At 39.4% G+C, this 69038-nt stretch overlaps 5 protein-coding genes and 1 long non-coding RNA gene across 6 annotated transcripts; 5 read left to right on the forward strand and 1 right to left on the reverse strand.

The window, feature by feature from the left end:
* Positions 1-6957: 6957 nt before the first annotated feature.
* On the forward strand, positions 6958-7767 carry LOC130736474 (syntaxin-22-like). Its single transcript, XM_057588304.1, has 4 exons — positions 6958-6975; positions 7091-7230; positions 7351-7419; positions 7602-7767. The coding sequence occupies exons 1-4, from the start codon at positions 6958-6960 to the stop codon at positions 7765-7767; spliced, it is 393 nt and encodes a 130-aa protein (XP_057444287.1).
* A 3234-nt stretch (positions 7768-11001) lies between these two features.
* LOC130736475 (secretory carrier-associated membrane protein 1-like) lies at positions 11002-16674 on the forward strand. The gene is made up of 12 exons (XM_057588305.1): positions 11002-11015; positions 11076-11226; positions 11323-11385; positions 12004-12037; positions 12123-12245; positions 13169-13231; positions 13318-13411; positions 15437-15479; positions 15578-15645; positions 15902-15953; positions 16368-16433; positions 16518-16674. The coding sequence occupies exons 1-12, from the start codon at positions 11002-11004 to the stop codon at positions 16602-16604; spliced, it is 858 nt and encodes a 285-aa protein (XP_057444288.1). The 3' UTR covers positions 16605-16674.
* A 2034-nt stretch (positions 16675-18708) lies between these two features.
* Positions 18709-25879, forward strand: LOC130738071 (uncharacterized). Its single transcript, XM_057589970.1, has 6 exons — positions 18709-19348; positions 20056-20140; positions 24103-24236; positions 24307-24459; positions 24543-24779; positions 24879-25879. Exons 1-6 carry the CDS (start codon positions 19256-19258, stop codon positions 25752-25754), a joined length of 1578 nt encoding a protein of 525 aa, XP_057445953.1. The 5' UTR covers positions 18709-19255; the 3' UTR covers positions 25755-25879.
* An 8309-nt stretch (positions 25880-34188) lies between these two features.
* LOC130738072 (uncharacterized) lies at positions 34189-36080 on the reverse strand. The gene is made up of 3 exons (XR_009019189.1): positions 35593-36080; positions 35350-35419; positions 34189-34500 (listed from the first exon to the last, which is right to left on the reverse strand). It is a non-coding gene; the product is annotated as an uncharacterized LOC130738072 (long non-coding RNA).
* A 6138-nt stretch (positions 36081-42218) lies between these two features.
* Positions 42219-45765, forward strand: LOC130738073 (probable galacturonosyltransferase 10). The gene is made up of 2 exons (XM_057589971.1): positions 42219-42758; positions 44009-45765. Exons 1-2 carry the CDS (start codon positions 42609-42611, stop codon positions 45179-45181), a joined length of 1323 nt encoding a protein of 440 aa, XP_057445954.1. The 5' UTR covers positions 42219-42608; the 3' UTR covers positions 45182-45765.
* Positions 45766-47464: 1699 nt separating this feature from the next.
* LOC130735403 (QWRF motif-containing protein 3-like) lies at positions 47465-52001 on the forward strand. Its single transcript, XM_057587409.1, has 6 exons — positions 47465-48427; positions 49008-49127; positions 49395-49511; positions 49588-49677; positions 51293-51400; positions 51772-52001. Exons 1-6 carry the CDS (start codon positions 47534-47536, stop codon positions 51817-51819), a joined length of 1377 nt encoding a protein of 458 aa, XP_057443392.1. The 5' UTR covers positions 47465-47533; the 3' UTR covers positions 51820-52001.
* Positions 52002-69038: the final 17037 nt, after the last annotated feature.

Genomic DNA, 69038 nt, shown 5'->3' on the forward strand with positions numbered 1-69038 from the left:
TATCGCAAGTCTTATACATTTGCAGGATCTACCAATCCCAAGTCGCTTCCAGAGGATGTCTCGATCCACTAAACAAAAATCAAGGCCCGAACCTCGTTCGTCCTATCAAACTTTCTCAAAACTCTCAAAATAAAATCGGCATGACCTGCCCGCTATTCTCACCATTCAGAATCTCAGATTCCAGTGTAAAGCATATTTAAATCATCACAATCAACAACATGTCATATATCAAGAAATCTCAACATTAACACTTAGCACTTAGCATATAAAGCATGCACCACACATCCTAGATTACCCACATAGCACAAAGCATGTAAGTCAATCTTCAAAAACATTCAGTAGATGAATCATCTACATTGTCAGCCGAAGCCTCAGAAAACATTTTCAATCACACACAATCCAGTGCATAAACAGTAAACAATGTCGAAACATCGACCCTAAGCATTAACTAGAGATTCAGTGAGAAGCCCTCACCTGCAGATTCTCCAGGATTATCTTCTAACTCTTCCTCACAAGCAAAGCGTTGCTCCTCAGGAAATTTCTCAAAAGTCCCTTTAAAGCAAAGTCACAGAAATACTATCAGAATCTATCGAGAACTAAGCTATCGATACTTACTAAGGTTACACGAAGTAATCCATACTCTAAGGTACGATAATCTAGCGCGAAAGACAAGTTTTCGGAAAAGGAAATTTTCCTCCTCCCCCCTAATAGGGCTCGGCCACTTTGTGCAATTATGGGGCTCGATTTTTTCTTCGATCAAACTTGGTTCCTATGCTTTCATAAGCCGTAACTAAGGGTATTCTGAACTCGGAAAAATTATCGGATCAAAAACTGTCGCAGGGGTATTTTGGTCATGATTTTTAACTTAGGATTTTCAAAACTGAAATCCCAAAAATAAAATTTTGCAGGGACGTTACTAACGACGTTTATGACAACTAATCCTACTAACACTAAGCTAAGGCGATAGTTTTCAGCCTAGAGGTTGGAACTTTACTCAAAAACTACATAAATGGGTATTTTAGGCTAAAATCGATTCCGACGGAATTCCGGCGACATAACGGAAAATCTAATCCGGCAGAAGTGATCTTGGGCACATATAGAAGAGGTTTAGAATCATAAATGAAAGATTCAGGATAGTTTTGCAAAAACCCATAAACTATCCACTCAGAAAACTCTACAGAAAAGCTATGGAAAAAGCGATCAGAGGTAAGGATTAGTGACTATACCTCGAAACCTTGAAGCAGCAACTGATTAATCGACGATCAAGCAAGGTTTGAACAAAAACTCTTCTTCCTTCTTCCTTGTTCTTGGCCGCGGGTTTGAAGAGAGAAAATGGAGGAGAATTTGAGTTTTTCTTCCTTTCTTTGCTATATATAGAAGGTGGAAATTCGCGGGAAAATGAAAGTTTCGCGAATCTGATTTTTACGGCGTCATTCTCCATGAATTCTAAGATAGGTTTTGGCAAAGGAATTCCTAAGCTAAGAAGATGTCTCCTTGTATTTTTGGCAACTAATGCAAAGTCGGTGCAGAGTCGGTGTAAAACTATTTTACCCGATAAGTTGCTTTTTGCATCGAATGTCGGAATAGAAAACTTCCTTCGGAAGAAAGATTGAAATCATCAAGAGAAATAGGTGTACGCGTGTAGAATATTCATTTGAAGCTCTGAATAGATAAAGTCCCCATAGTCGGGTGATTCTAGGGTTTTGAAATACCAGGGATTCGGTTTCGGCAAACTTCCGATGATTGGAATCGGACGTTCGTAGATCCTAGAGTTTCGCCTCGAAATGATTGTGATATATGGAAAAAGAGAAGTTCTAACATTTCTCTGAAGATTTTTGGAATTAACTTCCGTCGTGCCTAAAAGTGAAAATTAGCTATATACTAGGGTTTCTGACCTAGGTTAAGCGTATAACGATCGTACTATAACTTTTATCGATCATGATGTAATCCTTTGACTTTTCCTGAACTTTCTCCTTCATAAATTTATTTCATTTGGTAAACTCTAGTTCAGGTTTCCCTTCACAATACATCAACCCTAATCGTAAATGGAAATCTCTTCCACTTATTCTAAGCTTAAAATCTTGGGTCTTACAGTCGAGCCGCTGGCCCAACAAGAAAGTAAGCAACTCCTTGACGTCATGGCCTGGTTGAGGGCTGACCCGGACACGGTCGATGAAATCCCCGTCGAAGATTAACCCATTCAGCTTACTCAGAGCTTCTTTAATCTGGCCAGAACCGACTACCCCGCTAGATTGAGCGGTCTCAGTAGTTTCAGTATGATGGGGTGGAGAATCGAGATTCAGGGTGCCATCAAGGAAACTTTGAAGAGTGGCGAATGGGTCTTGGACCAAAAGGGCATTAAGTCTCTCACTAGAAGTGTGAGAAGAAGCTGCTGTCTTGGAAGAAGCTGAGCCTCCTTTGGCATAAGGAGAAAGCAAAGCAGCTCTAACGTCCCGTTGAAGCTGGGAAGAAGGGTCAGATTGTGTTGAGGCTAGAGCGTCGGCCTTGGGGGGAGGCATGACACCAATCACCCGATCTGGCTGAGTGACTGGAGATACTTGACCTTCGCCACTCTGGACTTCGACATGTGGCATATTTTCTTCACGAACCGGAGGAGACACGGTCTGGGTATCTTGCGGAGGAAAATCAGAAAAATTATCTCGACATTCTTTGGTATAGTAAGGTTCGCAACCAGGATACTGCCAAGCGATTGATTTCGAGTTAAAATAGAACGTCAACTTGTCCCACACAGGGTCCGACTCATTAGAGTCTAAACTCGAGCTCGAGGACTCCAAACTGCTCAAAGAACTAGACAGAACAACTGGTGGGGGATTAGGAGGAAACCATGTGACTCGAGGCACAGCCATTTTAGACATGCCAACCCTCTGAAGAATAAAAGTAGAAACAGTTGAGGAGGAAGAAAGAAAAACAAATCGAGATGAGATGCGAATCATAACAACTTACCTTAGGGGCAGACTCTTTGATAGGACTGGAGCTTGTCGAACTCTTGGAATGGCGAGAAGAGGGGCTGCCAGATTTGTGACTAGACTTCTTCCTGGAGGTCTTCTTGGCCGGAGCCATCTCGACAGGAATAGGTGTAGTGTCTTGAGGAGGAGGGCTGGAAACTTGTTGATCATCACCTGGCTGGTTTTCTTCAATAGCTAGCCGAGATATTACTCGCAGTGGACCCACCAGCGCCTTTAGCCTTTTTCTGGCTTGCAGAAGTGGTAGGCTTGGCACCTCGTTTTCGACTCTGAGATATAAACAAAAGGTCATATAGAGAATATATCAAAGAAAGAACGAAGCTCTACAGCCAAAATATTACCTTGGGCATTTTGAGCTTATCAGCCAAACTAACATCATCATCATCATCATCAATCTCAATAGTAGCCGAAGTCACTCGGGGAGAGGCTTGAGAAGTCGATCGAGGAATTGGCTCGGCTGCAAGAAAAGAGCAAAGAAGAGTTAAGCCATAAATATCGCAAAAATGCCAGGTCGAAATAGTTACCTTGACCAATAAGCGTTCTTATCGATATGTGGTTGAAGATTTCGACCGACACATGGAAAGGAAAATTCCATAAGTAGCACTTAGTCCAGGTCACCCGCTTCCGAGGAGGCAACGCGCTATGATAAAAGTTCTTGATACTTACATGGTCAACCCATTTAGGAAGGACCAATGGAAATGCCAAAGCATACTTACAAGTCGGCAATGGTGGGAATTTAAAGCCTGTTTTTCGAGTAATAAAAGAAAGACCATCCTCATCAGAAGGAATGATCAATCGAGTTTTCTTGGCTTTAGATTCCCACATTTGCCTGAGAACTCGAGCTGCTTTGGCAACAGTCTCTTGAAGTCAAGGACCCGGAAAATATACTACACCGAAGAATTGCTGGAAGGCATTGATCTCAGACGTATGCATACCTTTGATCTTCTTAAGAGCTAGTTTCTGCAAAAGAAAAACATTTGTTATGCGTTGGAAGCAATCTTCAATCGGCATCGAAATGTCGTCCCAATAAGTAGACCACCAAGTTTTAAATGCCTTGGTGACATAAAAAGATGGAGCGAAGTTAAAAGGGCTAAGGCCGATCAGCTCCTCATTGTAGTAGTTGATAGTGGTGTCAAAGACACTACGTTTGGTGACGGCGCCAGGATAAAGGATAAGAGATTGATCGAATAATGTGTTGGGCAAATCTTGACTTAGCCCAAATTGTCGAGAAACGAGCTGAGGGTTATAACCGCACAAAGTGAAGTCATTACTGGCAAAATTAATAGTCAGCACCCTAGGGGATAGTATGGTTTGCCAAAGTTCGATCTGATGATAAGAGATCCGCTGAATTAGGAAGTTTGGGGTAAGAGCTTCTTAGCCACCGAGGGCCAAAAGAGGGTTTGATGTATGGTGCAAAACTGGAACGGTAGCGCTTCAGTTCGAAGAACATGGTGAAATACTTTTTGAAATCGGCTTCAAAGGTAGAAGCATCATAAGGGGGGGTCAGGGTTTCAAGCCTGTGAGCGTCAATCCTTGTGTTGGACACCACGGAAGGAGGTGTCTTGGCTGGAAGAAACGATTCGAAAACCGCATTCATCCAAAGCTGAAGCAACCACAATAGACCGGCTGCATTCAGAGACACAAATTTGGGATCTCGGATATCAGCCACTGCTTCATTAATCATGTGATAAAGGTTACCGAGCACAAGTCTAGCCATAGCAATTTTTTGACCCTCATGCAACAAGTTAGCCAAAGGAAGGAGCTTGGCAGGAATCCGCAGAGACTTGGTACAGAATACATAAGCAGAGAGCCAATATAAGAGAAACGTGACATGCTCAGCATCAGAGACGTCACCGTCTTCGACATAATGATCCTTAATGAATCTACTGAAGGCTATGTTGTTTGCTGAAATAGCGATAGGTTGCGTCAGGGCAGCAGAGGAATGATAGTCATCACCTACAACCCAAAGGCCAGTGATGGCAGCCACGTCGAGAAGAGTGGGAGTGATCATGCCAAAAGGAACATGAAAGTTGTTGGTAGATCTTTCCCAAAAGAAGAGTGAACTCAAGAGCATAGCAGGGTTATAAGAGATTGACGATCTCTGAATTAGGTCGAAAATCTCGGTGACCATCCAGTGCCCAGACTTACTGGCTTCTACCCTATCAAGCCATTTCAAATAGGCTCCATCGGCAGCATTCGGATTGGACGGGGCAGATCTAAAAGCCCTTTTGGGATCTTTCAGAAAGGGCAAGCGATAGGAAGGTCGAAAAGCAAGAATCAGCTCCTCCCCACGAATACTGGGGTGAAATTGTTCATAACCATCAGGAAGACTAGTAAGTCTACCCTTTTTCGCTTTCTTCAAAGGACCTAAGATGGCACGTAAGGTCCCATTAATAGAGATAGGGATGAGTACCTGAGATTTCCAGATAGCCCTCTTCTCCGCTTCATACGGTGGGTCTGGAATAGGGACTCGTTTGGCTTCGTTCATTTCAAAGGCAGCAGCCAAAGGAATGATGTTGTCAGAGTCAGAAGCCATGAGAGCAGTCAGAGAATGCACTAGAGAAAAAGGAAGAAGCAGAAACCAGTCGGTTGCAGATGATCACGGGCAAAACTAGACGAAGCTTGGATGATTCAAAAGTTGTAAAGCTTGCAAGGGAGCAACAATGGCGTATTTATAGGCAAACGAAGAGACGGACGTGAAGCCACATTACGTGATGTGGCATAAAATTTGAAATCCAACGGTTATTTTATTATATAACCGTAGAACCCTAACATGTAGGCTAAAAAGGGGCCATGATTACATCTAGTGAAGAAACGGCGGGTGAGCAGGCGAAGTCAGACGCTAAAGCTTCCGATTGGTGTGAAGTCAGATGCTAGGATGTCTGATTGGACATGAAGTCAAAAAGGCAGAGGTCACAAATGAAGGACAGTTTTGGTCGAAATCCAAGTTCAAAAAATGCTTGATCCCTCCAAGGCCTGGTAGTCGAGAATCAACATTTTTGGGGGGGCATATGTTGGCCCAAAATGTTTGGCCCAATGTTCGGCCCAAAACGCATGGGGCAGTCGAAAATGGACCAAGAGAGTTGAAAAAATGCCAAGTTAATTGGAGAACAGATTTCAACGAGAAGACGTTGATAACCGTTGCTAAAAACACGAGCACATTAAACACGTGCAAAACATTGATTGAGTAAGAGAACGTGCGCTTCCCCCACCACTACTAGAAATTCGCTGTTTAGCGACGGATTTAGCGACCGAAATATTTCAGTGACTAATAGCGACCGACTTTGCGACGAAATCCATGATATTTTGGTCAAACTCCAAGTTTGACTTACTAGCGACCGATTTAGTGACCGAAATATTAGCGACCGAAATTTCTGTCGCTAAAAAGTAAAATAAACATAATAAAGTAAAGTAGCGACTGAATTAGCGACGGATTATTTAGCGACCGACATATCCGTCGCTAGTAGAGACCGATTTACCAACGGAAATATTAGCGACTGAAATTTCCGTCGCTAAAGAAGTAGAATAAAAATAACAATGCAAAGTTGAGACCGATTTAGCGACCGAAACTTTCGTCGCTAAAACGTAGAATAAAAATACCAATGCAAAGTAGCGACCAATTAGCGACCGAAATTTCCGTCGCTAAGAAGTAGAATCAAAATAACAAAGCAAAATAGCGACCGATTTAGCGACGGATATGTTAGCAACCGCTATATCCGTCGCTATCCTATGAAAAACATAAACTTAAGTGTGTTAAAACTCTGAAACCCAATCTAATTCCCAAACACCTCTCGATTCTCTCTCTCACGAAACCCTACCGCCGCTGCAACGAGCTCGACTTTGTGGAGGAGATCGTCGTCGCTCCTACCGATCTCGCACTCACTCCTCTCTTTGATTTCGCACCTCCGTCGAGACGTCTCTGTTCGCGACCACCATACTCTCCGTGGCATCGTCCTTCGTCTTGCCGTTCTCCATGGCGTCGTCTTCCATCGTACCACTACTCTACATAAGAGTCATGTCATTTTCATGCTTCAAAATTAGGATTGCTAGCTATTGAAAAGGTTTGAATGGTAGTTGACCCTTCTTGTTGTCTTTTGTTTAATCAGGCTAATAAGAAAATTGAAGATGCTAAGCTTGCAAGAGATTTCCAAACCACGTTACAAGAATTTCAAAAAGTACAGCAGCTTGCTTCTGAGCGTGAATCGACTTACACCCCGGCTTCCACTTCTTCTCCTTTACCAACAAGGTCAATAATTCTCTGTATATTAGTTCAAAAATATATACATTGATACAATTCAAATTGTGGCTACTTTATCTATTTACTGCCTTCTTTTTCTGCATCAACAAATTTTGTGTTTGTAAACAGCTCTGGCGCTGGTGAAGAATCAGTTGAGGTAGACTTGGAAAGCAGACCTTTTATCGGAGAACAGAAGAGGTGAAGTCTTAAACATTTCAGCTATTTCCCTGGGCCAATTGAATTCTGTTTAATCTTTTATCTTATTATTGTAATTTATAAACAGTATGCATCTTTGTGAGGCAGAGATGCATATTTTATTTTTACCTTATTCAACTCTTGATTATGGTCTTGTTTCCTTGATCACTGAAATAAAACTACAGGCAAGAGATACTTCTGTTGGATAATGAATTATCCTTCAATGAGGCTATGATTGATGAAAGAGATCAGGGTATCCGAGAGGTAGAAGAGCAAATTGGACAAGCAAATGAAATATTCAAGGATCTTGTTGTTCTGGTTCATGATCAGGGGATTGTTATTGGTAAATAAAATTAATGTTGTGCAGAATGGAAATTTATGTTGCTTAATTCTTGTTGCTACAACATTTTGTTATTCCTTTTGGTGTTATGATTCATGATCTCCTCATATTCTGGTTTTTTATCGAGCTCAATGGCGTAGTGTGATCTAGCTTTTGTTGTTGTTTGTTATGATTCATGATCGGGGGTTGTTATTGGTGAAGAAGATTACCATTGTAAATATGGAAATTCATGTTGCTTGCTTCTTGTTTCCACACAACATTTGTTATTCTTTTTGTTCATATTCAATGTTATTCTGGCAGATGACATTCACTCAAATATCGATGCTTCTGCCGGTGCAACATCCCAAGCTAAGGTTCAGCTAGCCAAAGCTTCCAAAAGTGTGAAATCAAAAACTAAATGGGTGAGTCATCAGAATTTGAATAAATCTGTCATATTACATGTTTTACAATGCAAATATTGCTTACATAGTAATGTTATGAAACTTGTATATGATTCTCAGTATACATGACTTCAAGTTAATGTTTCTACTTTGCAGTGTTGGTGGGTGCTTGTAATATTTGAGGCAGTGCTGGTCATCTTACTTCTTGTACTCATTCTTTAGTGTGCAAACAAGTTGGGCAGATATTTCTACCCCTCATTATCTCTTTTCCAAGATTGATTTAAATTGATATATTTTTCTCAGATTCTGTGAGTATTTTAAAGTGTGAAGAGTGTTCCGACAAAAAAATGTGTTAATACATTTCTGTAGTAGTGTTTAGTTTCTAGTAAACTTAAGGTGAACCTGCCCTGCCACCCACTAATTTTGGACTTAAACTACTTATCTGTTTCTAGTTTCTAATTATTTTGATAAGCACTAACTTAGTGAGTTTGGTTAAAAGGAAAAATAGGGGACCATGCATGTCTTCAATGTTGAGATAAGTTCTATTTTTCCTCTAAACTATGCCTCTTTTTTGATATAATACTGCTTGTGTTTACAGGTTTTGGGTGGATGAGAGTATGAATGCAACAACCACCAAGGCCAACCACAAATCAAGAGGAGTCAGAGACTTGGGAGGATCTTGAAGAATTATTAAAACTTTGCCACACTTTGTTTCTATGTTTAATGTAATAGACTATTTTGCAACTACTAGACTAGTTTAAGTAGTGCATGGTATACTTTTTGTGATGATTCGGTGATGAAGGTGGATATATTAAAATTGAGTGTTTTATTGTTTTCAAACATTTTGATGATTTTGGTTATTACAGGTTTGATGTGAAATTCATATTTCTGTCAAAAAAAAATCCGTCGCAAAACTAATCAATTATTATTGTTAATTTTATATCTATTTCCGTCACTGAACTCACTAACTTCCTGAATCCGTCGCTATATTATGGCTGAAACCGTCGCTAAATCGGTCGCTACTTTCCGTCGCTAAATCAGTCGCTACTTTCCATCGCTAAATCGGTCGCTAATTTCCGTCGCTAAATCGGTCGCTATCTTCCGTCGCTAAATCAGTCGCTAACTTCCGTCGCTAAATCGGTCGCTACAAATCGGTCGCTAAGTCGATCGCTAAATCAGTCGCTAATTCGGTCGCTAAATTTAGCGACGAGGGTTATACCAACCAACGAATTTCGGTCGCTAAATCGGTCGCTAACAGGTTTAGCGACCGATTTAGCCCATTTAGCGACCGATTTGGTCGGTCGCTACAAGACTGTTTTCTAGTAGTGCACGACGTGGCCAAGAAGCGGTTGAAGAACGTCACCTCCACCACTACGCATGGAACTTCCGGAGCAAGCAGCAGATCGTGGGTAGAGTAAGACCCACTAACTCGTCCAGCAAGGATGAAGAAACCGCCAAGCTCGCACAAGACAGAGAGCTCAATAAATAGGAGAATTCAATGCAGAAAGAAGGGCTCCAACACAAAATTATCAAAAATCACTAAAAAGCTCTCATGTCCGCATCAAAGACACTCAACGAGCCTAACGTGATCATGGAGAAGTATGTTGCTGAGCCAACCGTTTACGATTCCTGCACTTAGATAGTTTCGAATTTGCCCATTGTTGCTTTTGTTAGATTTACTGTCAATCCTGTAAAGCTTTTAAATAGTGAATTTTATCTTCAAGCATTTCGATTGTTCTGCATTTTGATTTCGAAACTTCGTTTTCTTTTAACCTTTGACACACGGTTGTCGAAAAACCCAATTTCACACACGCTTTGGCAAGACGTTTTCCTAAAAGAACCCTTAATTCGAAAAACTCTTAAACTTTTTCCAGTCAAATTTGGAAGATGTTTGTTTACCAAATATCACGGTAAACAACCAAATTTTTTTTTCACTTAGACTCTGCTTTAGTGGTAATGTCTTTGTTTTACATCATAAGAGTTGGGAGTTCAATCGCACTCCACTCAAAATTTGGATTTCTTAACTTGTCACATAAAATGCTTATGTATTCTCTGTATTTTGATTGTGAAACGGTGCAAGGGTGTTAGCTGGAACAGGTCTTACTACCTGGAATTTGAAAAACTGGAATTTTGATATTGTAGGATTTTTCCCTTCATAAGCAGTCTAGGGACTTACTTATTCTTGATAGGCTGGAAGGTACCCATCGGTAGTGTGGTACACTTGATAAGGTTCCACTGGAAGAAAAGGCTTTGTGTGAGTTATCTGAAGGCGGTCATGAGTTATTCTTTGTTTGGAGTTTCGAGGCTATGGAAAATAAAATCTGATCATTGGATAATTTAAGAGTGGAGCTTGCTTCTTAGTCTGTCTGTGTTCAATGTGCTCTTGTCATGTAACCTTAACAATTAGTAGATTGCCTAGGTTTATTCCCCATATTGATTTCATAGTAAGTAGGGCAGTACAAGTTTGCAACTCAAAGGTCTGCAACAGCTAAATTTTGGTCCGACTTGCAAATATGTTATATTGTTTCTGTTTCTTGAAGTCGAGAACCAGTTTATTTCAGTGTTGTCAAATAGCGGTGCTAGAGCGCTACGCTAGCGCTATAGTGTAGCGCTCTGAGGGCTCATCGCTATTCTGCCGGTATTTTCCACGATGAGGGCTTGAAATAGCGGATTTTCGGCTTTCTGCGATTAACAACAATGGTTTATTCCTGTGAAGCTTATTTTATTTTCTTGGTACTTTTTGTGTTATTCCTTTGGTAGACAGTTAGTTTTGGGATGGAGGTAGATTCGTGCCATTTTTTGCAAGCTGGTGTGGTGACTTGGCTGTATTCTTTTCTGATAATATGTCAACAGGAAACTGAATAAATGGAGCAGATACTGTAAAAATATAAGCGAACAGTTAGCAACGTTTTGTTACTTTTCAAGCATAAGATGTAAAGAAAATATTGTTTATTTATTAACTTAATACATATTTGTTTGAAATGGAAGAACCCTGGAAGTGTTCCCTCGGCAAACTCAAGGCTCTCACCACTTTCTCCAGAGCCTTATGAAAGTGGGGCAACTATTGACATCCCTCTTGACAGCTCAAAGGTAGACTAAATTGTGAAAATGTTGAAATAAATATCAAAACTATTTGTCTCAATGCTGTATTGACCAAAGATTTAATTATGTTCTTTTTAACTTTAGGATACCAAAGCGAAGGAGAAGGAACTTCAAGCTAAAGAGTCAGAATTGAAAAGAAGGGAACAGGTGATCCATCCTAATATGTTGCTTGATATCTTTAGAGCACAAGCACACAACTTCTATACAAGCTAAATACTTTGTTTTTCAGATTAAACATTTCGGGTGTGTTTGGGTAAACAACTTAATTAAGCGCTTATTCATAAACTAATTTGACAAGCTTAATGAAATAAGCTCAAAATAGGTTATAAGTAGGTATCGATCGGTGCTTATTTATAAACTAATCTGAGCAGCGGATGAAAAAAAAATCAAAACAACTTATAGGTTGTAAGATATGGTCAATAAGCTACGGGGCCTTCATTGTTATTTTATATAGGGTGAATAAATTGTAATGATTCTTTTTCTATCAATTTTAATTTCATATCATTGGGCCTAATTGGTAGCATGAGTGGCTTATTTTAATTCTTCAATCATGTGGCTACTTGTCCTTTTTCTTTTTAATATATTAGTATTACTCTATGGGTAAACCTTGGGTTGAGAATTTAGTTCAGTTTGTTAAGTAACTGTTATGTCAGATTTTTAACCCCACATTTGTTTTCCTTAACCTTGCTATAGATTATCTTGGCCATTAAGCTATTATATCAGCAGTGTAGTCAGGAAATTGATAATCTCATGATTTTTTTGTAGGAACTAAAACGAAGGGAGGATGCTATAGCACGAGGTGTTTGAATTCATATATTCTTACAGAAGCTAACAAGAACAGTGTCATCATTCTGGTGTTTTACATTTTTTTTTTTGGTTTACAGCTGGAATAGTTATAGAGGAAAAAAACTGGCCACCTTTTTTCCCCATCATTAATCATGACATTGCAAATGAAATACCAATACATCTTCAAAGGATCCAGTATATTGCATTTACGACATGGTTGGGTATGTTAAACTATATAACTTATGTCTAGAGTGTGTTAAAGTAGATCTACTTGCTTCTTGATGATTAATATTAACAAAATCTAGATATGTTTCTCTTATGAATTATTATCTGTAATCTGTAATTTGTAATTGAGTTAGTAATTGATATGGAAGCTTTTAATATAATTCACAAAATGATTTCAAAGCCGTTTTATATATGAGCGACAAAATTAGAGCTGAAATTGATATTTTACTTAAAATAAAAATTATAAAAGTACTGTCATGTCTTTCACTTAATATTTCCAGTATGTTAGTAATTAGTAACCTTATGTTTTGTTGTTATATGCTTGTTGAATGCATTACCAAACTTCATTAATCGAAAACCTACACGTGTTTGTCTTATTAGAAATATTATTTCCTCAGTCTTCTTCATGCAAGACCTGCAATTTTTCAAGACCTGTAAATCAAACTACTTTCAACTGTGTCTATGACTCTATGTTCTGCTTGCGTGATAATGTTTATCAGATTCCATTAACTATAGCAGTTCTCTTCTGTGTAAAATAGGCATTGCTAGTGCGGTCCTAAAGAAAATCACGTTATAACTTTTAAAGTCCCCTCCCCCCCCCCCCCCCACCCCCTCATTTCCACAATCCTTTATTGCACATGGTTCAATATCTAGAAAATATTGCATAATATTGTGATTGTATTTTAGAATATTTTTTAGTATCTTTGATAATTTCTTAAAGTGTGTTTTCCGTAATTTATCATTTTGCATGTTTTGTTTTCGTAATTTAGTATTTTAGATCATTCATAATTTTATTGTGTCATGTCCTCCTTTACTAAATCCCTATAATTCCAACAGCATCAATATGCTATAAATACTCATTTTTCTTGATTTAATTATTGTATGAGTCTTAGTTTTTCATTTTTGAAATAATCTGCAGGTTTGGTTCTGTGCCTCTCGTGGAATTTTGTGGCAGTTACCACTACTTGGATCAAAGGAGAAGGTTTGTCTTAAAAGTCACAACTGAAAATGGGTCCATTAGTCTTGTTAGTTCATTCTTAATATTTAGAGACTTGTATTGTGATGTAGGTCCAACCATCTGGTTTCTTGCTATTATCTATTTTATTTCTGGAGCTCCAGGATCCTATGTAATGTGGTATCGCCCTCTTTATCGTGCTATGAGGTACTGTTCAATATGATTAATCCAATTTTTGTAATTTAGCATAGGGACATCAGTTTTCAGCTTGTGTTAACCTCTGAAAAAAATGTAAAACATGATGATCTATATCATCCAGCTTGATTTTGCTCAATTATGAAGTTTCAAATATTTCACATTTTTTCTGTAAGAGCATTTTGTACTCCTGGATAACATGCGGGGAGAATGTGAGCATTTGATAGGCATTACTATCAGTGGCGGAGGCACAGGGGTGACTTCCCCCCGCTTAGTCACCCCTGCAATTTTGGAATTTCTCTCCTAATGTTCCTTTTTTTTATTAACCCGATGTGGGACTTTAGTTACTCATATGTTGTGGGTTGTATTTTGTGAATGTGGGACTTTATTTAGTCACCCCTGACTCAAATGAAACATTTAAGTTTCATTAACAAGGTGTTCATCCTGTTTGTGGGTTGTGTTTTGACCACTTCATTGTTTTCTTTTTTATTAATGATGCGGGACTTTTGTTGTGGGTCTGAGGTTTGAATGTTGGATGATTGGGGCAAGGTATTGGCTTGAGGTTTGAGGTTCCAGTTGCTTTGTTTTTCAATGAAAATGGGAAGAGAAGTGGAGAAGGTTGTGGTTCTATTTTGGACTTGAAGGAGATAGTCACGGTGGTGAAGGTTTTGGGGATGCAGGAAAGTTGATGATGGTGAATAGTTATGATAGTTGATGATGGTGGTGAAGGTTCCAGATCTGATTGGCTCTACATCGTTGATGTTTCCAGGCAGTAGGCTTTGCTAGAAGTAGAAGGGGCTTTTATGTTTATTCCCCTATTTTTATCCCTTTTCCTCTGCTTTTATCTTTTACCTTTTGTTGTAATTTGTCTACCGTGTTTTTGGTGGTACCACTGGTACCTTGGCTTATCCAAAAAAAGTTATGATAGTGATCTGTCAGTGGTTCAAAGGTAATGGAAAGAAGGGAAATGGGAGATGATGAAGTAGAGGTGCTGCTTAGTGTAAGGACTAAGGACATTGGTGGGAAGGTGGAAGAAACATTCATGGAGGATGAGTTTTGTGATATGATGCTATGGGATGAAGGAGATGATTTTTGGATAGAAGGTCCTTGTACGTGAAGAAGTGAAGTAAGTTTTTTCATGGTGAGAAGTTCCCCGGATAATTTCTAACTTTCTACCTATAACTAAATAATAAACTCTATTACTCTTCACTTTCTCATGTGTGACTTTTTATGGATATTCAAATTTTTATGAGTTCAAACTCAAATTTATCGGTTCAATTCTCTTTTTGGTTGCTTAATTAGTCTAATTATATATGAGATTGAATTCGTGGTGTTTGTGTTTTGCTTGGAAAAAAGTGATAAAAATTATGCACACTAAGTGTTTGTAAAAAAATCTCCTTTAAGATTTAGTCTTTAATAAAAGGGCTTGAAATTTTCTTACAAATTATACTCTTTTAAATCTCAGTCCCCCCCTTCTGAAATTCCTGGCTCCGCCCCTGATTACTATCATTGCAAAAGTTGATAATTTTTTTCGGTGCTAAGTTTACCTTCTGCAATTCTTTGATCTGATTTTTTCTGAAGAGGGACACCAGAAGTATAAGGGTTGTGAGAGGGATGGGGGAGACGGGTGGACTCTGTTGAGGCTTTACCTTCTTCCAAATTGCATTAAAAAGCATTGACTTGTAAAATTGTGATTTTGTCTTATTAGAGCACGTGACATTTGAGAATGCTTCACGTGCTGCTTAGTCTAAATTAAGATTAGTTAGGCAGTTAGCAAGTTTGTTAGGCAGTTATGGATTGTTAACTGAATCTGTTAGAATTAACCCCTTACATTAGTGTTTGTATATATACTGATTTGTGAAATGAAATACACAAGAGAATCATTTCTCATATTTCTCAGATTTGTTATGTCTGAACATTTATCTTGTGTCCAGAAACCAGTCTACTGCATGGATTCTTCAATGGTTTATTATTGATTTTATTGTCTGATATTTCTGTTGTTTCTGTTTTATAATTGTGTACCGCCTCCTTTTACAGGACTGACAGTGCGCTGAAGTTTGGCTGGTTTTTCTTGTCATACGGGGAAAGTTTTTTTTTTTTTTGTATTTTCTCACTGTACTCACTTATTCTGCACTAATTTTGTGAAGTACTCATCTCGTTTTTACTATTTTCTATAAGCATTTGCACATCGTCTTTTGCGTTTTTGCTGCAGTTGCGCCACCAATTATATTCAAAGGAAAATCTCTCACGTGAGTGTCCTTCTAATCTACACTTTATGTTGGTATTTCGCAAACTAATTTTCTTCAGCCGCTACTCTTTTATTGATTTGATCTTAGGGAGGCAAGGAAAACACTGCAGACTGTCTAATCATGTATTTTTTGTTGTGTTTGGGTTGACTGTATGTTCTCGATGATTTTGTAGTTCAATAATATGAGAAAAAAATGGTTTAATCGTCCACTTCTGCTCGAACTAACTTTTGTGTTTTATGCTGTTATGTTGTGACGGAGGTATTTTGGCTGCAATTGATGTGTTGGGCGATCATGCATTGGTTGGGGTATGTTCATAATGTGTGCCTCATCACTTTTTTTTCCCCAAGTTTCATTTACATATATCTCAATTGGTTCAAAAGTTTAGAGGAAAAATGAGAGGTTAAAATCCCTTCCCTTCAAATTTTTCCCCCTCCAAAAGTGGGGGTGGGGGACTTTGAAGGGAAGGGAAATTGGCTTATAATTTATGGGCTGGGCTGTAAGGTACTAAGGATTAAATTTCATTTTTTTTAATTTCAAAACTGCATTTAAATATACTACCCTACCTATTTTAGGTAATTACAGGAGTATTTCTTGGCTTCTATAATGCCCTTTAGCTTCTTAGAAGTTGCAGTTGGATACTATAATTACTGTTTCCATCGGGTATATTTTCAAGTCATGATTTCACTTTTAATGATGTTCATACTTGTGCTGAGTTGCAGATATTCTACTTCATTGGGTTTGGATTATTCTGTCTTGAGTCACTGCTGAGCATCTGGGTTATTCAGGTTTCTATAATTTTAACACTGTAATTGTTAGTAAGTTGGGATGCTCTCTTCTCTCCTTAAACTTTCTTGTTTGACTATTTGCAGCAAGTAATGATGTACTTCCGCGGCAGTGGCAAGGCTGCAGCGATGAAGCGCGAGACAGCAAGAGGGACGATGATGGCAGCTCTATGACGTGGCACTAGATGATGTTTCCCCCTATAGTTATCCCCGAAAATTGATTTCCTCAGTTACCATTATCTTATGTGGCCTTGCTTACTGTACTTGGATTCATTTTCTTGGTTTCCTGACAAAGATTGAATTAAACCACATGATTAAGATAGAAATCTTAGTTGTGCATATATAGAAACATTGTTTGAGATGGCTGTCTCGGCAGATGACTATTTTATAGGATTGTTGGTGGTATTTTTATAAACAAAATGGTTCATAATTCAACTGAGTTTCATGTTCGGCTGACTTGAAAATCGTGTGTTGAAGTCCTTTATAACTACCGGTGGATATATAATTTTATTTGATCGTTGAGATGAAAACTATCACTTGCAAATAGAGTAGACCCCTGCCTTGCTGCAGACACTGTGCTAGGCGGTGACTCTCCCTTTGACCACCTGGACATATTGACGCTGGAGAGTTTCCTATGCTCCTATCATGTCCTCCTTTCCATCACGAACTATTTTTACCTAAGCCATATGAATTTTAAATTGTGATCGCAATTGCACTTGCAGTCGCATTATATTTTGGTATGGTGAAAGCAATTGCACTTGCAGTCGCATTATATTTTAGTTATTTACATTGACGGAAATAGATTAAAGTCAACATTACTTTTGTTAGAACACACAAAATCAAATCGAAGAAAAAATACAGAGAAGTAATGATGGTTTAGTTTTATTTGTATTTTTTATGACGAGATAAAATCGTGAATCTGGATGGGTGTCTATGTAAAACTTGTGTATATTAACATTAACATTGCATAGTTTGTGAATCCTGGAGGGTTGTTTTCGATGGGCTCTACGGCTGGCTATAGAGCTAGGATTTAGAAGTGTGGAGTTTGAGACAGATTGCTTGCAATTATTTAATTGGTGGAAGTCAAGCAAATATGGTGTTTCTTTTTTAGCTACGGTTATTTGTGAGTGTCGTACTTTACATTTTGCCTTTGATGTTTTTTCTGGAAATGCTTTAACTGATTTGTTAGCTAGGAATTCTTCAACTAACACGGATGAAGTGTGGGTGGAGGAGGTTCCGGACTATGCTTCTCGTTTGGTGGCTCAAGATATTTTGGCTTCTATGCCTCCTGTGGCTTGATTTAATATATTGCCATTTCAAAAAAAAACATTACATAGTTATTAGACTCTTAGAACAAAAATAGAGAAGAGGTAAAGAAAAATGAGAGTTTGTGAGTTTCTTTGTTTGATTGCTATTAATAAAGAAGCAATAATGTTACTTACACATCTCTTTTTGAGGTGAGAGAGGTGGAATGAAGAGAGATAGAAAAAAAGGAAAAGTAAGAGAGAGAGAAAGTATGAGATCATGTAATAGATGATAAGAGGAGAGAGATAGAAATAAAAATATGTGAAAATGAAGTGTTTAAAATACGAGGTGTGTATATATCATTGTTGATATAGAAGAGAGACAACTTGTATTCACTTTATGAAGTGTGTGTTTGGTTATCAGTTTCAATGTGTTACGAGACAATTTTAACTAAAAAACATGAATTCTAATGTGTAATGTGAAAGTAACTCCTTACTTCCATTGGATTGAAAATACTTCCAAATTGATCTTAACTTAAATCCAAACACACTCGAAGTCTGCTTAGGTTTGAAGTATGTTTACATATATCATTTTTCGTTATAAAAACAACATAATATAATATGTTTACATATATCATTTTTATCGTTTTAAAAACAACATAATATTTTATAAATAAATTTTTATTTTATATTAGGGCAAAAATGTCTTTATCATGTAAAATAATTTTATTTTTTATTTATTTCTATCATACAAAAATAACTTATAAAAATTTAGTCTATTTCTCACATGTTTCTTTTTAGTTTTTATTTTACTAATCTTCTCTCTTCTTTGTTCTTCTCCTAAACCAAATAAAGTATAAACCCTAAACCCTTTAAAAAGAGTTTAGGATTTAGGGTTTAGGGTTTAGGGAGAAGATGTGAAATCTATGGTGTCAAGATAGAATCAAAATATCAAATCCACAATAGATCCAACTCCTTTTTTTTTGTCAACATGAAAGTGGACTAAAAAAAATGGAGAGTGGCCAAACGGCGCCGTAGCATTCCCAATTTATCATTACTTGTGATTTCCAAAACCTTTTGAAAAATGAAAACCCCTTTCGTCTAGGGTTTAAGCTGCTGCTAACACCAACCCTCACTCTGAAACTTTTGCTTTCGAATTCGATACAGCCCCCATTCATTTCGCCTTCGAAACACTGCAGCTAGTTTGATATCAACAATGGAAACCCTAACCTGCAACGGGTCGGAGCTTGACCCGAACCCTATTCCGACGGAGCCACCAGCACCGGACTGTGCTGTGCGGCCATCCCCAAAGAGGAACCCAACAACTGGCCGGAGCTTGACCCAAACCTTACTACGACGGACGGAGACACCGGCACCGGAGGATGAAAACCTTGAGAGTTTGGATTGTAGTGGAAGGAGTGGAGAAGATCCCCTCTTTCAAAATCAGTTGAGGAGAATGGTGGTGAGGTTCATAGTGAATCTGGAAGTGAAAGTGAGAATTCTGAGTCTGAGGAGAAGAAGGAGAAACACGGTGATGTGGAAGTTGAGGAAGGTGAGATAAGTGGTTCTGATGATGACAAGATGATTAGTTGGAGTAACAATGATGATGATATTATTGGTGATGAGGATGATGATGCTGTAGAAGCACCCATCAGATCAAAGAATGAGATTCAGGTATTCCCTTTTTTTTAATTCATTTAATAAATATTTGCTAATTTAATTTTGCAGTTAGTTTGTAGCTGATAGGAGCTTTTCAACTGAGATTAGTATAAGTGCTTATATGTTTAAAGATACTTGTAGAGAAGTCAAAAGAGGTTTTTTTTTTTTTAATAAGTTGAGGTGTAGAAATTGATTTTAAGCTATGGGGAAGCTATTACATGGATGGCTCATAATTATTGCAAGATTAGTTCAACCTTTTCTTTCCCCTTTTAAGTGTTTAGTGAACAAGTTTTTTCAAACTGGCTCAGTACTTCATTGGGAATTATCAGTTAGAGCTTGTTGAATGTAGACTCTGTTTTGCTTTTTCTTACACACATGAATCTGCTGGGTTTGGATCCTTTCTTTTCAGTCCCAAGATGTTTATTTGAGTTTGGTTTAATCTGAAGAGACTATTTTATGCCAGTTACTATTATCACAGGAATTAAAAGTCTAGGCATTGACCTTTTTATTTTGAAGCATAAACAACATTTTAGAATTAAAGGGAAGCTAGAATTTGATAAACTTTGATAATCTCTTCACGCTTGGTGCAATACACAGACTCAGGGTGAAGTTTATCCAGTAATGTCTGTAGTTAATTTGACTACCCAGTACACCTGGTTACAAGCTATTGTGCAATTTTATTTTTCTCCTGGGATTTCTTTTGAATGGTGTTAACTTTGCAGAATTTGCCTCCAGTTCCGCCTGTAAACGTGAGCTTAGAAGTTAGAACCACACCATCAAATTCTGCCAGTGGGAGTTGTAATGTCGGTAAGCTCATTGAAACCTAGTCTCTAATAATTGGAGAAATGTTAGCATTGGATTATTAATTGCATGGTGACCCCTTATCTGTTTAAATTAAGTGTTTGTTGCTATAGGTCAGAGTGACGAAAGGAAATAGATACCAATTGTTGTTAGAATCAACTAAATCAACTTCCTACTTTTATAGACTCTTGGTGCTCAAGTCATTGTGGAAGGAGTGGAAAAGCATGACCCACTTAATGAGGGTTCTATTCTCTGGTTAACTGAAAGCCAAAAACCACTAGGCATAGTTGATGAAGTCTTTGGACCAGTCAAAAACCCTTATTATGTTGTGAGATTCAATTCTGAAGATGAAGTCCCTGCAAGCATCCAAGGGGGAACCTTGATCTCATTTGTTCCAGAATTTGCCGATCATGTGCTTAAAAACAAAGATGTTTACAAGAAAGGGTATGATGCATCTGGTGCGAACGATGAGGAGTTGGATGATGAATTTGAGTTTTCAAATGATGAGAAGGAGGCTGAATACAGGAGAATGCAAAGATTGTCAAAGAGAGGTGTAAATGATCAAAATCCTGGCAAGGGCAAGAAAAAAAACAATAGATGTCAGTCTTCACTGAATGAGTATGTGGTACTGTTTACGCTGATTTTTGGTAAACAAATATCCTCTTAGTTCGACTAAAGGAAGTTTAGATTCAGGGTCCTTTTGAGAAAACGCTTTGCCAAAGTGTTGTGTGTGTGAGTGTTTTTCGACAACAACGAATCAGTTCAAATAGAACTGGATTTCATTAAGCACGGGTCAATTACAAAGAAGTCACATACATCAAAATAACACGAAAGCTACAAGAAATGTGGATTTCGACAGGAAAGTACATAAAGGAACTGGAAATTAACAAGCTTAATACAAGAAAACTAAAGTGTTGGTTCTGCAACATACTCCTCCATCATCACGTCTTGCTCCTTGAGTCTCATTGATGCGGACATTTAGAGCTTTTTGGTGAATTTTCAGAGTTTTAGTTGGGAACCCCCTTTTTCTAATGCTATTTCTTCTATTTATAGTGCTCTCCTTTTCTCCACGTACTTGGCGGTTTTTCTTCAATGTGTAAGGGCTTAGTGGGTTTGAATTTTGGCGCCTTACCCCACATTCAGCCGGAGATTTTGAGCACGTGACCTAATTGCCACGTGGGTGGTCTTGGGTCGTGGGTAACCGTTGCCATTCGTGGCATCGTGGGTACACGCACGTGCTCGTAATTGCTCATTACTCGGTAACTGCCTCTTCCGTTAAGATGATCGAAGTTCCTTCATCTGCTGAGTTTGTCGAGATATAGCTCTTACTAACTTGCCTTTGAGGGACACCACGTGTTGAGTTGCAAGTTTCGTCATAGTCCTTTTTGTCGAGCAACCACGTCTTCAACATGATGTCGAGAATCGTAGTGCTCATAATTTTAGCTTAACAGTTGCCCCCCAAAAATGTTGGTTGTCGACTGCTTTGGCTGGAAGACACCAAACGTTTTTGATCGCGTCCGTTCAAACTCATCGATTCAAATGCTTTGCATCCTTGAGCGTCCGATTCCTAAGTCCAATTGGTGGCCATAACGTCTGACGACTTTTCACTAGTTGTCAGTTATAGCATTTTTAGGGCCATGATTTCATCTATGTCAAAAAGCTGGGTAATGACATGATTTAATTAATAAAATAATCACTTAGACTTCAAATTTTATAAACTGAAGCATAATGCGGCCTTAGGTCCGTTTGCATTTCTGTTTATAAATACCCCATTGACGTCCCTTTTCAAGTTTTACTCTCTTCACAACATAAAGCTTGCATCTTTCTTTTTCCTGAGTTCTCCCTTCGTCTTCCTCAGTTTTCTTTTCTTCAGAACAACCATCATTTTCTTCAATGGCTTCCAACCCCGAGCAAGCCACCCTCGAGCAAACCATTCCGTTGGCCACTGAGCTCAAGCTAGATGAATCCAAGCGTGTGGCAATTCCAGAACCCCCCAATGAAGCAGAGAAGAGAGCTATCTGGAAATCCCAGGTACTCATTCCTTTCTCTGTTAATGGTACTTTACGCGCCATTTTGGGTCCTTTGAAAGTAGTAAAGCATGATAGGCCCAATAGTCTGCCTGAGGATCATGAGTCATTTCACCCTAGTGTTAGGGGAGAGGAGCTTATTTTGGCTTTCCAACCTTCTTATCGCATGTCATTCCTTAATGACCCAAAAAGGGCTTTTCGTTCAGCTCCCCCTAACCCTTCTGCCAATGACAAAGCCTATCTCAAATGGTTAGATAGGGTTGAGGAACATAAGAGACAACACTGGAAAAACGTTGGGATTCTCGATTTGATTCAGCTGTCGAGGTCCCAGATTTCGTATAACCCAGCAATGATATTGAGTGCGCTTTACTTTTGGGAGAGGTCCACTAAATGCCTCCACGTTCCCTTTGGCATGATTACCCCAACCCTCCTGAATGTTGCTGCCATCACCGGATTGTGGCCTATTGGCGATGATTATCACTCCGTGCCTGCGGCCATTAAACCCATCGCGATCCCTACTGATAACATCTCGTTTGGCCGGTTTATCAAGGACCATTATGTCGAGAGTGGTGAGGTGTCTGATGCTGAACATGTCGCGTTCCTATTGTATTGGCTTTCAGCTTATGTTTTATGTACCAAGTCTTTGCGTATACCTGCCAAGCTTTTGCCTTTTGCCAACTTGCTCCACGAGGGTCGACAACTTGCCATGGTCAGGCTTGTTCTTGGTAACCTTTATCAGATGCTGAATGAAGCTGTCGAGGACATTCGGAATACCAAAACTGTTTCTCTAAATGCAGCTGGACCTCTCTGGTTATTTCAGCTTTGGTTGAACGCAGTTTTCGAATCTCTACTGCCGGCACGAGACGATCCTCCAGCTGTTTCTAACACCAGGATTGATGCCCACAGGCTCGAGACCCTGACCCCAGCTTATGATGCGTCGAGCTTTGAGGCCGATTTCAGAAAGTATTTTACCATGTTTCTTGAGCTGAAGCATTATCGCTCTAGTTTCTCTCCATATAGCAAGGCTATTCGTGGCCCTTTCTGGCTGAGGAATTCTTACCCTAACGCTTCTGATTCTGCATTGCCCAAAGAACATCATATTACACTCTAGAGGATCATCCTTTCTCCTAGGGTTTTAACTGTAGGCTTTGCTAGCAGTGATTACACTTGATGTGGCTACAACCCTCAATTGGTTTATCGACAGTTTGGGCTTAGCCAAGCTCTGCCCAACCCTTTGTTCGACAAGAGTCTTGTCTTGTACCCCGGGGCTATTAAGAGGGCTTCTGCTTTTGACAAGACTGTTCATTTCTATAACAAGAAACTTCTTAACCTGAGCCCCTTCACCTACGCTCCTTCGTATTATGCTACTAATGCTTTCAAAGCCTGGTGGTCTGAGTATTGGGCCCAGATTTCGAAGCCCTTCGTAGATTGTCTTCAATGCATGACAGATGCTTTTCTTTTGCAGAAGCAGGATCTCAAGAAGACCAAAGGTATGCACCTGGCAGAAATTCGATCCTTTCAAGAGTTCTTTGGTGTGGTATATTATCCAACTCTTCGCCTTCGAGATACAGTTGCGAAAGCAGCTCAAGTACTAAGGCAAAAATGGGAATTTAAAGCTAAAAAATCCAAGTTAGTTATTCCTTCTGTTGAGGATGGTCTATCTTTTGTTCTCATCTTTGCCTACGAGTAGGTTTGCATTGGCCTTTCCACCGGTCTTGCCCAAATGGATTGACCATGTAAATATAAATGTGTTGGTCAATCAAGCTCTTCCTCCTCGAAAGCGAGTGACTTGGACCAAGTACCACTTATGGAACTTTCCGTATCATGTGCCCGTCGAAATCTTCAACCACATATCGCTGAACATGCGTATTGGTCAAGGTAATATTTCGACTTAGCCTAGGTTTTCCTATTTTATCTCTTAATTTCTCTTTCTGTTTGCAGCTGAAGTCATTACCCAACCAGCTCCTCAAGTTATTTCTCCGGTGGCTCATTCTTCTAAGGACAAGCCAGTTGTGATTGAGGACGATGATGATAATGATGAGGACGATAATGTCAGCCTTGCTGACAAACTTAAGGTATTTTCCTTTTAGCTTTTCCTTTTCTTTTTGGCCTCTTTGGAGTCTCGACTAAAGTTCTCTTCGACAGGGCCGAAAAAGGAAGGCTAAACTTGCTGCTTTGGTTGGCCAAAAGAAAGCCAAAGGGGCTGGTGCTTCTACAGCTAGCAAGGCTTCTACATTGGTGTCTGATGCTCAGCCTGAAGGCAATGGCAAAGAAGGTGGTGGCGACGCCGCTATTCAGGTATGTTTCTCATTTTCGAGAATACCTTGTGACATTTTAATCTGTGATTTCCTAGTCTGATCGTATTTTGTTCTTTTCCTCAGGCTGATGTCCATGAGCATTCCATTTCTAATCCACCATCCCATGAAAATTCTCCAGCTCCCAACCCTGCAAAATCCAAAGCTGAGGGTGTCGAGAAGCCTCCTAAGGCCGCATCCTCGGCTAAAAAGACCTCGACATCTGAGGGAAGGAGGAAGGTTAGGAGTAAATCTGGTCACAAATCTCCCCACCGTTCCAAGAGCTCCACCAACTCAAGCCCTTCCAGGGGGTCTACTTGCCAGGTACCCTTATAAATTTTCCACGTTCTGTTGGTTCCTTAACTGTGCATCTTATTTTATCAAAGAGGGCATTAAAGAGGCTTTCCTGATTTCCTCTTGTAGGAGACTCAAGGTGCAACCTCTCCCATTCGCGAAGCAGAAGCTCTTCCTGGCAAGGATGATAACCCCATGCCTCCTCCAAAGTCGACTGCCACTGTGCAACTTTCGCCTCAAGCCAAGGGTGACTCTTCATCTCATGTGTCTAGTGAAAAGCTTGATACTTTATTTGAGGAAGACTCACCGGCAGCTTTGGATGGCTTTCTCGATGACACCTTGGAATGGGATTCTCCACCCCATCAAGCTGATGTCACTGCTGAGACTGCTCAGTCTAGTGGGGTGGCCAACCTTCAGCAAATCGAGGTGAGCATGGGTCGGCTGAAGGCTATCGTTTTCGACAGCGGATTCCTCGACCGGATTCGAGTTGACCCTCAAGCGAGTCATGCTGCTAAGGAATTACTTGTCTTCCTGCTTGGTCAAAAGCTTGATTCTCATCAGGCTGCTGCTTTGGCCAACCTTCAATCTCTCTTAGTGGATGCTTTAACCACTTTTCATCAAGTCAAGGACGTTGGCCAAGCTGTTAGCCTTAAGGAAGCAAAAGTCTCTTCTGGTAAAGCTCAGGTTGCAGCGATGAAAGAAGACTTCAAGAAATTTACTACTAGGAAGGTTTTAATTGCAGATGAAATTTCTGATGTTGACACTAAACTTGAGGAGCTGCATCGAGAGATTGCCAAGTTGGAGAAGAAGCGAGCTGATTTGGTCGAGGAAGGCCCTGCTGTGAAAGCTCAGTTGGATGCGCTTACTAAGGAATCCAAAGCTCTGATTATCTCGACAAAAGATGTTATCAAGGATTTGGAGGTTGACCCGGCCGTGAAGAAGGATCTCGATGCTAAGATTGCTACCTTTGCTGACCGCTTGAATTCTTTTAAATTTCTTTTTTAAGATTTTCTCTTATCAGTGTGTAATTGTGGCACTATTTTAACCATGGCCTTCGATGCCAATTTGCATGTAATTTTCGACAATGTTTTTGGCGCGTAGGCCATATGATTTTACATTTAATTTGCCAAGTCTTTTCAGTTTCCACTATGCATTTATTCTGACGGCTATTTACTATTGTTGCGTCGTTCAAACTCCATCGCACCCTTTACGTAGTCGTTGCTTGGTTTCTGGGAAATAAGCCAATTTATTGCAACCCTATACCACGTCTTCTTGATTCAATGAAAGTCTTTGTCCATTAAAGGCCAAAGTCATTTACGATGGTAGTGGTAATTTACGTGGCCTGTAACCATAAGATGAAGAGTTGGCAACTGATTGCCACTAATTAATGCACTCCTTTATTGTTATACACTTATACTATAAATAGAGCATCTTTGGTTACTTCTCTTCAGTAACTTCTTCAAACTCTTCCTTACTTCTTTTCCAGAATTCCTTTCCTATTTTTGACAACCTCCCTTAGCCATGACTAGCCGTCGTATTCTTAATCAGATCCGGAGCTTGGCCTTTGACCAAGACCTGTTTTGGGAGTTGCATTCTTTCCTTTCTTTGGCTGAAGAGCTTACTGGGCTCATCAACTAACTTCTGCAGAGGAATATTATTGCCTCTGTGAAAACTCCTCTCTTGGAGTTTCTGGGCCTTCTGCACGAAGCAATGCCCCTGTATGAAGAACACCGGGAACTCACTCTCGAGTGTTCTTTGCTGAACACCAAATTGATGAGAAGATGGAGGAATTCGAAGCGTTGAGGGCTGCTCTGGACCAAGTGGACCCTGAGGGGAGTGTGGGAGCTCTGAAAGCTTTAGTGGACAAGCTTTCCACCACCTCTCGTGAGGAACTGGATCTTCGACAAGAGAAATCACGACTGGAATCTCAACAAGAAGATGTTCTAAGGCGCATGGAGCCTCTAAGGGCTAGATACAATAGTTATAGGGCTAACCCTCCCTTTTAGAATTTCTCGCCATATTTGTAATGCTTCATTTCAATTAATAAAACATTCAATTTTGGCAACTTAATTCTTATTCTTTATTCGATGTTTATTTCATGTAACGTTGGCTTATACGCTTTTAAGTATTTGCCATTTATTGTCATTTGTCGATTCCGAACTCCTAATTCCTTGATCGAATAAGCGTTATTTAAAAGCACTTTCTCGACTGTGAAAGGGCCTTCCCAGTTTGGAGCCCATTTTCCGTAATGTTTATCTCTTTTATCGACTGGTAAGACAACCTTCCATACGTAATCACCGGGCATAAAAGATTTAGCTTTAACCTTTTTGTTATGAGTTTACTAGCCAATTTTGACCAAGAAGGTTATTGTCTACGTAAAGGGTGCGATGGAGTTTGAACGGCGCAACAATAGTAAATAGCCGTCAGAATAAATGCATAGTGGAAACTGAAAAGACTTGGCAAATTAAATGTCAAATCATATGGCCTACGCGCCAAAAACATTGTCGAAAATTACATGCAAATTGGCATCGAAGGCCATGGTTAAAATAGTGCCACCATTACACACTGATAAGAGAAAATCTTAAAGCAGAAATTTAAAAGAATTCAAGCGGTCAGCAAAGGTAGCAATCTTAGCATCGAGATCCTTCTTCACGGCCGGGTCAACCTCCAAATCCTTGATAACATCTTTTGTCGAGATAATCAGAGCTTTGGATTCCTTAGTAAGCGCATCCAACTGAGCTTTCACAGCAGGGCCTTCCTCGACCAAATCAGCTCGCTTCTTCTCCAACTTGGCAATCTCTCGATGCAGCTCCTCAAGTTTAGTGTCGACATCAGAAATTTCATCTGCAATTAAAACCTTCCTAGCAGTAAATTTCTTGAAGTCTTCTTTCATCGCTGCAACCTGAGCTTTACCAGAAGAGACTTTTGCTTCCTTAAGGCTAACAGCTTGGCCAACGTCCTTGACTTGATGAAAAGTGGCTAAAGCATCCACTAAGAGAGATTAAAGGTTGGCCAAAACAGCAGCCTGATGAGAATCAAGCTTTTGACCAAGCAGGAAGACAAGTAATTCCTTAGCAGCATGACTCGCTTGAGGGTCAACTCGAATCCGGTCGAGGAATCCGCTGTCGAAAACGATAGCCTTTAGCCGACCCATGCTCTCCTCGATTTGCTGAAGGTTGGCCACCCCACTAAACTGAGCAGTCTCAGCAGTGACATCAGCTTGATGGGGTGGAGAATCTCATTCCAAGGTGTCATCGAGAAAGCCATCCAAAGCTGCCGGTGAGTCTTCCTCAAATAAAGTATCAAGCTTTTCACTAGACACATGAGATGAAGAGTCACCCTTGGCTTGAGGCGAAAGTTGCACAGTGGCAGTCGACTTTGGAGGAGGCATGGGGTTATCATCCTTGCCAGGAAGAGCTTCTGCTTCGCGAATGGGAGAGGTTGCACCTTGAGTCTCCTACAAGAGGAAATCAGGAAAGCCTCTTTAATGCCCTCTTTGATAAAATAAGATGCACAGTTAAGGAACCAACAGAACGTGGAAAATTTATAAGGGTACCTGGCAAGTAGACCCCCTGGAAGGGCTTGAGTTGGTGGAGCTCTTGGAACGGTGGGGAGATTTGTGACCAGATTTACTCCTAACCTTCCTCCTTCCCTCAGATGTCGAGGTCTTTTTAGCCGAGGATGCGGCCTTGGGAGGCTTCTCGACACCCTCAGCTTTGGATTTTGCAGGGTTGGGAGCTGGAGAATTTTCATGGGATGGTGGATTAGAAATGGAATGCTCATGGACATCAGCCTGAGGAAAAGAACAAAATACGATCAGACTATGAAATCACAGATTAAAATGTCACAAAGTATTATCGAAAATGAGAAACATACCTGAATAGCAGCGTCGCCACCACCTTCTTTGCCATCGCCTTCAGGCTGAGCATCAGACACCAATGTAGAAGCCTTGCTAGCTGTAGAAGCACCAGCCCCTTTGGCTTTCTTTTGGCCAACCGAAGCAGCAGGTTTAGCCTTCCTTTTTCGGCCATGTCGAAGAGAACTTTAGTCGAGACTCCAAAGAGGCCAAAAAGAAAAGGAAAAGCTAAAAGGAAAATACCTTAAGTTTGTCAGCAAGGCTGACATTATCGTCCTCATCATCATCATCATCATCGTCCTCAATCACAACTGGCTTGTCCTTAGAAGAATGAGCCACCGGAGAAATAACTTGAGGAGCTGGTTGGGTAATGACTTCAGCTGCAAACAGAAAGAGAAATTAAGAGGTAAAATAGGAAAACCTAGGCCAAGTCGAAATATTACCTTGACCAATACGCATGTTTAGCGATATGTGGTTGAAGATTTCGACGGGCACATGATACGGAAAGTTCCATAAGTGGTACTTGGTCCAAGTCACTCGCTTTCGAGGAGGAAGAGCTTGATTGGCCAACACATTTATATTTACATGGTCAACCCATTTGGGCAAGACCGGTGGAAAGGCCAATGCAAACCTACTCGTAGGCAAAGATGGTAACCTAAAGCCAGTTTTTCGAATAACAAAAGATAGACCAGAAGGAATAACTAACTTGGATTTTTTAGCTTTAAATTCCCATTTTTGCCTTAGTACTTGAGCTGCTTTCGCAACTGTATCTCGAAGGCGAAGAGTTGGATAATATACCACACCAAAGAACTCTTGAAAGGATCGAATTTCTGCCAGGTGCATACCTTTGGTCTTCTTGAGATCCTGCTTCTGCAAAAGAAAAGCATCTGTCATGCATTGAAGACAATCTACGAAGGGCTTCGAAATCTGGGCCCAATACTCAGACCACCAGGCTTTGAAAGCATTAGTAGCATTATACGAAGGAGCGTAGGTGAAGGGGCTCAGGTTGAGAAGTTTCTTGTTATAGAAATGAACAGTCGTGTCAAAAGCAAAAGCCCTCTTAATAACCCTGGGGTACAAGACAAGACTCTTGTCGAACAAAGTGTTGGACAGAGCTTGGCTAAGCCCAAACTGTCGAGAAACCAATTGAGGGTTGTAGCCACATAAAGTGTAATCACTGCTAGCAAAGCCTACAGTTAAAATCCTAGGAGAAAGGATGGTCCTCCAGAGTGTAATATGATGTTCTTTGGGCAATGCAGAATCAGAAGCGTTAGGGTAAGAATTCCTCAGCCAGAAAGGGCCACGAATAGCCTTGCTATAAGGAGAGAAACTAGAGCGATAATGCTTCAGCTCAAGAAACATGGTAAAATACTTTCTTAAATCGGCCTCAAAGCTCGACGCATCATAAGCTGGGGTCAGGGTCTCGAGCCTGTGGGCATCAATCCTGGTGTTAGAAACAGCTGGAGGATCGTCTCGTGCCGGCAGTAGAGATTCGAAAACTGCGTTCAACCAAAGCTGAAATAACCAGAGAGGTCCAGCTGCATTTAGAGAAACAGTTTTGGTATTCCGAATATCCTCGACAGCTTCATTCAGCATCTGATAAAGGTTACCAAGAACAAGCCTGGCCATGGCAAGTTGTCGACCCTCGTGGAGCAAGTTGGCTAAAGGCAAAAGCTTGGCAGGTATACGCAAAGACTTGGTACATAAAACATAAGCTGAAAGCCAATACAATAGGAACGCGACATGTTCAGCATCAGACACCTCACCACTCTCGACATAATGGTCCTTGATAAACCGGCCAAACGAGATGTTATCAGTAGGGATCGCGATGTGTTTAATGGCCGCAGGCACGGAGTGATAATCATCGTCAATAGGCCACAATCCGGTGATGGCAGCAACATTCAGGAGGGTTGGGGTAATCATGCCAAAGGGAACGTGGAGGCAATTAGTGGACCTCTCCCAAAAGTAAAGCGCACTCAATATCATTGCTGGGTTATACGAAATCTGGGACCTCGACAGCTGAATCAAATCGAGAATCCCAACGTTTTTCCAGTGTTGTCTCTTATGTTCCTCAACCCTATCTAACCATTTGAGATAGGCTTTGTCATTGGCAGAAGGGTTAGGGGGAGCTGAACGAAAAGCCCTTTTTGGGTCATTAAGGAATGACATGCGATAAGAAGGTTGGAAAGCCAAAATAAGCTCCTCTCCCCTAACACTAGGGTGAAATGACTCATGATCCTCAGGCAGACTATTGGGCCTATCATGCTTTACTACTTTCAAAGGACCCAAAATGGCGCGTAAAGTACCATTAACAGAGAAAGGAATGAGTACCTGGGATTTCCAGATAGCTCTCTTCTCTGCTTCATTGGGGGTTCTGGAATTGCCACACGCTTGGATTCATCTAGCTTGAGCTCAGTGGCCAACGGAATGGTTTGCTCGGGGTTGGAAGCCATTGAAGAAAATGATGGTTGTTCTGAAGAAAAGAAAACTGAGGAAGACGAAGGGAGAACTCAGGAAGAAGAAAGATGCAAGCTTTATGTTGTGAAGAGAGTAAAGCTTGAAAAGGGACGTCAATGGGGTATTTATAAACAGAAATGCAAACGGACCTAAGGTCGCATTATGCTTCAGTTTATAAAATTTGAAGTCCAAGTGATTATTTTATTAATTAAATCATGTCATTACCCAGCTTTTTGACATAGACGAAATCATGGCCCTAAAAAGGCTACAACTGTCAGCTAGTGGAAAGTCGTCAGACGTTATGGCCATCGATTGGACTTAGGAATCGGACGCTCAAGGATGCAAAGCATTTGAATCGATGAGTTTGAACGGACGCGATAAAAAACGCTTGGTGTCTTCCAGCCAAAGCAGTCGACAACCAACATTTTTGGGGGGCAACTGTTAAGCTAAAATTATGAGCACTACGATTCTCGACATCATGTTGAAGAGGTGGTTGCTCGACAAGAAGGACTATGACGAAACTTGCAACTCAGCACGTGGTGTCCCTCAAAGGCAAGTTAGTAAGAGCTATATCTCGACAAACTCAGCAGATGAAGGAACTTCGATCATCTTAACGGAAGAGGCAGTTACCGAGTAATGAGCAATTACGAGCACGTGCGTGTACCCACGATGCCACGAATGGCACTGGTTACCCACGACTCAAGACCACCCACGTGGCAATTAGGTCACGTGCTCAGAATCTCCGGCTGAACGTGGGGTAAGGCGCCAAAATTCAAACCCACTAAGCCCTTACACATTGAAGAAAAACCGCCAAGTACGTGGAGAACAGGAGAGCACTATAAATAGAAGAAACAGCATTAGAAAAAGGGGTTCCCAACTCAAACTCTGAAAATTCACCAAAAAGCTCTAAATGTCCGCATCAATGAGACTCAAGGAGCAAGACGTGATGATGGAGGAGTATGTTGCAAAACCAACACTTTAGTTTTCTTGTATTAAGCTTGTTAATTTCCAGTTCCTTTATGCACTTTCCTATCGAAATCCACATTTCTTGTAGCTTTCGTGTTATTTTGATGTATGTGACTTTTTTGTAATTGACCCGTGCTTAATGAAATCCAGTTCTATTTGAACCGATTCGTTGTTGTCGAAAAACACTCACACACACAACACTTTGGCAAAGCGTTTTCTCAAAAGGACCCTGAATCTAAACTTCCTTTAGTCGAACTAAGTGGATATTTGTTTACCAAAAATCAGCGTAAACAGGAACATTAGATTGAATGGAAAGGCTGAATCAAGCTTTGGCATTGGTTGTAAAGTCAGTACAAGTCTGGCAGCTGCAATCTGAAAAACGGCAGACATCACACACAAAGCACACACATGAAGTGCAACCTTTGCATGTTGGAGAGCGGTTGCATCCCCGGTAAACTCTACGACTTGCTCGTTCTTCCTCATTATCACATGTAACTCTGAAAAGTTATTATATGCATACATCAATATAGTTCTAGTACAGCTGAATATGCAACAATAAAAACATGAACAAGAACAAGTGCTACACATAATAATAGTACGAGTCCTATTAATTTGAGTCTTTCATCCGGAACCTTGTGTTAAAAAGACAGTAAAGCAAATATGAGTTATGATATCCCATATAATTAAAGGCCACACACATTGTGAAGAGGAACTAGCACCAAACTAGACTGATTTAATCAACTAAATTAAAGTGAAAAATCTTTCATGTACAAAGGTGCACTAGTAATAGGAAATAACGTGTGTCAAAGCCAGCAAATAAACAAATAATGAAGTGCAAGAAGCTACCTACAACAATAGCATCAGCCACAGTACATAGTATGTAAGACAGTTAGTGCTAATTATCACTCCATAAGGCATGACAGTATAATTAGAACTGACAATGGTAATGGTAGTATAAATGGAGGATAAACAAGCTGACAAACCAGTACCGGAAAACTACTTTTCTTTATTTTGCAGCTTTTTAGAGCATTATTCTCCTTTTGCTAGATGAAATTGAACACAGATCAAACAAATGCAAATCACATAAAAACTGGCATGGAAAGACCAGTACAAGTACCGGTCAAGATATCACAGCATAATAACAGAGAGAAATTTGTTTTCTTTTGACCTTTAAATCTACCTATTATATCCCTGGCTGGGACCCCAAAATTTTCTCAATGCCATATTGAGTAATGAGTATATTTTTGTCCCTCGGCCACTTCCAATCAATGTACAATTCCACATTACAAGCTGCTAACCAAATTGAAATTTTGGTACTTAGGCACTTGTAACAACAGATGATGCATTTAAGTCCGTGTAAGAAAATCACTAGTTCTTGAACACTTTAAGACCAAAAACATAAACACAGGTCAAATAGAAAATTGGTTTCAGAAACCTCTATAATCATCACTAAGATGCTACTATGTATATTCCCGAACTAGGCCAGGTTAAGCTCTTCCAGCTTGGAACATTTATGGTATCATCACCAAGACATGGTACCTTCAAGGCTTCAATGATTAATTAACATACATTGGTACCAAAGTTTCACTATAATGATGAGATATAATGGATTTAAACAATTATTTATCATGGCTCCATATGAAGTCTCAGTGCATAAAAAAGATACAGAATTTCTAGAGCATAAAACGATAATAAGACCTGCTGGATATTATATCTTCATATCCTATTTCCAAGAAGTAACTTGGAAAGTGGCAAGATAGAAGAAGCTATTTTGTGTAAAATGTAAACAAGATTCATTCAATTTCAAAGCATGGTGAATTTATGAAGACTAATCCTACAAACAAACATCATGAACACAAATTCACCACTTAGTTTCTTCGTGATAGCATAGTAATAGATAATAAACATACTTGTCATATGGCAGATCAGAACATTTCCAATTCGCATCTGCCACAGCATCATGGTGAATGCGGCATTCCTCTTTAGTCCTCAGACGGAATCTCCTCTTTTTATTGCAACTAGTACAGCGAACAAACTCATCACTGTCACGACCCAAAAATCCCAAGTCGTGACCGGCGCACAGACTATCACCCAAGTCCGGCAAGCCTTTTACACATAACCCATTTATAACCAATTCACCACGATAAATACGTCCGCATAAATTTATAAAAAAAAACAGGGTATCCTTTGTATTTCAGTAATCTCAAAATAACATAACTTGCTAAATAATATTCTCCAAATCCAAATTTCAAGAAAAGGTACAAAACCAAAATTCGACGCTCAACGTCAACCTTTAAAATTAAGAAGATACCGTCAACCCCAAACTAAATTCACCTATGACTCCCTATAGCTGCAGATAACTAGAATCAAAGAAATAACATAGCAATGAGGCCACCAGCCGATGGAGGCCTACCAGCAAGACAACTGACAATCGGAATCCAAGAACAGCTTGCTACTCAGCTGCTGAAGAATCTGTGGATGAAATTATAAAGGGGTAAGTCACAAAGACTTAGTGAGGATTTAACAACCACCATGAACAGGAAAGGGAAACATATGAAGCACGAGTTTTTCACTATCAGTTCAGAGTGGATAAAATATATAATATTAATAAAATTAATAAGCATCATTTCCAATAAGAGATGATCAAACTGCCAAGTTTATAAATAACTGTTTCAATGAAACTGAATAAAAATCATGTCAGTCATATGAAAGCATTTAAAAATCAGAAATATAATTTAATAGGGTCACACATGTAGAACCGTGAGGCGGCTCCATCTCGTTGATAGCCCTCTCCTCCTAAGGGATGGCCTATCCGATAGGGGCGGCTCCATCTAACGGATAGCCCTTTCCTCTCTCGTATCACATGTCACATCGTATCATATCATCGGGGGAAGCTACATCTCGTTGATAGCCCTTTCCGTGCACTGGCGGCTCCATCTAACAGATAGCCCTCTCCTCCCGGAATCAAACCAGCTAGGTGCACCTAGGCCGTTACCTCCGCTAACGGCTACGGGGTTCTATCAAGGATCCCCAAAACCGTTTTCTCAAACCAGTTCAAGTCTCATCAGAAGTCCCAAAATCAACTTTCCAAGTTCACAATCTTAGTTTCACATAATTTCCAAAATTAAAGCAATATAAATATATTTCTCATGTCAGTTCAGAATCAGACTCAGATCATTTTCATAAAACCAGCTTTCAGATAATTCACAAATTGTAAAACATGTTTCCCCAATTTAAATAAATGTGCAATACGCTAAAATAATCAAATCATCAGTCGTATAATTATTAAAAGTAAGTCACAGTGATTGAAAAATCACTCACAGCTATAACGAGCCAACTGGACCGTCCTCAGCAATTTCGCGACAACCCAACAAACCTTCACCCGTCAAATCTGAATCACCAAAATTAAATTTCAACCTTCAGCAACTATAATCTTATGTCGTACTACCCGTGAGCAACTACGAAATCCCAACTGTATACTCAAAGCCCTAAATAATTTTACCTTAATCTAACATACATATACGATACAATGTTGTTCTCCAAATTCATGGGTTGAGAATATACCTTAAATAAATTGAATTGGACAATGCTAAAGGGCTGAATTTACTTCTCCTTCAAAGCACCCTCCTACTCCAAACAATTAAACCAGGTTTGTTCCATTTGAAACCCCGTCAACCTTGTTCGTGAATGGATATATATTAAAGGGGAATTGGGGTTGTTTTCCTTTGGAACAAGAGTAAAAGAAGAAATTGAAGAAGTTCTGTGGGAGAAGTAAGGAGGGGAATATGTCGAGAAAGAAGAAAGGGAGGTTACGGCTGGGAAAGAAATATTGGGAGTGGGTTCAATGGTTTTTCTTTAAACAATTAGGGTATCTTATTTTCAAGAAACAAAAGGTGCGTTACGTGACCCCACCCCCTTTTCAATCAGACCACGTTTTTTTTTCCTCCCCCTTCCTTGCATAATCACCTTTATATAATATAATATGATAATGACAATTATAATAATTAAGCTCATAAACATTAATCGGGTCGTTTCAATCTTCCCTCCTTATATAAAATTCGTCATCGAATTTTAAAGTCACACTAACCTTGAGATTCGAACAAGTGGGGATACTTTTCCCGCATGATATCCTCGGCCTCCCAAGTCGCCTCTTCACTCGATGGTCCTTTCCAAAGAACTTTTACTGAACCAACATCTTTAGAACGTAGACGTTTCACTTGTCTATCAACTATAGCTACTGGATGCTCCGTGTACATCCTCATGACGGATGATGTGAGAAGGATCATATAGGTACTTCCGCAGCATAGAAACATGAAAGACTGGATGAACTGCAGAAAGATCTGGCGGAAGTGCCAAACGATAAGATACAGAACCAACCCTCTCCAATAACTCAAACGGTCCAATGAACCTTGGACTCAGTTTTCCCTTTTTACCAAACCGTAGCACTCCTTTCATTGGAGAAACACGTAAAAAGACATGGTCACCAACTGCAAACTCCAAAGGGCGTCGCCTCTTATCAGCATATGACTTCTGCCTACTTGAGCTGTAACCAAGCGGTCTCGAACTATCTTAATCTTCTCTATTGCGTCCTGAATAAGTTCTGGGCCTACAAGTTTAGCTTCTCCAACCTCGAACCAACCTATAGGTGATCTTCATCTCCTACCATATAAGGCTTCAAATGGTGCCATCTGAATATAAGACTGATAATTGTTATTATAATCAAGCTTGATCCGGGTTAAATAATCATCACAACTATCTCTAAGGTCTAAAACACTAACACGAAACATATCCTATAAGATTTGAATAGTCTCTAAGAATGGCCACCTGTTTGGGAATGGAAACCTATCCTCATTGTCAAGTGAGTTCCTGAAGCAGTTCGAAACGATTTGAAAAACTAAAAAGTGAATATAGTTCCTCAATATGAACACATAACTAAGGGTACACCATGCAAGAAATAATCTCATCCAAACGACACTTAGCATATTGAGTTGCAATGTAAGTAGTGTTCACTTATAAGAAATATGCAAACTTAATCAACTAATTCATGATTAGCTAAATATAATCATAACCTTTGATCCTAAGAAAACTTGTCACCAAATTCACAACAATACTTTCCAACTTCCATAGTGATATCTCGATAAATTGACCTAGCTCTTCTAGGTCTTAGTGCTTATCCTTCAATCCATGTCATACTAAACATTTAGAAACAAAATCCACTATGTCTTTCTTCATTCCTTCCCACCGACAAAATTCATTCACATCTTGATACATTCTACTAGAACCATAATGTATGGTTTAAAAATAATAATAGAAGTCCTCTAATATTTCCCTCCTCAAACTCTTTTTTTTTTTTTTTAAGCAAATGAATTAATGGGGAGCACAAGGGGTGCCCTAACCCAAGTACAAAAGGATCAATCTAGGAGACAAATTAAATGGAAAATTCTACCTTAGCAATGTAGAAGACAGACTTAGATATTCCACCTACAGACCCTTCCAACCCACAATGCGGAACTTATTCATGGTGCTATTAAAACCATCAACACATGCCCAGGGAAATGAATTGGACCTGCTACAGAACAACATGTAACCAATAAGAGAAGTAACAATGATCTCCAACCACCAATATATTCAGAACCAAGGAAGCCAACCTCAAAGCCAACCTTGAGACCAACTTCCTTGGCCTCGTCCTTGCCTGCAATGAGGCCATCCTTGTAGCCTTCGTCATAGCCTTCCTTGAAATGGGTCTCCTCCAAATTCAGTGAAGAGTCGAATAGGTCATCCATGATCACTCAATTCACAACCTTTTTCCAGATGCCCAGTGAAGCTAATGTATCCTGTGCAATGGGATAATTTTAATCATGTACATGATCTATAATTAAATAATATATTTATTCATGATCAAAATGAATGCATATTCATAAGATCCAAAAAAAATTGAAGCGGGAAATTCAGCAAATTATAGAGCCTTCCTCCATCCAACAATCTAATCTCAGTGGGTAATACATTACAGTTGAATTGAAATCCAGAACACTCAAATTTCACAGCCATATGAGTTCCACAACAGCCAAAGCAACATGTTTCTTGTCCTCTTGAGAGAGAAGAATAATAATAATAGCATAAGTGAAAATAGTAGATACAAGAAATAAATAGATAACTTATTTGATCATCTTATCTCTGTTCTTCCTAGGAAACATTTTCAGCTTCTAAAGAGTTCAGAAAGTTTCAAAGGTGACTCCCCTTGATTGAATGTGATTGGATTTGAGATTAGACTTGAAGTACACCCAATTGATAACAGCTTTCTAACACACATCTGGTATTTGCTTGTTCTTTACCCGATATGAAAAAGTATGTGTCTGTGATTCTTTAAAGCTTATTACATCAATAATGAAGTTATGCCTCAAGGTGAGAAAGTCCTTTTGTCTTTTAGGAATGCCTATCTTATGGCTGTCTCATATATAGTATCAAAGCACCCACCGGACATTTAGAGATTACTCATTCGGGAACTAGTGCTTATATCTAGTTATTTACTCCACAGAACTTACTCACTTAACTAATTCTAAATTTACCAAATTTAACAATTAGAAGGAATTTAAACATTTTAGTCACCTGATCCTCACTCACAGAGGAGTGTGGAATTTCAAGAAAGTTTGTTAAGGATCCATCCAACTCTAGAGATGAAGAGAGCCTCTCTAGACTCAACTGTGACTGACACTAATAATAAAACAAACAGTATACCCCTACATCAGAATTCGTGGGCAAAATCTCTCTAAAACTTGCATAACCAGAACTACTGTGCCTGCCATAATCAGGACTCCCGCAACAAAAATCATGGTAAAACTTGCAGTGACAGATTCCTATAATTCTTTTCCAACTCAAACCTTCAGCATGCTCATGAGGTACTTAACTGAACTCTACTTTACACTCATCTGAAACGGGCCTTTGATTCCCTTCTATACTATCCCTTTTACAAGCTCCACCATTCTCATATGCAAATAATTCTATGCGTCTCTCATATACTCTTTCAATTTTTCACTAGTTTCTCCATATCTAAGATATGCGATATCTGAAAAGGAGGTAGCAGCATATATTTAACTACGCCAATTGAAAAGGCCTTAAGGGGGGTCATTGCAAATTAAATACTGCTAAGGCAAGCTAAGGTCCTCGAATGAACCAAAACATAAATCCTATCAAAATATAGAATCCAAAATATTGAAGCAAGAAAAGAAAGGAATTCAATTACATATAGAATAGCACTATATCTATTCTATCACCTCTCTCTCTGCCCCTTTGGAATTCTAGAATCTACTATTCTCTCCCTTGGTCACAATGGCTGAATGGCAACATTCATCTGAACAGTGGTTCCCAATCCTCCAATTAAAACCAATCCCCAATATCAGCCAATACATAATCACATGCCTTGGAACAACATCCAACCAATTTCCTTAACTTCCCCAATTTTGATTTTCATTAGAATGACAAACATAACCACAACATGAAACTTGACTAGAAATATGATAATGAGACTCAAATTCATTGCTTTGTTCCTTTACTACAACTGTTTAGAGCTTAATAAGCCACAGATCCACAAAGCATTCAAGCAATTTTCATACAGGAAATCAGGGTCGTCGATGGGAATGGTTGGCGCCGGAGAGGGAATGAGGGTTTGAAAGAGAGGTTGGGAGATAAGAGGGGTAGGGTTGTGGTGGACATGGCTATGGGGATGGGTTTCAATCTTGGATTTAGAGTGGAATTGGCATTGCAGAAGCAGTGTGTGATGAAGTATAAACAAATTCAGCTGCAGCTACTAAGAGGGACTAACCTACATATTGTGTACTAGTAGATGTGTATTAAGGTGTTCCGAATGATAACTAAAGTGACATATAAGTTGGAAAAGGAAAAGTGTTAGGATCAATTCCTAGAAGGTGCGATTTATATTTTCCATGTATAAAAAAAAATGTGTATTAAGGTGAAGAAAGAAAAGAATAGCAAAGAAAGAACAAAATAACCCAAGCCCGGAGCCACTATTCCTTCTCAAAACTAGTCCTTATCGCATCCTCTAAGAGAAAAGGCGCCAATTCAGGATGGGATCTTGAACAAGAAGGAAACTCAAAGATTGACGCGCTCATTCTTTCATCAAGTGGCTCGCACACTCGTTTCCTTCTCGCATGGTATGCACCGGACTCACCTCACAATGCCTATTCAATAAGACTTTGGTGTCCCAGTCTCAGGTAAGCATTGCCTCCGTATGGACCTCAACAACCAAATAGATAGCAAGTAGAGAGTTAAAGTGGGCACACAACCGACTTGGCCCCATGATTCTGAGCCCCCCCCCCCCCCCCCCCCCCGAAGACCATGGGAGATGGCCATAAGCTCCATATGAAGGACGTTCAAATCGCCACCAAAGTCGAGGAAGCAACCAATCCACTCGTCATTTTGGTTTCTAAGACAACAATCAAAGCTTGAGGAGTTCGGCAAACCACCGCTACTCCCATAACAATTAACCGTAATAGTCCCACCAAGACATTTTATTTAAACAATCTTAATATAGATATTTAATCTAGTGTTCATTTATCTCATGTTCTTTTCAAAGTCTTTATTTCATTTTTTGCCAAAGTCATCACTTGTAATGACTTATTTCCATGAATACTATATTTTAGCAAACATGTGTGGACTCCATAAGTAGAGTCTGTCATTTTTCCATCACAACTTTACAAGCAATATAGGAGTAATGATCTCTTAATGAATCAAATGCTTTAAACAACACCTCCTTCATTCCTACTTTGGAAGCTAGTTTACCACGACGCACACAAATCAAGGCATCTCGAGTGTTCATAAAAGGTCAAAACAATGGGTTGTGATACTAAGCATTGTAGTGGTTAGTAAGTAGCATTGCTGTGCTTTGTGACACATGTGAAATCATGCTTAACCGCTACTCGCTCCGATCGAGCTATTCTTGACCATGCATATATAACTTGACTTACGCCTTAGAGTGAGATCACATGAGACGAACTAACCATTGCACTCAAGCAGGCCAAACTTGCTCATCAGAACTGTTCGCGTCATGCACTTGATCACACATACCCCCCTTCAACTGAATCCTCTTCGAGTTGATAACTTGCATTCACCAAAGTCGATTTTACCTATCTCGAATCGACTACCCCCTTACAGATGTGTGCCTCGACCAAGGGCACAAATTGATATGTATCCATCCATTATGTGTCTTCCTAAGTCATCGGTCTTTTAATAATAGAATGGCCAGAGTGCTCAAAGTCCCTGCTATAGTATGCTAACACGTTGCCACCCGCTCGATCAAACGACATGTTAGAAGATCCAATGACTCTCCTCCTTAAATGTACCATGTACTCATATGACTCTCCAACCTCGATGTCTTCAAAACCCAACTTATAAAAGGGGAATCTCCTGCCACATAAGGTATATATACATTCTCACCATTTACTCCTTACTTTCCCCCCAACTTTTAAATTGGGCTTTAAAGTATCATGTTGGATCCCCTACTAGCATAACTCAACATCAGATGAATCAATTTTATCACAAAGAAGAACCATAGTGATATGAAGCACCATCGTCTCCCCTCAATTAATACTCTCCTAAATGATTTGATCAGATTCGTCTGATCAAAGATGAAATCACCAAATATGTGAACATGAAATACCATAGTTGACTATGTCCATTATTCTTCATATTCCTATGACAACTCAAGCTATGATTGGAAGCTATGACACATTGATTACTTTTTGTATGATAGTCTTTTGTCGTGATTCTTTTACACTGTTACACTATTGACAGTGATAATAGTATACCGCTATAGTAGGGGTGTATATGTAATTACTCATATGGTTATGTTCTCTTTGTGTTGTATTTACCAAACGCATTGCATATAACATTATTGTCCTGTTACGTTCAGTTTCGTTCTATTCTTCATGTTCGGTTCCGTTATCAAACGCTACCATATTGTCAACCCTACTTGAACATCACATTAAGTGAGTGTGTTTTTTCCAACAAATCATTTTTCATATGCATCAGAGATAAAACTTTAGACTAAAGATGTTTTATTTTATGTGCATCAAACATTTTTGAACACAACATTTTTCATTAGTTTTTTTATTTTTATTTTATGGAAAAACATTATTCATAAGAATTGATATTACTACAAAAGTTGTCAGATAAAAGCTCATAGAGATACCAATGCCCTGAAAAAGAAAAGAATGTTGAAGATCCCACAGCAAAGTGAGTCCCCTTGAAGTTAGTTGCAGCAGTTGCCTCCAACACAGAGATAGCAGAATCAACCATAGAAATCCCACCCTCCTCTCCCATTCTCTCTCGTTCCTTCTCTGTGTGTTTACAAAGTTATCAAGAAGCTCTTTTGGTTCGTGCCCACAAAAAGAAACTCGGAAATTCCTTCAAAGCTCTATTTTTTCTCCCTAAAGATCCAAACCCATCAAATCTTTCTCCTCCATTTTCTATCTTGTGCTATCAAAATCCATCATTTTCTCGGAAAATACCAGTTTCCGGGAAAATAAAACCATCAGAAGAAGAAGAAGCTGGACAAGGGTTGGAATATGAGGCGCAGAGCCGCGGATTTTCGTAGGCCGGCGAGAAGGAGAATTGAATATTTGGCATGTTGGGCATTGATCAGCGTAATTGTTGTTTTCTTTATTTATATTCTCTCTCAAGGGAGCAATGTGGAGTCCACACCCCATTTTCCCAGGGTATAACAAGTTTTACCTTTTGTTATTTTTGTTATTTGGCTTTTTCTTAATCAGTTAATGGATTTCTGTTCTTGGCTGCTTGAGATATGTTTGGTAAAAAGTATGGAACTTGTGTTTTTCTCCTTCTGGTTTGAATTGTGCACTTTTGGAACCATGTTCCTATGTGTCTTTAACTGGACCCCATCAAGTGGGGGAAAGGTTTGGATGTTGTTACTTGTTATATGTACATTGTGTCTTTAGGAGATTGGTTTTCTTGGATTTCTCATTCATGTACATATTTGTGTGCAATAATTGACAAATAAACTATGGCAGAATAATTTTGGGATGAAGAGGGGATTGGGGGAGTTGAATAGAATATACTAGTTTGAGTGACAAAAGGTATTGACTATTTCCATTCAGTGCTCCCTGGTCTCTCTTTTCAGAACCTGAGGGTCCTACTATTTGGGATAATAGTCTTACATTGGCTAATCGCATGTTTGGATCAGCTTATTTTTTCTGAGAGTCTTTTCTGACATAGAAGGTTCTTTCAAAAATTGATTTTGACTTTAGAATCAATTAAAGAATGATTTCCAAACATGCATCGAATGTTACATGTTGCCGGGTTTCTTTGGACAATTTCTTTTTATTAGTTCTTTGTCCGTCATGCATGGCTCACTCCACTTGCAAGATCATAATATTATCTTTGCAAGAATTTTTGAAACCGCCAACTTAGAGCAGGCAAATTGTTCTTGCACTTCTTTTGGGTGTGAAGACAGACTTCCAATAACTGTTAGATTAATCCTTAACTTGCAAACACTCTGTGCTAAAATTATTGGTATTTAAAATCAATGATATTACTGAGTTTGTTCCAAGTTTTGTTCAGAATCATTGCTACCAAGCTCATTGGTGAACTTGTTCATGCAAAAAACAAGCTTAATGTTGTTTCCAATTATTGCAGTCATGTTATATATGTTTCTTTTCCTAATATAGAGAAAAGTCATTGTTCCTTATAAAGATATTTATTATATGCTCTCTCGCTGTTTTAGAATTGCAATACTGAGTAGGCGCAAAACTATGCCAGAAAGGAGAAACTCTTGATAATTCAGAACAGTATATGAACTTAATCAAGTTCATATGACCTCTCTTTTTCCATGGCATGATTGATTTCATTATCTGAAGTAATATAGTAGCATTGAGTTATTGGGAGAGGGAGAAAGGTATGGTCCTTATTGTCATTTGCTTACTAATAGTTCCTATCTCCTGTTGTGCAGAGAGCATTCAAGAATGATATGGTTTTAGAAGGCTTTAATATTACTGAAGAGATGTTAAGCCCCAATTCGGCTGCCAGACAACTGAATGATCAGATATCACTAGCAAAAGCTTTTGTTGTAATTGCCAAAGAAAACAACAATAACCAGTTTGCTTGGGAATTAAGCACCCAGATCCGCAATTCTCAGATTTTCCTCTCCAATGTTGCAACTACGCATCCTCCTTTAACAATTCAAGAATCAGAAGACGCTATTCACGATATGGCATTGTTGCTATACCAGGCGCACGAGCTCCATTATGACAGCGCAGCCATGATGGCGAGACTGAAAGCAAGAACTCAAGATCTTGAAGAACTAGTGAGTTCTGATAAAGATAAGAGTTCAAAATATGGACAAATAGCTGCTGAAGAAGTCCTAAAGAGCCTATACTGCCTTGGTGTCCGCTTGACATCAAAATGGTTCAATGATCTTAGCTTGCAAAAGAAATTGGAGGACAAAAGGAAAGTGGAGATGAAGCTCAAGAACAATGATCTTCACCACATTTGTGTCTTCTCTGACAACATCCTTGCTACTTCAGTTGTGATCAATTCAACTGCAATAAATTCCAAAAATCCAGATATGGTTGTTTTCCACCTTGTCACAGATGAAATCAATTATGCTGCAATGAAGGCGTGGTTTTCCATAAACGATTTCAGAGGAGTGACGGTTGAAGTTCAAAAGTTTGAAGACTTCAGTTGGTTAAATGCTTCATATGTTCCTGTGCTGAAGCAGCTTCAAGACTCGGAGATACATAACTACTACTTCAAAGGCAGTGGTGGTGATGGAAGGACACCTATTAAATTCCGCAATCCGAAATATCTTTCCATGCTTAACCACCTGAGATTCTACATCCCTGAAGGTTTTCCAACACTGAAGAGGGTGGTGTTCCTGGACGACGATGTCGTGGTTCAGAAGGATCTTTCTGATCTTTTTTCCATTGATCTGAATGGCAATGTCATTGGAGCTGTAGAGACATGCACTAAGACATTTCACAGATATCATAAATACTTGAACTACTCACATCCTCTTATAAGAGCACATTTTGACCCTGATGCTTGTGGTTGGGCTTTCGGGATGAATGTGTTTGATTTGGTCCAGTGGAGGAATAGGAATGTAACAAGCATTTACCACTACTAGCAGGAAAAGAATGCAGATAGGACATTGTGGAATCTCGGTACCTTGCCGCCAGGGTTGTTGACATTTTATGGGCTAACTCAGCCCTTGGATCCTTCATGGCATGTTCTGGGTTTTGGCTACACAAGTGTTGAGCCTTAGTTGATAGAGAGAGCTGTTGTGGTGCACTTCAATGGTAACTCCAAACCATGGTTGAAGATTGGGATGGATAAGTACAGGCGCTTGTGGGAAAAATATGTGGACCATTCTCACCCTTTGTTGCAACAATGCAATTTTCATTGATTTTTCAACTTCATTGTAGTTGGAACTTCAAAGATTAGGATTGAAAAGTAGAAGTAGTAGTAGTAGCCATTAGTTATACATGCATTTTATATGACTCAGAATGAAAAGTAGGAGCCAATCATTCTTGATACATTTTTGGTCTTGAAGTTTTTGAGAGGTGCAAGTACAATGAAGGATTCAATATCCACATTAACATGGTATTGAAGTTTTTAGAGATTTATGCCAATTTAGTTAGGAACTCCTTGGCTGTTAACAATTTTTGAATAAAGGAAAGTCAGGTTAAAAACCATTTTTAGTACATTGAATTTCATTGATTAGTTTTATATGATTCTGTTCCACAAGACTTTGTTTTTCTCATGTTATCTCCATCATTTTGAGCCTATTCCAATTTCCAACACAAAGTGTAAGAGTAATGTTTTTAACATTGAATCCTTCGCCTTCACACAGCCGGCGTTACAAAATTCCTACCAAATCACTTCCACTTCGGTTGTTATCTTACTACTTGGCTGCTTTCTTCACCCCTCACTTTCCATACTTGAGTTTCTAATTAACATTAGATTTGAATACTCTTTTGTTTTTTTTTAGAAGCGAATACTCTTTTGTTACTCACTCTATTAGTAGTATTTAGTAAGATATTCAGGAACTTTTTTTGAAATATTTTTATGAGTCACTTTTAAAACACTTATTAAAAAAATAAATATTCTTCAAATTTACACTTAATATTAATAGTCTTCAATATATTATTAGCTTCTAATAAGGAATAATTACTCCTATGAATTAAGTGTTGTTAGACCGTTTTTAAGACATTAACTAAAGCATCATTGAAAAAATTAAAATGAATTAGACTCAAAACACCTGTCTCCGAAGAAGCTCAAGTGGTAAGAGTTGTAAGACATATGGGCTATGGGAAGGTCCTAGGATCAATTTTCTTCTGAATGATGTAATTTATCTTTCCGATATAAAAAAAAGACTCAAAAGATCAATTGCTCAAAATTTTCATTTATTCAACTCGATTACCCCTTACGTTATAAAAATTATTAATGAGAGTTAATATAAATTAGTTAACGTTAATAAACTTTTCATCGAAAAACAGTTAATAGTAATGTTAATTGTTTGCATAGTCATTTTAAAAACGTGTAAGTTAGACCATTTGCATAGTCACTCCTATGATTTAAGTATCATTTTTTTAGACATTAATTTAAGCATCATTGAAAAAAAAGTCAGAATGAATTTAGACTCAAAAGATCGATTGTTTAGAATTTGCATTTATTCAACTCGATTGCCCCGTTACTTTACAAAAATTATTGATGAGAGTTAATAAGATAAATTAGTTAATATTAATATTTATTTCATCGAAAAACAATTAATATTAATATTAATTGTTTGCATAGTCACTTGCATAGTCACTCCTATGATTTAAGTATCGTTTTTAAGGCATTAAATGAAGCATCATTGAAAAAAAGTCAAAATGAATTTTAACTCAAGAGATCAATTGCTCAGGATTTGCATTTATTCAACTCGATCACTATACGTTATACAAAAAATTATATACGAGAGTCAATAAGATAAAATAATTAATATTAATATGAAACATTTTAATATAATATTTTTTATATAATATAATATAATATAATAATATAACTCACTGTGGATAAGATACCCTAAATTTTGAAAAAACAAACTAATTTCATCTAATACTCTTGGTGTATTTTTTTTTTTTTTGAATTTGACTTGAATAGGATGAAATAATTCATTAACTACATGGCATTCCTTCACCAAATTAGTCAAATGATTCATTAACTACATTAAATTATGCTATTTATGCTAAGTTTCACTTCTTATTAAGAAAGATATATCTAAAGTCAAGATGATTTTTTTGCCACAAACCGCCAGAATCACACCTGAAGAAATTTGAAACTAAGAAAACCCAAACAAACACCCTCATTTGCTGGCACACATATCTGCATTTATATATTTTGATTTTGACATTCTCAAACACTCACTCCCTTACTCACTCTATTTTCTGCTTCCTCTGTTCTGTCTCTGAAACTCAATCACCATCTCTGTCTTCCAATGATGAAGAACAACAATGGTTCCAAATCCACTGATTCCTCACCTGCGGTTTCTCCCAAACCCAGAACCCGTCAAGTGAATTCCCGGTTCCTGTCCAAGTCTCTCAACGGTCCTCCTGAATCAGGTTCAGCTTCTTCTTCTCCGAGGAGAAGAAGCTCTGTCACACTCGCCGATCAAATCGGCAGGGAAAGGATCAGAGACAGAGAGGATCATCACCTTCAACACCACCATCGTCAGAGTCAGAAGCCTCTCAACACAACACCACCACCAACACCTGCAACAACCTCCTCTATTTTGAGAAAACAGAGGAGCTGTAGGGAGTCCAACAATCCCGAGAACAATTCCAAGGAAAATGATCGACCCATTATTGGAAGATCAGGGAGGTTCACTTTGCCGGCAAAATCTTCTTCATCGGCGAAGAAACCAAGTGTTGGGAAATCCGGCGGTGATTCTCCGGGAAGGGTGTCTCTGGAGAAGAATGCTGCTATTTCGTCAGATGATTCATTGATGATGAGGAAGGTGATCACTCAGAGGACGTTGAGTAGGAACAATTCACCACTCAATTCGCCACTGAATTCACCGCTGACTAGGCAATTGAGTTTTTCCAAGTCTCAGTGGGCCTTGTCCCCTGGTAGGTCAGAGACACCTCCCATGTCAGTGGAAAGTAAGGGAAAGTCCTTGTCTCTTTCGAGCTTGAAGCCTTCTAACATGGGCATTGAGAAGATTATCAACAAGGGCTTTGACTTCTTCAGGTCCAAGAAATCTTCAAATGCTGCTTCCTCCTCCTCTGAGGATGCTCATCAGCTTCGTTTGCTTCATAACCGGTTGCTCCAGTGGCGGTTTGTGAATGCAAGAGCTGAAGCTGTGAATGCTAGCATAACCCATCAGGCAGAGGTATGAAAAGTTTGATTAGTACACAAATCACATCTCTTATCTTGAAATTGAAGTTGCATGCTATTAGAATAATGAGAGATTTGGGTTGCATGTAGTAAAATAATCTTACATTCACGCAGTTAAAGACATCTACATTGTTTGTTTGATTAAGATTGTTCAACTTATATATTTCATCAAAAAATTTAGCTTAAGATTGATCATCTAATCTTGATTGAAGGTCTCAGAATGTACTATTGTGTGAATTTAGGAATTCCAATCCAAATTCAATGAGAGGTAATATGAATAGAACTCTAGACACTAATCATCATGTATTTAGTTCTACGGTTAGAAGTCTCATAATCATTTACGGGAGAAGCTACAAGAGTTATGGTGCTTTGGATTGTGTGCTTATCACCAATTCAAACATGGTGTTACATTGAGGTTATGATACTATTAAACCTAACTATTGTAAAAGTGTTTGCTGAATGATGACACATCAATCATTTATATTATATTTATACCTTGTAGCATGCTTTTGTTTCATTTGCCACTCATTTGGAGTATGTGGACTAATGCTTTTGTGAAATGTGAATGTGTTTAGAGCACTTTGACAAGTGCTGTGGATGGTCTTACAAAGTTGCGATGCTCGGTGATGCAAAAGAGGATACAGCTGCAGAAAGTAAGGCTTGAGAAGAAGCTACAATTGGTACTGCAATCTCAGGTAAGTATTGTGATGTGATAGATCTTAAATTACAATTACCTGCTCAAGGAGTAAAAATAGAAATATTTTTGTTAGATACTGTATCTTTATGAAATTATTGATCCATTATGGTGATTAATTATTAATAAGTCCTTTCTATTTCTTCATTCCTTTAATAGTACCTCAAAGGCATTCCAGTTAAGATATATGCATTTGCAAGTGCAGCATTACTTTCAAAAAAATTATTTTTGATCTCCATTTGTGTGTGTGTGTTTTCTTTTTTGTTAGATGAACCTATTGCAAACTTGGGAAGGTATGGAAAGGAAACACATGGATGCAATTGATGCAATGAAGGGGAGTTTGTATTCTGCTGCATGCAAAGTTCCCCTTTTAGAAGGGGCAAAGGTAACTTCAAATAAAAACAATTAGACCTTATGTCAATATCAAGAAAGCTATATTTACTTAATTATTGTGCTTATAGGTGGATACACAATCAATGTCCAGTGCTCAGGAACATGCACTTGTTGAAGTAGAATCCATCAAGTCAATATTATCAAGTTTTTCACATATGGTAAGTTTGGTAACACTGCACTAATTTTGTTATATTTTGCAAGGACTTAAATTCTAGGCTTAATACATCAGAAGACCCCTGTAATTGTAAAGGGAATCAAATCCAGGGCCTGAAAAATTTTCGCATCAAATTGGGTCCCTAAGAAATTTTTTTTAATTCAATTAAGGTCAAATCTCAATTTTGTCCTAGTCATCAATTACACCTGGCTTTTATAATTTTTTTTAATGAAAAAATGATTAAAAAAATAATTTTTAATTACAAGTCAACAAAATAATCAGAAAAAAAAACTTAATAAAAACCTAATCTAATAATCCCTTAACTAAACAATCTAATAATTTAAATAAACTAATCTAATAATATAAAAACTCAGAAACACATAATCAATTTCCAGCACCAACTTGAAGAAACCCAGCAACACTAGATATCATAAACCCAGATCAGAATAATCCCTCCACCACGTTAAAGATCTGAGTTGAGTAGAGAAAGAGAACCTCAATTCTTGGATCTTTAACCAATAATCTCTGCAAATTTTGTGCCTCGCTCACCACCATTTCACCACGTTTCCAGATCTGAGTACCCATTTCCCAGCAACAAAAACCCAGAAACACATAATCCCTCCACCACGTTCCTCGCTCTTCGCCATTTCACCTCCACTGACGAAACCGACGCCGAGTTGGTCTCGAAGATCCTCCTCCAACACCACAACCCCTTCGACGCCATGGAATCCTCCATCCAATTCCACGGCATCACCCTCACGACCTCACACCAAACCTCCTCACCCAAACCCTCCTCCACCTGCAACAAGATCTGTGAGCCCTACCCCCACCTGCAACCAGATCAGTGAACCCCAACCCCACCCCCAGCCCCATATGCAACCAAATCTGAGGACCCACTTCCAAGAACGTGTTGTTGGTTCTGATCTGGCTAAATGTGAAGCTCCTTCTTCGCATCCCTGTGCTTCTCTCTCTCAGGAACCCACGAGGAGAAACCGATAGCACTGAAGCTTCTACTCCTCCTTCTTTCTTCTCAGATTCTTCGTTTTCGGTGAAGCTAGCCTGCAACCTCACCCTCAAAAACCCCAAATCTGTGAAACGAAAATCAGAAAAGGATTTGGGTGGGTATGGTGGTGGTGGGGTTGAGGTTGAGGTTGGGGTTAGGGGTCGGGTTGAGGTTGCGGGTGGGGAGGTGAGGTGAGGTTGCAGGTGGGGTGGGGTTGAGGTTGAGGTTGGGTTGCGGGTGAGGATGCAGGGTAAGGATGCAGGGTTGTGGGGGTTAATTAAAGAGGATGAGGAAATGTATCAGGGATTGGATGATGATGATAAAGATTTTTTATTAAGTTTTTAAATTTTTTTCTGATTAAATTATTGAGTTGGAATGAAAAATAAATTTTTTTAATTTTTTTAATTAAAAAATAATAATAAAAGCCACGTGGTATTGATGACTGGGACAAAATTGAGGGCTGACACACTTTGGCCTTAATTGAATTAAAAAAAATTTCTTAGGGACCCAATTTGATGCGAAAATTTTTCAGGCCCTGGATTTGATTCCCTTTACAATTACAGGGGCCTTCTGATGTATTAAGCCTAAATTCTAAATTGAAATTCTTTATAATCAGGCTGATGAGCGTGCTGGGTTGCTATCAGAATTAGCAAAAGTTGTTGCACAAGAGAAGTTTCTCTTACAAGAATTCAATGATCTATCCCAGACCATTCGTGCTTTGGAGGTAACTAATTAATTATTATTTGTTTCAATGAATAATGATATTTTTGTTATCTTTACTTTTTTTTAGTTTTTTACAGTGTTCCCTTTAACATGGAAAATGGTTTAGAAGAAAAAAAAGTTACCATTAATTTTTATTGAGTAATGATTCGTAGATATTCATATAGTACAAATATTCAGAGTAAGAAAAAGATAAATGAGAGAAAATTAATAGATATATGTGATCATGTGATGTGATAAGAACAAACATTATGTGTCCTTGTGGTGTTTGTAGTGGTGGGATGTCCAGGAATCAATCATTGCTGATTTTCATTACACATGAAATGTTTTATTTAGTGTGTTTTAATTATTATTATCTTCACTTTGTTTTGGCAGGTAGAAGAAAGTAGCTTGAGGTGTGGTCTCATTCAACTTCAAAATTGAGATTATCAAAAGTTGCTTCTACTATATATCTAAGATCACTTCTTAGGTATATATGTAAATTGTAGACCATCAAAATTAACAGATATGTCAACTGTTTCACAGCCTTCAAATTAGAAGGGTTTAAATTTCAGCAAACATGTAGGAAGGAGTTTACTAAATGTACCCTTGCACTGCATTTCTTTTCTTACTGGTGAAAATTTTCAGTTAGAATTTGAATTTTCTAATTCTTGAATATTGGAATTTCCATAATAATTTATGGAAATTATTATCATCACATTTTGTTACTTCGTCCCTAGATGAGACATGCATCATAGTAACAAGCCATGCGTTTGGGTAGTCACGTTAATTCCACCTTGTCCCTTGTGTGGATTTTAGAATAGAATCAACAGTTTGGTTTGTCATATTTTGAGCTTGAATGTTTGTTCGTAATATAGAAGTATCAACCAAGTTTATTGTAATAAAAACCACATGGAACCAATTAATAAGTAATAATCAAGTGATATAGAATAATGATTGACCAAGCGTACCAAAGAAGGTAATTTGTGAATAGTTTCATTATACAAGCCAGTTGCATGACAAGTAGTTTTGCCTAGGTTGAGATAGAGCTAGATCAGCAATGTACTACAAGAGATCCTTTCCCATAATAGGTTAACAGTTTGTTGTGTATAATTTGGGAGGATTGCATAACTATTGAGAATTTTTGTGATGTAGCTAGCATTAGATACTAAATTTCTATGATAGCGTGAATTATAATAAATTCAATGTGACTGCTAGGAGGGCCCTGAGTTGGTTCCAACGATGGGAATCAAACAATCCAAACGCTGTTTGGGACGACTTCAAGGTCGCAATTTTGAATCGATTTCATTCTTCTGCATTGAAGAGTCTTTTTCCATTGTTGTTGAGCATCAAACCAGAGGGTTAAATGGATGAGTACGCCAGGGAATTTGAGACGTACGTGAGTATGGTTCATGGTTTAGAGGAAGAATATTTTTTTAGATGTGTGCTCGAATGACTCGAATGAGGAAGTGTTGGAATTTTGTGTGTATTTCAAAAGTTCAAAACATTTTGCATGCTTATCATCCACCTGAGTGCCACCGTCCAACCTAGATTATATCACCATTGTATTTTGTGTTGTGTCACCCTCTTATTAAGATTTACCGCCCAATATTTATTCGTGCCACCTAACATTAATCTCACTCACTGTCTTGTTATTATCAAAATCATGGCCTATAAATACCAAAGTGATTTAGTATGAGAAGTGAGACACACACACTATCATTAATCTCCCTCTTATTAAGATTTACCGCCCAATATTTATTTGTGCCACCTAACATTAATCTCCCTCACTATCTTGTTATTATCAAAGCCATGGCCTATAAATACCAAGGTGATTTAGTATGAGAAGTGAGATACACACACTATCAACAATCTTTCTCTTCCTCCCCTTCTCCTTTCTTGGGCATATTTTTAATTTATTCTCGCTAGTTCTATCACCCGATTTATCACCGGAAGAGACTGTTTAATCTTGGGAGAAGTGTTCGGGTTAATATCCAAATAAAACTCTCGAAGACAGTGAATCTTATTTACGACTCAACCTAAAATCCTCTACCTTTAGCACTATCTAAAATTGTCTGTGGTAGCGTTGTTCATCCTCAATTTATCCAAGAGGAAGTAGCTACTTTGGTTCTATTATACAAACCTCACACCTTAACAATAACAACCATGATTGAAAAGGAGTTAATGGAGAGAAAGTTGGAAGTATATGGAGTGGAAGTATTGAAAGTTCTTATAAAACTTCTAGTTCTTCAAATTTGGGTGGTACTGAATTATAGTGGAAGGGTGGGACGAAGGAGACGATTAGTGCAAGTGTAGAGTCTCTTCTTGAATTTCTAGTAATAAGTATGCTAGTTTGGTGGGGGAGAATAGAGATAGAAGAAGTGGGTTCGAAAAGTTGACTTATGCTCATGCAGGAGAAATTGAGGAAGGGTGAATGCTTTTCGATGCGAGAAAAAGTTTTGCCTTGAACATGTTTGTTAAAACAAGCAATTTAAGGTCATGATATTGGATGACGAAGAGGACTGGTAGAATGTACAAGATGATTTCAGTTTAGGAGAGGGAAAAGGGGATGGAGTGCAGTTTTCAGTGCACATATTATGGGTTTTAATAGTAAAAGATCTCAGGCCGCTACGAACATTTTGGGGCTTAAGGTAAAAAAGTTAGAGTGGCTTTCTTTTGACAAAATTTTTAAAGTATTTAATATATCATATAAATTATCAATTTTTTATATTGATCTTTTAGTTTTTTGAGCTGCAAAATTATTTATCTGATTTTTATAATTAAAATATTTCGCTTTCAATAGATAAAATAGTTAACACATTTAATCTATCGTATAACATTGTTGACTTTAGATACCTATTGAACAATTTTAATTTTGAAAAACTTCTTTCAGCAGCATCAACTATTACATGAATTGGCACTAAAATTCTTTAAACAACACACACGGCACGCACGTGCACACAGATATATATATATATATATATGGAAAAAATCTATAGTTTTAATATACCTTGATACTTTTATCAGAGTTTTTTTTTTAATAAACATACTTTTATCAGAGTGTTAATTTCTTTTGTTAACACTTCATGTGTGGTGTCAATCCTAGTGCATGCAACTGCAAAACTAATACAGCTAGCAAGTAATAATGAATCTGGATGATGCACTATATCTTCATCCTGAGTAGTAATCATTACAAATTGGTTTAAGATTGACACTTTCAACTATAGTTTCGTAATCTGAAAATTGAAATCCTTAATTTTGTGCATGAATTGATCCAAATGCAAGGAGAATTTCAAATATAAAGTCGGTGCTCTAAAAACAAGTATAACCTGCATCATAACAGAAGATAAATGTTCCAAAAGGCATGTAGGAATGATTGGTTGAATTTGTACTAATGAAGAGCCTTGGGACATATGCTCTTTGTGTGACACGACGTGTAGAAAGCAAGAACTCCAAAGATAAGTACGTGATATGGCTTGCTGCAATGGTTTGTCACCAACAAAGGGTGAATCAAAGGTGATGCAGAGTGAGTGCTTATTTCCTGAATCAATGTTGCCTAATAGTGATATAGTGAATAGAGAAGCAACTGATCCTCCTAGAGCATGTCCAATGACAATTAACTTGGTTGTGGATGAATTAGAAATATTAAGATGCGTTAAGATTGTAAATTATATAAGGCATTGCTGGGAAAGAACAAGATATGCATAGAGAGATGTAGAAGATGTACATTGTTGACCGTATATATGGATTGAACAATTTTAATTTTGAAAAACTTCTTTCAGCAGCAGCAACTATTATATGAATTGACAATAAAATTCTTTAGACAATACCACGACACGCACGCGCACGCACACACACACACATTTATATGGAAGAAAATCTACAGTTTTAATATAACTCGATATTTATATCAGAGTAATAATGTATGGTGTCAATCCTAGAGCCTGCAACTGTAAAATGATACCACTAGTAAGTAATAATGAATTTGGATGATGCACTATATCTTCATCCTGAGTAGTAAAATCATTACAAATTGGTTTATAATAGAGACTTTCAACTATAGTTCGAAGATTGAAATCCTTGATTTTGTGCATGGATTGATCCAATGCCAGGAGAATTTCCAAAATAGAGTCACTGCTCTCAAAACAAGTAGAATCTGCATCATAACAGAAGAGAAATGTTCCAAAAGGTATGTAGGAATTATTGGTTGAATTTGCACTAATGAAGAGCCTTAGAAGAGGGTCTTTGTGTGACACAACATGTAGAAAGCAAGAACTTCAAATATAACTACATAATATGCAGTGGCGGAACTAGGAAAAATAATATGAGGGGGCTTAAATAAAGTATGAAACATAAATATAAAGTTTTTTTTATTTGGAATGAAGTCAAATATACACAAAAATTAATGACTAAACTAAATTATATTTTTTTTGAAAATGAAAAGAATAGTATTATTATGAAAATTCGAAAGACTATGCCAAAACAGGCAACAGAACCAGTACAATGTCTAACAGACTGAAACAAAAATAAAACCCACCACCAACCCGCAAAGTGACACTAACATCATCCCAAGCACGAGCCTCATTAAAACCTTACTGGGAAAAACCCAGTGGGAAAAACCCCAATAAGGAAAAAGAGTACCACATGCTTGAGAAAGCCACTCTGCTACAAAATACAAAAAACCAAGCTCATATGAAACTCTGCACTGAAACCACGACTCCCTCATATGTAGGAAATGGTCAGCCACATGAAGTTAACAATGCTAATAACATAATAGCATCAGGAACAAGTGCTGAAACACACCAGCGGCCTCCAATACTCAAACATACAACACATTGACCACATAGATATCAGCCATAAAAGATAGAACCCGCGAGGCAAATATACTTCCAGCCCATGAAGCATAAAATATAATACTCCATTTGTATCCATAACTCTAGCACTCCCACCTTTTACACAGAACCCCTCCAAACAATCACACAAGTCTGCACTATAGCCAAACCCACAACACCGAAGTTCTCTCACACCCTCCCCCCCTTTGCCAATTCATCTGCTTGGTCATTTGCCTCTCTAAATACATGTGCCACTTTCACACAATTCACTTGCTCCATCAAAATATCAATCATATTAAGATCATTCAATAACTTCCAAGGCCTATGCGAACCATTGGTCACCCACCCCACAGCCAAAGTCGAATCACTCTCAATCATAATATTTCTCACTCCAAACTCCTTACAAAATTTCAGTGCCCAGAGTATGACCTTAATCTCTGCTTCATAAGCATAAAGCTCACCCAGGCTAAGAGAAAAATAAACCCTTCACCATACCTGCACTATCACGTAGAATACCACCCGCTCCTGCTACTCCTGGGGTTCCTCTTGCAGAACCATCCACATTAAACTTTAGCAAGCCCATCTCTGGACAATTCCATTGCACTTTCCTTGATATCTTTACTGGCATTGTCCATCGAACATTCTGAAAACTTTGCTGAAAATCATGCAAAGAATAATCACAATCAATATTAGCCGCTTGAATCCACCAATAAATTATGGTAATATGAAGATCCCATGCCATCTTCAATGAGACCTCCTCAGCCTTGAAAATAGCACCATTCCTAGCAAGCCACACCGTCCATCCCACCGCATAGGGTATCACCTCCCATAATTCCTTTGCTGTTCCAACGCATAAAGCATTCCATTGCTGCAACATTGCTTTTACAGAACCTGGCACGCACAAAGAGATGCTCTCCCTCCTCATGATACGATTCCAAATTCCTGAAACAAAAACACAGGTTAAAAGAAGATGTTGGACCGTCTCGCGTTCAAGGCCACACAACACACACACGCCCTCCCCTTCCACATCCACACCGCGCCTCCTGAGACATTCCATGACATCTATTTTTCCTTCTGCCGCTTGCCACATAAATTGTAAGACCTTTGGTGGCACAAACCCTTGCACCCGACGCAGAAAGACCCAAGATGGTTCCTCGTACATCTGAAGCTCCAAAGCTTGGCAATAAGCTTTCACCGAGAACCTTCCATTCACGTCCTCTACCCATAGTAGTACATCATCTTTCCCGCTTGGCACTACACCATTTATGCACTCCATAAATTGAGACCAGACCTCCATCTCCCAACCAAATAAATTACGCCTACAAGGAATATCCCACTGCCACCTCGACCCAGAAAAAATACCCGCACTCACTACCCTCATATCTGGTTCACTTGCTAGGCTAAAAAGCCTTGGAAATAATATATTTAAAGAGCTGGTAGAGGCCCATGGATCTGTCCAAAAGCCAATTCTATCTCCCTTCCCCAATGCACACAAGCATTGATCACGAAACAAGCTGCCCCCCTGGTCCCGTATCCATCAAAACTTGGAGTATATCAAATAAATACCGTGATGGGCTATGTATTTGGGCCACCACATTATGCAGTAACAAATTTGTGTGAGTAATGGAGTATTTCTCACACAAAACTTGTCTCCACAGCGTATATCTTTCAACCCCAAACCTCCAAGGCCATTTGAGTAACATGCTTTTATTTTTTACCCCCAAAAACCCTACACCTAATCCTCCAAGCTTCTTTGCCTTGCACACCTCTTCCCAAGCAACCCATGCAATCCTCCTTCCCCCCCTGGCCTACCCCACAAAAACCCCCTCATCAATTTTTCAATCGAAGATATTACCCCCACAGGAGCCTTATACAGCGCCATTTGATACATGGGTATGGCACTCGCCACCGCCTTCAACACCAAAACTCTGCCCGCCAATGATAACGAACCAGAACCCCAGCTAGATAACGCTACCCTCACCCTTTCCACCACAGGTTTCCAAAACCGTATGAGCCGCAGATTTCCTCCAAGTGCTGAACCCAAATATGGTAGCGGCAATGACCCCGTAGACACTCCCAACCCCTCCGCTAATCTTCTGACCTGCTCATTATCCACATTGCACCCCACCAACACAGACTTTGCATAATTAACTCTCAGCCCTGATCCCCCATAAGAATCCTAGAAGCACATCAAACATCTCTTCCATTTGCTCCTCATCTGCTTCACTGAAAACCAAAGTGTCATCAGCGAACTGTAAGTAATTTAAACACAGCCCCTGACTCACTCTAAAACCGCAAGCATTATCTCTATTTGCGAGGCTATTCCACAGAATAGACAGACCTTGCACACACAAGTTAAACAACATTGGAGATAAGGGGTCCCCTTGCCTCAAACCCTTCTCTATTTCAAAAAAATCCGTCGGGGATCCATTGACAAGGACCGCCAAGGTTGCTGTAGATACACAATTAAAAATCCAGCCCCTCCATCTCTCCCCAAACCCCATATCCTCCATCATGTGCATCAAGAACTCCCACTCCACATTGTCATAAGCCTTTGCAAAATCCAGCTTCAAAAGAAAACCACCCCGCCCTCCCCTCGTCATTGAATCCACTATTTCATTAGCAATAAAAATGCAATCAGCAATTTGCCTTCCCTTAGTGAAAGAGAATTGATTCTGATATAACAGAGTTGGCATGACTCTTTGTAATCTTGCTGCCAAGACCTTTGCAATCAATTTATAAATGCTACAAATCAGGCTGATAGGCCTATAATCAGCTACCTCGACAGGAATATCCTTTTTTGGAATCAAGGAAATAAACCCCGCATTCAACCCCTTCACCAGTTTCCCATGCGCATGGAACTCCTGAAACATTTTCATTATATCACTGCGAATCATGAACCAGAATTCCCGGAAGAAGGTGAAATTGAAACCATCAGGACCCGGAGCTTTGTTGCCATCACAAGCTAATACAGCCTCCCATATTTCTTCATAGGAAAAATGAGCCTGTAACAATTCACAATCTGCCGCAGACAACTTCCTCATATCCTCCCCTTCAAACCTGATTCTTCCCCTTGGTCGTGATTTGAAGAAAGCTTGGAAGTGGTTAAAATTTTCTTCTTTGATACGCCTAGGCTCCTCACATAAGGCTCCATTCACTTGCAAACTCTCCATAGTTTTGCGGCAAGATCTAATTTTTGAGGATCTGTGAAAAAACTTTGTATTGCGGTCCCCTAGCTTAATCCATTTTAGTCGAGATTTTTGCAACCACATGCTCTCCTCCTTTCTATATTCCCGCCATAGCTCATGCAAGGTTGACATCCGCTCACGCCTCAGAGTGTCTGACACCCCCTCCCTCTCCATTCTCACCATAAGATCATGAACCTTCCCCTCCAAAGTAGTAATTTTAGAAGACCCCCATGCCCCTCTCGCTATACTCCACTCCCTTATTTTCCCCCTCAAGCCTCGTAACTTACTTAACAACACATACCCAGACCATCCTGCTACTACATTCGAGTCCCACCATTGCACCACCATCTCCTTGAACCCCTCCTCCAAAAGCCAGTAATTAAAGAAAGTGAATGGCTTTGGTCCAAAATCCTTAGTCCCCCAGTTTAACACAACAGCACGATGATCCGACAACCCCCAATCCTGAGCTATTTGTACAACCCCATCAAAGCCCAACAGGGCCTCCTCATTAATTAGCCACCGATCCAAACGACTCCACAACCCTTCATTCCTAGTGCTTCCCCATGTATGATCTCCGATTAGCATAGGCAAATCGATCAAATACTGGTTGGAGACAAACTCTTTGAAAGAAGGATCACCTAACGTATCACCACCAGCTCCCTGCTTCTCCCCATCATTGAGAATAGCATTAAAATCACCACCAACCACCACCCTCCCTACTCTTCCCTCCAGCGCCAACCCTAATGCTTCAAACATGTGTCCCCGCTCCCTAGAGTCATGAGGACCATATACATTACACACCACACAAACCCCCTTCGTATTCATCAAGCTCAAAACTACCAGCAAAAAACCATCCCCACGCACCACCTGATCACAACGAAACTTATCTTTTCTCCACAAAGTTAATAAGCCACCAGCTGCATGCACTGTTGGAATACTGCATGCATACAAATGTTTTTCCCGTATCCATCCACCCAACAGCTCTTCACGACCCTCATTCAGCTTTGTTTCTTGTAACATTATGACTTCAGGTTTGAGCTTGTCCAACTCCAATCTAATAGCCTTCCTCTTCTCAGCTCTTCCTAACCCCCTAACGTTCCAAGACACCCACACCCCTGCCATTTTTAGTTGTGGAGTCCCAAACGAATTTGTTGCACCAGGCCCTGTATTGCTTCCTCTTCTTCACACTCAAAAACCAAACCCGCCGCCTAACTACGGATTAATGCCCTTCTTGCCCGAGTTATCATACCATCTTCCCCATGTGGATTTGCATGCACCAATGTCCTTCTTTGTATACTCTCTGCCTGTAGGTTTTTTAATTCCTGTGTGACTAAATTTTTCTTTGGCCTCCCTCTCTGTCTTTTCGGTGACTCCCTCTCACATATTTTTGAAACCTTTCGTGGTCTTCCTCTGGGACGTGTCACCTTAATTTCGTCCTCCAAATCAGCAAAAATCACCTTATAATCCTCTGGGGAAACCTCACATTCCTCCTCCAAATTAAAACTATCCTTCAAATTCGCATCCCCCGTACTCTCGCAGGCCACTTCCGCAATAACCTTAACAGAATCTTCCACAGTTATGGTGTTTGAGGGGCCCCACATTAATGTTGATTGCTGTGCATTTTTTTGAAAATCACCGCCAGCCTTGCTCACCGATAATATACTTATTGCCTTACACATATTTGATGCCATGATCTGAGCATTAACAAATTTTGACCAGCCCATTAATTGCTCAAATAACTGATCATAACTTTCTGCACACCATCTTTTCCAAATCATTGGAAAATTCTCTCCAATACTACACCCAGCATTTACTATCACCTCCTTGAAATCCACCTCCTTAAAAGTAGCAACCGTTTTTATCTCATTCCACGTATATCCATCCTCCAATAAATCACGTGCTTGACATATCAAATTTGAATCCACACGTTTGACCCTTTTTTCTGCACAACGTCTCCAAACCCACCCTGAAATTTCTCCAGTATTCCTAACGGCCTAATGTCGAAACTGATGCAAACGCAACGACTCTTTCCGGTTCGATTGGGTCTGACCACGAATCCAGACATTCGCCCGGTTGCATCCCGCCAAGCTCCACTGACCCGGTGACCCTGGTCAGGTATGTCCAGCATTCTCCGGTGATTGATTTTCCGTTTCTGATGTGTGCCGCTGTGTACTCTTCTGCTCCATCTCACCTCCCATATCCTCATCAAACATCTCCAAGTCCTCCTGATCATCTAAATGGCCAGACTCCTCACTATCATTTCCAGAATCATTTGACGGAGATTTGTACTCTTTCACCGGCGTAGCAGGCATTGTTGAGACACATCCGTAATCAATATTGAGATCTTCTTTCTCCACCAGTATTCTTCTTTGTTCACTATCAATATCAACAAGAAGAACACTTGGGTGCCACAAGGGATGAGTTGTTTCCACAAGTATTCTGGCCACATCCAGTCGCTCCTTTGTCAGCGCAGACTCATGGACACAAACAAAACGTCCTAGTCGATTCCCAACTGCTGTGAAGAATTCCATTCCCCACACCCCAAGTGGCACCTGCCACAATGCCAACCACATCATCTGTGATACCCCGATGGTATCCATCGAGCAGCACCGGATATCGCTCAATTTGTGTTCCAAAAACTCTCTGCACTCCTTCATCGTGCTCTCCCTCTCGTGGTTATTCTCAAATTCCAGGACCACCTCCTTAGCCCCCAATGGTATCAATCTGAAATTATACAAGCCGATAGAACTATAGTACGCTTGAAGCTCCACCACATTATAACACTCCTCCGCTATCGCCACCACACATCTACCCACCCAATCTTTGCCTGTCGGTTTTGTTGTATATTGTAGCACCAGGTCCTCAGTCGTCTGAACTTCAGTAACACCATTACCCGAGCTATCTTTGTGATCCTTCGCCTTCTTTGGTCGCCACACCTTTCCTCTTACTGCAAATTTGTTACCAGGTTTCGCACTCCCCCCCTTCCGAGTAGGCCGCGGCAACCACGCCTTGCGTACATGCAAATAACTTCCTTGAAAACGCACCCCATTAAACTTTCGAATTGCTTGCCATACGTCGAAAATCGATGAGAAATGTACAAACCCAAATTTAAACCGTGTATCTCCATGCCTTCTGATTCGAATGTCCACTCCCACCACAGACCCTGCAGCCGCAAAAGCATATTGAAGCTGACCAGCATTCACCTTCTGACCAATACCGTCAACAAACACTGTTTTTGACTGGCAATGATCTCTCCTTTTAATCGGTTCCCGCTGGGTAACACGTTGTCGTTGTAACCATCTCGCCGAGAATTTGGTGTTCCCATTCCCAGGCCATGTCCAGCGTCCTTCAAACCGGCTCCGTCGACATTCCTCCTTTGTGCCCGATATTCTCATCGGAGCCACAATCCACCTTTTCAAATTAGTTTTACATTTTTACTAAACTAAATTATATACTCATTGAAAATTTATTATAAGTTATATTAATAATGTTGGAAATTTTCTTTCTAAAAATAATGTTGGAAATATGCTAGTTCATTTTTTACAAATGTTTCTCTTGAAAAAGCATATAAATTTGTCAAAAATGGAAGTATTATTAAAAAACCTTCTAAGAGAGTTTTGAACCACCAAGAAATATTTTAATTCTTGAACTAATTAATTAATTGTATAAAAGTTATTAAGTAATAATAAGTGAATTTACGTATAGCAGAAAAAATAAGTTTATCAAAATGGCATATTAATAAAAAAATGACTTAGGAAAGATTTGAACACACTACGTAAGAGTCCCAAAGCATAAGCACCAACCACTGGGACAACACACATCATTTAATTGATTATGCATCTTGTTATATATATAATGATCAAACCGTGACCTTTGGGGGGGGGGCAGCCCTCCCCTGTCTCAACGTGGCTCCGCCACTGATAATATGGATTGCTTCAATGTTTTGTCACGAACAAGGTGTGAACCAAAGGTGATGCAGAGTGAATGCTTCTTTCTTGAACCAATGCTGCCTAATAGAGATATAGTGAGTAAAGAAGCAACTGATCCTCCTAGAGCATGTCCAATGACAATTAACTTGGTTGTGGATGAATTAGAAATATTAAGTTGCATTAAAAGTGTAAATTATATAAGGCATTGACAGGGAAAGAACAAGATGTTCCTAGAGAGATGTAGAAGATGCACATTGTTGACCTTAGATACGGATTAAACAATTTTAATTTTGAAAAACTACTTTTAGCAGGAGCAACTATTATATGAATTTACAATAAAATTATATAGACAATACACACGACAGGCACACGCACACAAATATATATGAAAAAAAATCTATAGTTTTAATATAACTTGATAATTCTATCAGAGTGTTAATTTATTTTGTTAACACTTCATGTGTGGTGTCAAGCCTAGTGTCTGCAACTGCAAACTGATACAACCAGCAAGTAATAATGAATCTGGATAATGCACTGTATCTTCATCCTAAGTAGTAAAATCATTACAAATTGGTTTAAGATTGAGACTTTCAACTATAGTTCCGTAATCTGAAGATTGAAATCCTTGTACTTCCAATTCATAAATTTTGGTTTATAAAAATATACAAGTTGAAGATAATAAATTTATGACATGATTTTTTACTGTTTCATTACCTCTCTCTTAAATCTCAATAGTATATAGTATATACGAGATAGGGACAAATTTTGGGGGGTCTAAGACTATTGCCTAAATAAGTTTGCATTGTCCACAACCCTGTCTAAAAGTCTGGGGGTACTTTGGTTGGATTGTGGTGCTTCCCACAACTTCATTGATAATAAGGTGGTGGCAGAATTGAGTATGGAGGTAACTGAGACTTACTTATTGGGTAAACTGATTGATGGACGCACAATTAAATGTCAGGGTGTGTGCAAAGTAGTGGAGTCTCAAATGCAGGGAGTGCATTCAAGATTTGTTCTTGTTTGATCCATCACCTTAATCTTTAAGGTCTAACTCTCAAGTTAGCCTTAATGTCATCCAAACTTGCTAACCAATCCAAATCCAACACTATATTGGCACCTCCTAACTCAATAATCAAGGGAGAGCATACTTGGTCCAAAACACTAGGTTCAGGAAAATCAGTGAAAAATTTGGTGCAAGACTCTTGCTTGTCACGGTGAAGGCTAGGGTGAACCACCTACCTAGGTGGTGCAACTTGCACCAACTTGCACCAGCTTTTTAGGCCACAGAAAATTAGGAAAAAATAATTAAAAACTCAAAAATAAATGAGTGGTTGTAAATAACCTAGGTTAAGTTACCATTATATCCCTTCCCATATTACCATTATATCCCTTCCCCATATTACCATTATATCCCTTTGTATTTTTTATCTTTTGCATTATTACCCTTATACCCCTCCTCCACCTCATCCCTTCTGCAACTCATTCTTCTTCATCGAGCAACTCCGATCGTCCTCCGTCATCGAGCAACTCCGATCGTCCTCCGTATGCAACTCCGATCGAATCCGATTCCTCTCCGCCGTCTTCTGTCGTCCCTACGGTCTCCACCCGTCGTTGGCTCCAAACCTGGTTAGTTACTCCTTTTTCGATTTGCATTTCAAACCCTCAGTTACTGTAGTTCTACACAAGAGAATCAGCATGCACCTTCACTTGTCTTCTTCTAGTCTAGTGTTCTATCTCATAGTAGGCTTGTGTAGTTATGGAATTTTAGGGCTCGTTTGGCACGCCGTATTAGGCATGATAGTATAAGCTTATACAATACATTATGAGTTTATCCATTGTTTGGTGATGACATTGTATTGTATAAGCTTATCCATCAAAGTCCCCTTATACGTTAAAATGACGTATTATTTAATCCATCATGTGAGTGATGGATAAGGCATGATAAGGTTGTGACGTATAAGTCACCATCACCACCACCCTCTATTGCTGCCAACTTACACCACTATTGGCACCACCACCACCACCACCACCATCCGATCACCGCCGCCGCCGCCACCACCGCCCTACCGTCACCACTGGTGTTGCCACCACCACCACCGTCGCCGCCCTACCGCCACCACCACCATAATCGCCGCCACCACAACCTTATCGCCACCACCACCATAATCGCCGCCACCACCGACACCACAACCACCACCCTATTGCCACCACCACCACCACCACCATTGCCTCCACCCTCCACCGTGACCACAACCACCACCCTATTGCCACCACCACCGCCACCACCGATGTTGCCGCCACCCCCACCACCGCCGCCCTACCGCCACCACAACCACCACCCTATCGCCACCACCACCATAATCGTCGCCACCACTCTATTGCCACCACCGACACCACAACCACCACCCTATCGCCACCACCACCACCACCACCACCATTGCCTCCACCCTCCACTGTAGCCGCCACCGCCTTACCACCACCACCACTACCCTATCATCACCACCACCACAACCACCATCGCTGCCACCACCACCACCAACCTATCTCCACTGTCACCACCACCGCCACCAACACCAACCTACCACCATTGCCACCACCACCACCAACCTACCACTACTTCCATCACCACCGCCACCACCGTTATAATCACCTTCATATTTGATTTTTATTTTATATCATTATTCAATACTTTATTAAACATAAAATTGCATTAATTTAAACGATATGGTAAATTATACAGTGTATGTCCAAACGCTGGATAGTATAAGAAAGTTATCAGGGCTTATACTATCAGGCCTAATACTATCAGGCCTTATACTATCAGGCCTTATACTATACGTCGCACCAAACGGACCCTTATGCTAGAAATTAAGAATTTGTCATGTTTAGGTCAACATCTTTTTCTTATTCCTCATAGTCAATTTTGATACCCACAATCTACTCACGAACTTCTCCCTATGATTGATTTTGGCTCGTAAACTTATTATATTCATCATGACAAGTGATGGATTAATTGTGAAACTCTAGCTGAAACTCTATTGGTGAACTCTATGATTTGTCCTTTGCTTTGTCCTTAGCTCACTGATAGAATTTGTAACCTCTTTTGGACAACTTTTAACATTGTTTTCCATTGTTTTTATTCTTCTATTGTGTTAAACTACATTAGTAGATTTATTATCATCCAAGATCCAATGTTAAGTTTTCCAAGTTTACTATACTATCATGTATCATGTGCCTGTTTTGTTTGTGTTTTATGACCAAAGTTATATGTAGTCTTTTGCATGTTTTTATTCTTTTCCTTGCTTGGGCCCCCCTCTTTGTAGGTTTGCACTGCTTTGAGGATTCTGAGGATTGCTACTTTTTTCACTTGCTTTCTTCCTTGCTTGGCTGCTTTGCTTACCATTTGGGACCATTTGTTTGAACTTAATGGTTTGCCCTGAACTACTGCCTATTTATCGGTTCTGTAGTATTAAGTTATGTCTTCTTACTAACTGAATTTCTGGTGAATAATGTCAATGGTAGAACTGGTATATATATATATATATAAATGGATCACACATAGCAATCCATGGTTAACTTACATTTGCTGGCTGTTCCTGATTTTACCAAGGGGTTTGTGATTGAAACTGATGCTTCCAGCAAGGGGTTAGGAGCAGTCCTAATGCAAGAAGGAAGACCATTGGCTTTTTGGAGTCAAGGACTTTCAGCTAGGGCTCAACAAAAATCAGTATATGAGAGAGAGTTGATGGCTTTAGTCCAAGCTGTGCAGAGGTGGCGCCATTACTTGATTGGGAATCATTTTATAGTTAGAACTGATCAAAAAATCCTCAAATTTCTCACTGATCAAAGGCTTTTCACTGATGAGCAGTTCAAATGGGCTGTCAAGTTGATTGGGATGGATTTTGAGATTCAATATAAACCTGGGGCTGAAAATTCAGTGGCAGATGCTCTCTCTAGGAAAGGAATGTATTCAGCTATCTCAATGGTTTCCATGGAGGATTCTGAAGCTTGGATCCAGGAAGTTCAACAAGATCCTAAGTGGTTGCAGGTCATACAGTATTTGACAATTTCTCATACTGCCCATGCTGGTTTTGAATTAAAAGAAGGAGTTCTATACTACAAGAACAGGTTGGTTTTGTCTAGTAATTCCAACAGAATCCCTGTCATCCTTGCTGAGTGTCATGACACTCCTGCTGGAGGGCATTCTGGATATTTCAGAACCTATAAGAGGATTTCTAGCTTCCTCTATTGGGAAGGCATGAAGAAACACATTCAGCAGTATGTGCAAGATTGTGACATATGTCAAAGAAGTAAATACTCTACTTTGGCCCCGGGAGGATTGTTGCAACCTTTACCTATTCCAACACAAGTTTGGTCTGAAATTTCTATGGATTTTGTGGGTGGACTGCCTAGAGTCAAGGGAAAGGACACAGTGCTAGTTGTGGTGGATCGCCTCACTAAGTATGCACACTTTATTCCACTAGGGCATCCTTATACAGCCAAGGAGGTAGCTTCTGTGTTTCTCAGAGAAGTAGTCAAACTCCATGGTTTCCCTACTTCCATTGTTTCTGATAGAGATCCAGTGTTTCTCAGTCAGTTTTGGAGGGATTTGTTCAAGCTTTCGGGTACCAAACTGAAGCTGAGTACCTCTTATCATCCCCAGACAGATGGGCAAACAGAGGTGACTAATAGGACATTGGAAACTTACTTGAGGTGCTTTGTGGGCCCTAAGCCAAGGGATTGGTTAGATTGGATTCCTTGGGCAGAATTCTGGTTCAATTCCAATTTTAACAGTTCAGCTGGAATGACACCCTTTAGGGCTTTGTATGGAAGAGATCCACCAACCTTGGCCAAAGCCAGCCTTATTCCCTCCAAAGTAGAAGAAGTGAATCTTCTTTTTCAGCAAAGAGATCAGATTCAGGAGGAATTGAAGCATAATTTGAATAAAGCTCAGGGTTACATGAAGACTCAAGCTGACAAGCATAGGAGGGATCTGGAATTTCAGATTGGAGATTGGGTTTACTTGAAGCTGCAGCCCTACAAACTGAAATCTTTGGCTTCCCGCCCTTGTACTAAATTGGCCCCTCGATTTTATGGTCCCTATCAGATTTATGACAAGGCTGGACCAGTGGCTTACAAGCTTCTTCTGCCAGATCATGCTAAGATACACCCTGTCTTCCATGTGTCCTTGTTGAAGAAGGCTCTCAAGCCCAATCAGCAACCTCAACCTTTGCCTCCCATGTTGAATGAGGAACTTGAGCTGCAAGTTCAACCTGAAGATCTCTTAGATTTGAGGGAAGATTTGCATGGTAATGTGGAGGTTTTGGTCAAGTGGTTGGACCTCCCTTCTTGTGACAATTCCTGGGAACAAGCTGCTATGTTACAGGACAAGTTTCCTGGTTTTCCCCTTGAGGACAAGGTTAAACTTTTAGGGGGGGGTATTGATAGGTCTAGGGCTAAGCCAGCCCTTAAACATGTGTATGTTAGGAAAAGGACAAGAGCTATGTGAAAGCATAGTTTAGGGACTAAAGTGTAATAAATCAATTAGCCAGCTAGTTTACAGCTGGCGGTTGGAGTTGGTTAGATTTGTTAGCTGGCAGTTAGAGCTGTTAGTTCAATGGGCTATAAATAGCTGAAACTTGTAGTAGAAGTCATCTTTTGGGAAAGTAGAATTTGGAACTGGTTGTGGAACCAGGAACTGATCATTGGGAAAT

The sequence above is a fragment of the Lotus japonicus genome, chromosome 2, assembly GCF_012489685.1.
Source record: "Lotus japonicus ecotype B-129 chromosome 2, LjGifu_v1.2".
NCBI lineage: Eukaryota > Viridiplantae > Streptophyta > Magnoliopsida > Fabales > Fabaceae > Lotus > Lotus japonicus.

Excerpts from the sequence above, each read along its gene's own strand:
- LOC130736474 (XM_057588304.1), top strand. Across the intron at positions 7,231-7,350 it reads TCTTCTCCTTTACCAACAAG|CTCTGGCGCTGGTGAAGAAT; the intron begins GTCAATAATTCT and ends GTTTGTAAACAG. Across the intron at positions 7,420-7,601 it reads TTTATCGGAGAACAGAAGAG|GCAAGAGATACTTCTGTTGG; the intron begins GTGAAGTCTTAA and ends ATAAAACTACAG.
- LOC130736475 (XM_057588305.1), top strand. Across the intron at positions 11,386-12,003 it reads AATTGAAAAGAAGGGAACAG|GAACTAAAACGAAGGGAGGA; the intron begins GTGATCCATCCT and ends ATTTTTTTGTAG. Across the intron at positions 13,232-13,317 it reads TACTTGGATCAAAGGAGAAG|GTCCAACCATCTGGTTTCTT; the intron begins GTTTGTCTTAAA and ends ATTGTGATGTAG.
- LOC130738071 (XM_057589970.1), top strand. The coding sequence starts at position 19,256 with ATGATTAGTTGGAGTAACAATGATGATGATATTATTGGTGATGAGGAT. Across the intron at positions 20,141-24,102 it reads CAGTGGGAGTTGTAATGTCG|CTGAAGTCATTACCCAACCA; the intron begins GTAAGCTCATTG and ends TTCTGTTTGCAG. Across the intron at positions 24,460-24,542 it reads GTGGCGACGCCGCTATTCAG|GCTGATGTCCATGAGCATTC; the intron begins GTATGTTTCTCA and ends TCTTTTCCTCAG.
- LOC130738073 (XM_057589971.1), top strand. The coding sequence starts at position 42,609 with ATGAGGCGCAGAGCCGCGGATTTTCGTAGGCCGGCGAGAAGGAGAATT. Across the intron at positions 42,759-44,008 it reads CCACACCCCATTTTCCCAGG|AGAGCATTCAAGAATGATAT; the intron begins GTATAACAAGTT and ends CCTGTTGTGCAG.
- LOC130735403 (XM_057587409.1), top strand. The coding sequence starts at position 47,534 with ATGATGAAGAACAACAATGGTTCCAAATCCACTGATTCCTCACCTGCG. Across the intron at positions 49,128-49,394 it reads AATTGGTACTGCAATCTCAG|ATGAACCTATTGCAAACTTG; the intron begins GTAAGTATTGTG and ends CTTTTTTGTTAG. Across the intron at positions 51,401-51,771 it reads AGACCATTCGTGCTTTGGAG|GTAGAAGAAAGTAGCTTGAG; the intron begins GTAACTAATTAA and ends TTGTTTTGGCAG.